At 39.2% G+C, this 72,089-nt stretch overlaps 1 long non-coding RNA gene across 1 annotated transcript; it reads left to right on the top strand.

Annotated features, from left to right (window-relative positions):
* Positions 1-32,581: 32,581 nt before the first annotated feature.
* Positions 32,582-71,253, top strand: LOC123385320. The gene is made up of 3 exons (XR_006597628.1): positions 32,582-33,474; positions 36,976-37,052; positions 70,761-71,253. It is a non-coding gene; the product is annotated as an uncharacterized LOC123385320 (long non-coding RNA).
* The last annotated feature ends 836 nt before the right edge of the window (positions 71,254-72,089 follow it).

The following is a 72,089-nucleotide window of genomic DNA, read 5'->3' as shown; positions in this document are numbered from 1 at the left end:
TTTCTTTTTTTTCCTTCCCCTCCCCCATGGGTTCCTGTTAAGTTTCTCAGGATCCACATAAGAGTGAAACCATATGGTATCTGTCTTTCTCTGTATGGCTTATTTCACTTAGCATTACACTCTCCAGTTCCATCCACGTTGCTACAAAAGGCCTTATTTCATTTTTTCTCATTGCCACGTAGTATTCCATTGTGTATATAAACCACAATTTCTTTATCCATTCATCAGTTGATGGACATTTAGGCTCTTTCCATAATTTGGCTATTGTTGAGAGTGCTGCTATGAACATTGGGGGACAAGTGGCCCTATGCATCAGTACTCCTGTATCCCTTGGATAAATTCCTAGCAGTGCTATTGCTGGGTCATAGGGTAGGTCTATTTTTAATTTTCTGAGGAACCTCCACACTGCTTTCCAGAGCGGCTGCACCAATTTGCATTCCCACCAACAGTGCAAGAGGGTTCCCATTTCTCCACATCCTCTCCAGCATCTATAGTCTCCTGATTTGTTCATTTTGGCCACTCTGACTGGCGTGAGGTGATGCCTGAGTGTGGTTTTGATTTGTATTTCCCTGATAAGGAGCGACGCTGAACATCTTTTCATGTGCCTGTTGGCCATCCGGATGTCTTCTTTAGAGAAGTGTCTATTCATGTCTTCTGCCCATTTCTTCACTGGGTTATTTGTTTTTCGGGTGTGGAGTTTGGTGAGCTCTTTATAGATTTTGGACACTAGCCCTTTGTCCGATATGTCATTTGCAAATATCTTTTCCCATTCCGTTGGTTGCCTTTTAGTTTTGTTGGTTGTTTCCTTTGCTATGCAGAAGATTTTTATCTTCATAAGGTCCCAGTAATTCACTTTTGCTTTTAATTCCCTTGCCTTTGGGGATGCGTCGAGTAAGAGATTGCTACGGCTGAGGTCAGAGAGGTCTGTTCCTGCTTTCTCCTCTAAGGTTTTGATGGTTTCCTGTCTCACATTTAGGTCCTTTATCCATTTTGAGTTTATTTTTGTGAATGGTGTGAGAAAGTGGTCTAGTTTCATCCTTCTGCATGTTGCTGTCCAGTTCTCCCAGCACCATTTGCTAAAGAGGCTGTCTTTTTTCCATTGGCTGTTCTTTCCTGCTTTGTCAAAGATGAGTTGGCCATACATTTGTGGGTCTAGTTCTGGGGTTTCTATTCTATTCCATTGGTCTATGTGTCTGTTTTTGTGCCAATACCATGCTGTCTTGATGATGACAGCTTTGTAGTAGAGGCTAACGTCTGGGATTGTGATGCCTCCTGCTTTGCTCTTCTTCAAAATTCCTTTGGCTATTCGGGGCCTTTTGTGGTTCCATATGAATTTTAGGATTGCTTGTTCTAGTTTCAAGAAGAATGTTGGTGCTATTTTGATTGGGATTGCATTGAATGTGTAGATAGCTTTGGGTAGTATTGACATTTTGACAATATTTATTTTTCCAATCCATGAGCAGAGAATGTCTTTCCATTTCTTTAAATCATCTTCAATTACCTTCATAAGCTTTCTATAGTTTTCAGCATACAGATCCTTTACATCTTTTGTTAGATTTATTCCTAGGTATTTATGCTTCTTGGTGCAATTGTGAATGGGATCAGTTTCTTTACTTGTCTTTCTGTTGCTTCATTGTTAGTGTATAAGAATGCAACTGATTTCTGTACATTGATTTTGTATCCTACAACTTTGCTGAATTCCTGTATCAGTTCTAGCAGACTTTTGGTGGAGTCTATCAGATTTTCCATGTATAATATCATGTCATCTGCAAAAAGCGAAAGCTTGACTTCATCTTTGCCAATTTTGATGCCTTCGATTTCCTTTTGTTGTCTGATTGCTGATGCTAGAACTTCCAGCACTATGTTAAACAACAGTGGTGAGAATGGGCATCCCTGTCGTGTTCCTGATCTCAGGGAAAAAGCTCTCAGTTTTTCCCCATTGAGGATGATGTTAGCTGTGGGCTTTTCATAAATGGCTTTTATGATCTTTAAGTATGTTCCTTCTATCCCCACTTTCTCAAGGGTTTTTATTAAGAAAGGGTGCTGGATTTTGTCAAAGGCCTTTTCTGCATTGATTGACAGGATCATATGGTTCTTCTCTTTTTTTTTGTTAATGTGATGTATCACGTTGATTGATTTGAGAATGTTGAACCAGCCCTGCATCCCAGGAATGAATCCCACTTGATCATGGTGAAGAATTCTTTTTATATGCCGTTGAATTCGATTTGCTAGTATCTTATTGAGAATTTTTGCATCCATATTCATCAGGGATATTGGCCTGTAGTTCTCTTTTTTTACTGGGTCTCTGTCTGGTTTAGGAATCAAAGTAATACTGGCTTCATAGAATGAGTCTGGAAGTTTTCCTTCCCTTTCTATTTCTTGGAATAGCTTGAGAAGGATAGGTATTATCTCTGCTTTAAACGTCTGGTAGAACTCCCCTGGGAAGCCATCTGGTCCTGGACTCTTATTTGGTGGGAGATTTTTGATAACCGATTCAATTTCTTCGCTGGTTATGGGTCTGTTCAAGCTTTCTATTTCCTTCTGATTGAGTTTGCAAGAGTGTGGGCGTTCAGGAATTTGTCCATTTCTTCCAGGTTGTCCAATTTGTTGGCATATAATTTTTCATAGTATTCCCTGATAATTGTTTGTATCTCTGAGGGATTGGTTGTAATAATTCCATTTTCATCCATGATTTTATCTATTTGGGTCATCTCCCTTTTCTTTTTGAGAAGCCTGGCTAGAGGTTTGTCAATTTTGTTTATTTTTTCAAAAAACCAACTCTTGGTTTCGTTGATCTGCTCTACAGTTTTTTTAGATTCTATATTGTTTATTTCTGCTCTGATCTTTATTATTTCTCTTCTTCTGCTGGGTTTAGGCTGCCTTTGCTGTTCTGCTTCTAGTTCCTTTAGGTGTGCTGCTAGATTTTGTATTTGGGATTTTTCTTGTTTCCTGAGATAGGCCTGGATTGCAATGTATTTTCCTCTCAAGACTGCCTTTGCTGCGTCCCAAAGCGTTTGGATTGTTGTATTTTCATTTTCGTTTGTTTCCATATATTTTTAAATTTCTTCTCTAATTGCCTGGTTGACCCACTCATTCGTTAGTAGGGTGTTCTTTAACCTCCATGCTTTTGGAGGTTTTCCAGACTTTTTTCTGTGGTTGATTTAAAGTTTCATAGCATTGTGGTCTGAAAGTATGCATGGTATAATTTCAATTCTTGTAAACTTATGAAGGGCTGTTTTGTGACCCAGTATATGATCTATCTTGGAGAATGTTCCATGTGCACTCGAGAAGAAAGTATATTCGGTTGCTTTGAGATGCAGAGTTCTAAATATATCTGTTAAGTCCATCTGATCCAATGTCTCATTCAGGGCCCTTGTTTCTTTATTGACCGTGTGTCTAGATGATCTATCCATTTCTGTAAGTGGGGTGCTAAAGTCCCCTGCAATTACCACATTCTTATCAATAAGGTTGCTTATGTTTATGAGTAATTGTTGTATATATTTGGGGGCTCTAGTATTCGGCGCATAGACATTTATAATTGTTAGCTCTTCCTGATGGATAGACCCTGTAACTATTATATAATGTCCTTCTTCATCTCTTGTTACAGCCTTTAATTTAAAGTCTAGTTTGTCTGATATAAGTATGGCTACTCCAGCTTTCTTTTGGCTTCCAGTCGCATGATAAATAGTTCTCCATCCCCTCACTCTCAATCTAAAGGTGTCCTCAGGTCTAAAATGAGTCTCTTGTAGACAGCAAATAGATGGGTCTTGTTTTTTTTTTATCAATTCTGATACCCTATGTCTTTTGGTTGGTGCATTTAATCCATTTACATTCAGTGTTATTATAGAAAGATACGGGTTTAGAGTCATTGTGATGTCTATGTTTTATGCTTGTAGTGATGCCTCTGGTACTTTGTCTCACAGGGTCCCCCTTAGGATCTCTTGTAGGGCTGGTTTAGTGGTGACTAATTCCTTCAGTTTTTGTTTGTTTGGGAAGACCTTTATCTCTCCTTCTATTCTAAATGACAGACTTGCTGGATAAAGGATTCTCGGCTGCATATTTTTTCTGTCTAGCACCCTGAAAATCTCGTGCCAATTCTTTCTGGCCTGCCAAGTTTCAAAAGAGAGATCAGTCACGAGCCTTATAGGTCTCCCTTTATATGTGAGGGCACGTTTACTCCTTGCTGCTTTCAGAATTTTCTCTTTATCCTTGTATTTTGCCAGTTTCACTATGATATGTCCTGCAGAAGATCGATTCAAGTTACGTCTGAAGGGAGTTCTCTGTGCCTCTTGGATTTCAATGCCTTTTTCCTTCCCCAGTTCAGGGAAGTTCTCAGCTATGATTTCTTCAAGTACCCCTTCAGCACCTTTCCCTCTCTATTCCTCCTCTGGGATACCAATTATGCGTATATTATTTCTTTTTAGTGTATCACTCAGTTCTCTAATTTTCCCCTCATACTCCTGGATTTTTTTTATCTCTCTTTTTCTCAGCTTTCTCTTTTTCCATAACTTTGTCTTCTAGTTCACCTATTCTCTCCTCTGCCTCTTGAATCCGAGCCGTGGTGGTTTCCATTTTGTTTTGCATTTTGTTTAAAGCGTTTTTCAGCTCCTCGTGACTGTTCCTTAGTCCCTTGATCTCTGTAGCAAGAGATTCTCTGCTGTCCTCTATACTGTTTTCAAGCCCAGTGATTAATTTTATGACTATTATTGTAAATTCACTTTCTGTTATATTATTTAAATCCTTTTTGATCAGCTCATTAGCTGTTGTTATTTCCTGGAGATTCTTCTGAGGGGAATTCTTCCGCTTGGTTATTTTGGATAGTCCCTGGCGTGGTGAGGACCTGCAGGGCACTTCCCCTGTGCTGTGGTGTATAACTGGAGTTGGTGGGCAGGGCCACAGTCAGACCTGATGTCTGCCCCCAGCCCACTGCTGGGGCCACAGTCAGACTAGTGTGTGCCTTCTCTTCCCCTCTCCTAGGGGTGGGATTCACTGTGGGGTGGCGTCGCCCATCTGAGCTACTTGCACACTGCCAAGCTTGTGATGCTGGGGATCTGGCTTATTGGCTGGGGTGGGTATGCAAGGTGCACAGGGGCAGGAGGGGCAGGCTTAGCTCACTTTTCCTTAGGTGATCCACTTCAGGAGGGGCCCTGTGGCAGCGGGAGGGAGTCAGATCCGCTGCCGGAGGTTTGGCTCCACAGAAGCACAGAGTTGGGTGTTTGCGCAGAGCGAGCAAGTTCCCGGGCAGGAACTGGTTCCCTTTGGGATTTTGGCTGGGGGATGGGCGGGGGAGATGGCGCTGGCGAGCGCCTTTGTTCCCCACCAAACTGAGCTCTGTCGTCCAGGGGCTCAGCAGCTCTCCCTCCCTTTGTCCTCCAGCCTTCCCGCTTTCCGAGCAGAGCTGTTAACTTATGACCTCCCAGATGCTAAGTCGTGCTTGCTGTCGGAACACAGTCCACCCGGCCCCTCCGCTTTTGCCAGCCAGACTCGGGGGCTCTGCTTGGCTGGCGAGCCACCCCTCCGCCCCGGCTCCCTCCCGCCAGTCCATGGAGCGCGCACCGCCTCGCCGTCCTTCCTACCCTCTTCCGTGGGCCTCTCGTCTGCGCTTGGCTCTGTCGACTGCGTTCTGCTAATCCTCTGGCGGTTTTCTGGGTTATTTAGGTAGGTGTAGGTGGAATCTAAGTGATCAGCAGGACACGTGGTGAGCCTAGCGTCCTCCTACGCCGCCATCTTGACTAGGAAAGCCCACACTCATAAGATTAAGGTTAACCACTTGTTGCAGTAAGTATCTTGTGCATAGTTTAGAAATATCAAATATAAGTTTGTCTATTCTTTCCATTTTTTGGCTTGAAAACTAAATTCAGATTCAGTACAAATAATCTTATATTAATGGCATTTACTAGATAATTAGGTATTTTTTTTAAATATGAAATTTATTGTCAAATTGGTTTCCATACAACACCCAGTGCTTATCCCAACAGGTGCCCTACTCAGTACCATCACCCACCCTCCCCTCCCTCCCACCCCCCATCAACCCTCAGTTTTTCTCAGTTTTTAAGAGTCTCTTATGGTTTGGCTCCCTCCCTGTCTAACCTCCTTTTTGTTTTTCTTCCTTCTCCTCCCCCATGGACTTCTGTTAAGTTTCTCAGGATCCACATAAGAGTGAAAACGTATGGTATCTGTCTTTCTTTGTATGGCTTATTTCACTTAGCATTACACTCTCCAGTTCCAACCACGTTGATACAAAAGGCCATATTTCATTCTTTCTCGTTGCCACGTAGTATTCCATTGTGTGCATAAACCAATACTTCTTTACCCATTCACCAGTTGATGGACATTTAGGTGTTTTCCATAATTTGATATTGTTGAAAGTGCTGCTATAAACATTGGGGTACAAGTGCCCCTATGCATCAGCACTCCTGTATCCCTTGGGTAAATTCCTAGCAGTGCTATTGCTGGTTCATAGGGTAGATCTATTTTTAATTTTTTGAGGAACCTCCACACTGTTTTCCAGAGTGGCTGCACCAGTTTGCATTCCCACCAACTGTGCAAGAGGGTTCCCATTTTTCCACATCCTCACTAGTATCTATAGTCTCCTGATTTGTTCATTTTGGCCACTCTGAATGGTGTGAGTTGGTGTCTGAGTGTGGTTTTGATTTGTATTTCCCTGATGAGGAGCAACGTTGAGCATCTTTTCATGTGCCTGTGGGCCATCTGGATGTCTTCTTTAGAGAAGTGTCTATTCATGTTTTCTGCCCATTTCTTCACTGGATTATTTTTTTTTCAGGTGTGGAATTTGGTGAGCTATTTATAAATTTTTCATACTAGCCCTTTGTCTGATATGTCATTTGCAAATATCTTTTCCCATTCCATTGGTTGTCTTTTAGTTTTGTTGATTTTTTCCTTTGCAGTGCAGAAGATTTTCATCTTCATGAGGTCCCAATAGTTCATTTTTGCTTTTCATTCCCTTGCTTTTGGGGATGTGTCAAGTAAGAAATTGCTGCAGCTGAGGTCAGAGAAGTTTTGTCCTGCTTTCTTCTCTAGGGTTTTGATGGTTTCCTGTCTCACACTCAGGTCCTTCATCCACTTTGAGTTTATTTTTGCGAATGGTGTAAGAAAGTGGTCTAGTTTCATTCTTCTGCATGTTGCTGTCCAGTTCTCCCAGCACCATTTGTCAAAGAGATTGTCTTTTTTCCATTGGATATTCCATTGGATCCTTCTTTGTCAAAGATTAGTTCGCCATACTTTTGTGGGTCTAGTTCTGGGGTTTCTATTCTATTCCATTGGTCTATGTGTCTGTTTTTGTGCCAAAACCATGCTGTCTTGATGATTACAGCTTTGTAGTAGAGGATAACATCTGGGATTGTTATGCCTCCCGCTTTGGTCTTCTTCAAAATTACTTCAGGTTTTGGGTTTTTTTGTGGTTCCATACAAATTTTAGGATTGCTTGCTCTAGCTTCAAGAAGAATGCTGGTGCAATTTTGATTGGGATTGCATTGGGAGTGTAGATAGCTTTGGGTAGCATTGACATTTTAACAATATTTATTCTTCCAATCCATTAGCACGGAATGTTTTTCCATTTCTTTATATCTTCTTCAATTTCCTTCATAAGCTTTCTATAGTTTTCAGCATACAGTTCTTTTACATCTTTGGTTAGGTTTATTCCTAGGTATTTTATGCTTCTTGGTGCAGTTGTGAATGGGATCAGTTTCTTTATTTGCCTTTCTGTTGCTTCATTAGTAGTGTATAAGAATGCAACTGATTTCTGTATATTGATTTTGTATCCTACAACTTTGCTGAATTCATGTATCAGTTCTAGCAGACTTTTGGTGGAGTCTTTTGGGTTTTCCATGTATAATATCATGTCATCTGCAAAAAGTGAAAGCTTAACTTCATCTTTGCCAATTTTGATGCCTTTGATTTCCTTTTGTTGTCTGATTGCTGATGCTAGCACTTCCAACTCTCTGTTAAACAACAGCAGTGAGAGTGGACATCCCTGTCATGTTCCTGATATCAGGGAGAAAGATCTGTTTTTCCCCATTGAGGATGATATTAGCTGTGGGCTTTTCATAAATGACTTTTATGATGTTTAAGTATGTTCCTTCTATCCCGACTTTGTCAAAGGTTTTTATTAAGAAACATGCTGAATTTTGTCAAATGTTTTTTCTGCATCGATTGACAGGATCATATGGTTCTTATCTTTTCTTTTATTAATGTGATGTATCACATTGATTGATTGGCAAATGTTGAACCAGTCTGGCAGCCCAGGAATGAATCCCACTTGATCATGGTGAATAATTTTTTTTATATGCTGTTGAATTCGATTTGCTAGTATCTTATTCAGAATTTTTGCATCTATCTTCATCAGGGATATTGGCCTGTAGTTTTCTTTTTTTACTGGGTCTGTGTCTGGTTTAGGAACCAAAGTAATGCTGCCTTCATAGAATGAGGCTGGAAGTTTTCCTTCCCTTTCTATTTTTTTTGGATCAGCTTGTGAAGGATAGGTATTATCTCTGCTTTAAATGTCTGGTAGAATTCCTCAGGGAAGCCATCTGGTCCTGGACTCTTATTTGTTGGGATATTTTTGATAACTGATTCAATTTCTTCGCTGGTTATGGGTCTCTTCAAATTTTCTATTTCTTCCTATGTGAGTTTTGGAAGTGTGTGGATGCTTAGGAATTTGTCCAATTATTCCAGGTTGTCCTGTTTGTTGGCATATAATTTTTCATAGTATTCCCTGATAATTGCTTGTATTTCTGAGGGATTGGTTGTAATAATTCCATTTTCATTCATGATTTTATCTGTTTGGGTCATCTCCCTTTTCTTTTTGAGAAGCCTGGCTAGAGGTTTATCTTTTTTTTTTTTTTTTTTCCAAAAAACCAACTCTTGGTTTCGTTGATCTGCTCTACATTTTTTTTTTTTTTTAGATTCTATATTGTTCATTTCTGCTCTGATCTTTATTTCTCTTCTTCTGCTGGGTTTGGAGTATCTTTGCTGTTCTTCTATTTCCTTTAGATGTCCTGTTAGATTTTGTATTTGGGAGTTTTCTTGTTTCTTGAGATAGGCCTGGATTGCAATGTATTTTCCTCTCAGGACTGCCTTCGCTGCATCCCAAAGCATTTGGATTGTTGTATTTTCATTTTCATTGTTCTCCATATATTTTTAAATTTCTTGTCTAATTGCCAGGTGACCCATTGATTCTTTAGTAGGGTGTTCTTTAACCTCCATGATTTGGAGTTTTTCCAGACTTTTTCCTGTGGTTGATTTAAAGTTTCATAGCACTGTGGTCTGAAAATGTGCATGGTATGATCTCAATTCTTGTATACTTATGAAGGGGTGTTTTGTGACCCAGTATGTGATCTATCTTGGAGAATGTTCCATGTGCACTTGAGAAGAAAGTATATTCTGTTGCTTTGAGATGCAGAGTTCTAAATATCTGTCAAGTCCATCTGATCCATTATATCATTCAGGACTCTTGTTTCTTTATTGATCCTGTGTCTAGATGATCTATCCATTGTTGTAAGTGGATATTAAAGTCCCCTGCAATTACCACATTCTTATCAATAAGGTTGCTTATGTTTGTGATTAATTGTTTTATATATTTGGGGGCTCCCATATTCAGCGCTTAGCTCTTCCTGATGTATAGACCGTGTAATTATGATATAATGCCCTTCTTCATTGCTTGTTACAGCCTTTAATTTAAAGTCTAGTTTGTCTGATATAAGTATGGCTACTGCAGTTTCCTTTTGACTTCCAGTAGCATCATAGATAGTTCTCCCTCCCCTCACTTTCGATCTGAAGGTGTCCTCAGGTCTAAAATGAGTCTCTTGTGGACAGCAAATAGATGGGTCTTGTTTTTTTGTTTGTTTGTTTGTTTTTGTTTTTGTTTTGTTTTGTTTTGTTTTGTTTTGTTTTGTTTTTACCCATGCTGATACCCAATGTCTTTTGGTTGGAGCATTTAGTCCAGTTACATTCAGTGTTATAGAAAGATATGGTTTATAGTCATTGTGATGTCTGTAGGTTTCATGCTTGTAGTGATGTCTCTGGTACTTAGTGGTCCTTGTAACATTTCACTCACAGAATCCCCCTTAGGATCTCTTGTAGGGTTGGTTTAGTGGTGATGAATTCCTTCAGTTTTTGTTTGTTTGGGAAGACTTTTATCTATCCTTCTATTCTGAATGACAGACTTGCTGGATAAAGGATTCTCGGCTGCATATTTTTTCTGTTCATCACATTGAAGATTTCCTGCCATTCCTTTCTTGGCCTGCCAAGTTTCAGTAGATAGGTCTGCCACTAGTCTTATGGGTCTCCTTTTTTAAGTTAGAGCCTGATTATCCCTAGCTGGTTTCAGAATTTTCTCTTTATCCTTGTATTTTGCCAGTTTCACTATGGTATATCATGCAGAAGATTGATTCTAATTATGTCTGATGGGAATTCTCTGTGCCTCTTGGATTTCAATGCCTTTTTTCTCCCCCAGATCAGGGAAGTTCTCAGCTATGATTTGTGCAAGCACATCTTTAGCCCCTTTCTCTCTCTTACTCTTCTGGAATCCCTATGACATGGATATTGTTCTGTTTGATTGCATCACTTAAATCTCTAATCTCCCCTCATACTCCTGGATTTTTTTTTATCTCTCTTTTTGTCAGTTTCCTCTTTTTCCATAATTTTATCTTCTAATTCACCTATTCTCTCCTCTGCCTCTTTGATCCGAGCTGTAGTCCCCTCCATTTTATTTTGCACCTCGTTTATAGCATTTTTTAGCTCCTCATGAGTATTTCCTAGTCCCTTAATCTCTGTAGCAATAGATTCTCTGCTGTCCTCTATGCTTTTTTCAAGCCCAGCGATTAATTTTTTGACCATTATTCTAAATTATTGTTCCATTATATTGCTTAAATCATTTTTAATCAATTCGTTAGCTGTCGTTACTTTTTGGAGTTTCTTTTGAGGAGAATTCTTCCGTTTTGTAATTTTGGATAGTCCCTGGGGTGGTGCCAAACTGCAGAGAACTTCCCCTGTGCTGTCTGTAGTAACTTTTGCTGGGGTGCAGGGCTGCAGTCAGACTCGATGTCTGTCCCCAGCCCACTGCTGGGGCCACAGTCAGACTGGTATGTACCTTATCTTCTCCTCTTCCAGGGACAGGACTCACTGTGGAGTGGTGTGGCCCCTGTCTGGGCTACTTGCACACTGCCAGGCTTGTGGTGCTGCTTTGATGGGATATGGCCTATTAGGTAGGGTGGATCACAAGGTGCACAGGGGAGAGAGGGACAGGCTCAGTTCACTTTGCCATGGGAGGGGCCCTGCAGCCTTGGGAAGGAGGCAGACCCATCGGAGGGATGGATCCACAGAAGCACAGTGTTGGGTGATTGCATGGTGCAAGCAAGTTCAGTGATGGGAACTTGTTCCCTTTGGGATTTCAGCTGGGGGATGGGAGAGGGAGATGGCGCTGGCCAGTGCCTTTGTTCCCTGCTGAGCTGAGCTCTGTCTTCCAGGGCTCAGCATCTCTCCCTCCCAGTGTCCTTTCACCCTCCCGCTCTCTGAGCAGCGCTTGACTTATAGCATTCCAGGTGTTAAGCCCTGCTGGCTGTCAGAAGTCATGCAATCTGGCCCCTCTGCTTTTGCAAGCCAGACTGGGGATTCTGCCTTGCCAGGAGGGCTGCCCGTCCACTGGCCCGGCTCCCTCCCACCAGTCTGTGTAGCATGCACTGCCTCTCTGCCCTTCCTACTTTCTTCCAAGGGCCTCTTGTCTATGCTTGGCTCTGGAGAGTCTGTTCTGATAGGCTTCTGGCAGTTTTCTGTGTTATTTAGGCAGATGTGGGTGGAATCTAAGTGATCAGCGGGACAAGGTGGGCCCAGTATCCTCCTAGGCCTCCATCTTCCGAAGCTCCCCCAGTGAGATCTTAATGTAAGCCCTGAATGTTTATTATAAAATTTAAGCAGATTATGATTAATTAATTTTGCATGTAATTTTTTTTTACTTTACAGATAGTATCAACATTTGATGTGGAGACACCTCCCTTCCCCCATCTATGTGCAATTACGTAGTTTGTCCCACTTCTCTGCTCCCTTTCCCTCAGTTCTGTTTTCAGATGTTGTCCCTTTTGTATGCACACCCCACCCTCTTCTTCTTGGGCTAAGTGCCCCTCTTATTCCATGAGTATGCCATCCACACATTTATTAGGATCCTTACCAGGCTGCACTGAGATAATCTGTTAAGGGATGTCTATCCCATTAGATCATGAACATCTGTGGGTCTGGATTGGCTTCAGTAATCCTTTTGAATCGTAGCACATTGCCTGGCCCCTCAGATGCTCGGTGAAGGTATGTTGAATGAAGCACTGCATGATCTTTAGTCAGGTTTCTCACTCACATGAGAAGAGTAAGGTCTCTAGCTTAGTGCTCATGATCCAAGCAGTGGTATGTGCACACCCCACAGTGGAGATCTGATAAGTTCTAAGTCACTGCCATGTTCCATGCCCTGAACCTCCTGTGCCATGGCAGCCAGTCAGGAGGCAGGGGATAATATAAATGCATTGCAGCATCTAGTGTATGAACACAAACACACCAGGGACTTTCTGTGCTCTTGTGTTGGGATATTGAATGTGGGTGAATGCCAAAGGTGGCAATTGTACAGTCAGAATGTTCTGGATAAGCTCTCTCTTTCCATCAAACTGAAAAGATCCAGAGAGATGCTTAATCTGCCCCCATCAACTGTAGGACTCCCCTATGTGAAGGTCCCTAAGAGCCCACTGGGAGTCTCTGTGATACAGACAATTCATTTCTAAGTAAATGACCTGTGATGGAAAGTCCAGTCCTGCTCAGCCTTTGTTTTTGAACCTAAGACATTTGCCTTTTCTCTGCAAGCAACTTCTTTTATTGCATGAAGTTTCATGAGCAATAGAAACTGTTTTTGTAGATAGCTGCTTTGAGGGTTACACATACTGTTTTAAGGTTGGTTGAGATTTAGACTGGCATGACTGATATTTTTACTAATGTTGGAATTTAATTGAAATACTTAGTTTATTGGCACTAGTTAATCTAAGTTATTTTTTCCTAGTTAAGAAACATGCCAAGAGCTGTAATTTGATCATTTTTATATGAACCAAAATAGATTTTGGCTTCAGGATGGGAGCAGGGACAAAGATTTTATTCCTTTTCAAAATTGGCCTGACAGTTTAACTAGCAAAGTTAACAGAAATGAGAAGAAAGAAATTTCACAGGAAAAAAAAAGTTATGAAAATTCCAAGATGTTTTCACAGAAACTTGCCTGGGGGTGCAGTTTGAAGCAATCTGCAGCTCCCTGTATGGGATGCTCCCAGGCATGTCTCTCCATGCTTGTACAACTGCCCAGCACTTGAGTTGGGTTACAGCAGAGGTAGGGAAGCCAAGTGATAACTGAGCCAACCTGAAGAGACAGTGGCAGAGTCCCTTCTCTTTGTGTCCCCACAGGGAATGTGCTGAGGCTAGTGAGACCTGGGAACATCCCTTGCCCCCACCATGTCCCAGACAGGGCAAGTGTTCCATGTTAGGTCACCAGCTTGCTAGCCCAGCCCTGTCTCCTCCCATTGTGCCCCTGGGAACTGAAGCCAGAATCTATTCTCAGTCACAGGAGTGGGCTGTGGTCCAGTAACCAATAAGCTTCCATTCAGCCAGAATTTACTGACCACATGCAAGGTCAGTTACCAACAAGGGGCAGGAAACAACTAGTGGTGAGAAAAATAAACACAATTCTTGTCCTCAAAATATTTACTGCTTAGTTAGACATATAATACATGCACATATTAAAATTTAGATTATGATAGAAGTTAAATAGTAATCCAAGACTTCCAGACAAAAGATATCACTGGCTACTGCATTATGTGCCAGATCAATATCACAGATCCACATGTTATGACTTCTAAGGAGGGAGATGCAAGGGACTGTCAGGGCTACTACAAGGATCCATCATGTGTCACTTCTTTACACAATTATTTCAAGTCCCAAAAGCCAATGAAAGTGCCTCAACATCAAACAATTCTTCAGTGATAACTTCAGATGTTTAAGGGCTAGGTGACATCAGTCCATCATCACCATTACCACAATCTCCATCAACATGAACATAATCATTGTCACCACCATCATCTCCCATATTAATCAACATTTATCCCTGGTGCCCCTCTTCAGGCCTGTACAAGGTGTGAGCAGGTTCCTTTGATGGTGGGGGCATCCAAGAATCCCAGGGGTTCCCAGCATTCTGCTCTTGCTTTCACATGCTGTCCTAAGGTTGGCTGACACTGTTTTAAGAACAGTCTTGAACATATAAAGCATTGTTACCTGGGTTCAAATCCTGGTTCATTCTCCAATTCAGCAATCTGGTTCTTGTATTTCAGCAGTGATAAAAATGTTTTCTCCTTCTCTACTTATATGGATATGGCAGATATTAATTATTAATAAAAGAAAGTTTGTGAAGGGCTTGGAAAGCACTTTATATACACAAAGCATCATTATCCTTGTGGATCCTGGGACTTTACAATTTTTTACATAAGATTCAACAAATGCTTTAATCAAAATGCCTTCTTCCTCTAATGAAAACCACTCAAAAGTGTTCCATTTACCCAGCCAAAAAAATGTTACACTTTCCAATGAACGCGCCTTCATGAGTGGCAGGGAAGTAGGGCAATCCTGAGCCAGTGGTCTGTACAGCTGGTCAAGGGACTGGAGTTGGCTCTGGCTCTCTATATGACTAGTTTTATGTGGGAAGTTTGGGAGGTACAGGTAAACTGCTATGTGAAAGTCAGAACTGTCTTCCACTTTATGAATAGTCTGTGAAGCATTAGCCTTTTGCTTGGCGTTTAGGTACTTGGCAGGTAGTTCTGTGCTCATAGGCCTGGGGCTGATGGTAGTCTCTGGAGGGCCATTAGAATCTTGATTGTTCTCATTTTACTCTTCAAATAGATGTTTAAGGGGTAAGAAAAATAACAACTGTCTCTTGAAGTCTAGATTTTAAAATTTTCTGCAAAGATGTTTAGAGGTGTTTTTACCAAATTGTCTGAAGAAAGTATTTGGAAGCTTGGCACTGCTCTAATGTAGGCCCTGGCAAAAAAATGCTGATATGATCTAGCCTCAGTCTACCTTATTTTGTTTCTAAAGTGATTTTTTTCTTTCAACTTTTTTTTTATTTGAGTATAGTTGACACACAATGTTACATTAGTTTCAGGTGTACAACTTAGTGATTTGATAAGTCCATGCCTTATGCTATTTCACAAGTGTAACTACCATCTGTCTTGTTATGCAACTCTCACAATATCATTGACTGTATTCTTTATACTCTGCCTTTTATTCTCATGATTTATTCATTCCATAACTGATGAATTTTAGCATCCACTGCATCCCCCTTTCTATATATTCTGAGTTCCAGTGGCTCTAGGGGCCTTATGGTTTAGGAATGGATGCCACTTTTCCTGTCTCTAGGTTTGCTCCAGATTCTCCCTGTCCCACTGTGTGTAGGGACATGCCTCTCCCAGGATGTCTTGTCCTCTGGCTTCTAGGGAGGAAGACACTGACTGGAGGCTGGTGGGTCTCCCACACTGGAGGAGGGGAGAAGCCACCCTCTACCTGAGGGATCTTTAACTGTTTCTTTCTCATGACTCCAGCTCCTCTCCTGTCATGGTCCATTGTCACACTGGACAGCCTTACTCTGGCTGTAGTTCTAGTTGGTTTCCATTTCTAGTTTCTGGAAATGTCACCTCCTGCCACCTCCTACAGTTGTTCCTCCAGCCCTATGGCTGTTATCAACTTCCTGTTTTTGCTAATGTTTTGATTGCTCTACCCTCTCCAGCATTTTCATTGCTTCTGTAACCAATTTTCTACTCTACTATAATGTAAGCTTCAGGCAAGCCAGGGTTTGTATTGGCTTTCTTAGCTGCAGTATCTCCTGCATTTAGCAATCTAATATACAGGAGAGCTGTAATGTCTTCCTCCTGCTTGGTGTTTAGGGAAACATACCTAAACTATTATGTAGCTCCACGCCCACATGCCTGAGGCCAGTTGCCATGTCTGGTAGAGCATGAAGGGTATTGATGTGTATACTCAGTAAGTATGTAAGTGTTGCAGGCATTTGTAGGTAAGTGGAGACTGATAGCACTTGTGCTTGCATCTGTGCCCCAGTCCTTGGACCTTCTCCCATACCATCCCCCAAGAAGTGGATAGATGTTGACCCCAGAGGGAGAAAAATGAAGAGAGGAAAATATGAAAGATTAGGCTGACCATCAAAATGTGCAGGTATGAGACTTTCAGATTTCCATTATCCACATTGCATAAGGCAGGGCCCCATTCATTAGATGCTGTTCAGAGCTGGGAACTGGGCTAGTGGGCATGAGGTGGCTAATGGGCATGTGGATAATGAGGAGAGCCCAAGGAGAACAGGTAAGGTCTTTTTTCTACTGAAGATACAGTTTCTCTTCTCACTTTATTTCTTTCTTCATTTTAATCTTTCTGTAATTGAATTAATTCTTTAGTGTACACAATGCAGGAGCATTTCTTTTCTAAAAAAACTTATTAAATACATGATGCATTTTACACTTGATGTCATTAGGATCAAGGACATCTTTTCTCTTGTCATCTTCAAAGCAGATAGTCAATACCTTAGGAAAATAGTGGTAGTCTCACCTGGCCTCCCTCTGATGTTGTTCTGTCCCATGAAGACATATGCTGGAACACATCTCATTTTGTTAGGCTATGGGACATCTGGAAAAGTAGTCTTGCTATGTTTGTGGGAAGCAAAATCACCCACCTCTAGAAGGTGCCTTAGAGACCCTAAGGTAGGATCCTTTAGGCTGCTCCAGGACAGTGTTTTTTTTTTTTTTTAATAATTTTTAAATGTTTATTTATTTATTTGGAGAGAGAGAGAGACAGAGAGAGAGAGAGAGAGAGAGAGAATCCCAAGGAGTCTTCATGCTGTCAATGCAGAGCTTGACATGGGGCTCAATCCCATGAATCATGAGATCATAACCTGAGTAGAAATCAAGAGTTGGACACTTAACCAAAGGAACAACCTAGGTGACTTTCCAGGACAGTGTTTTAGGGGTCAGTCTTAGCTGGGGAGTGTACATTTTGATCTTGAGAATCTGATCACAGCTATGCACATAAGCACATACACAGGACCTGTGTAAGTGTGATTTTATGGATGTCATCAACTTAACCTTTCTTTTTTCCTAGGGATTCTGGAAAAACAATGTTACTCACTTTAAAGATATTATAGACTACTGCCACAGAAATGGAGGAATGATTTCAAACGATGACAGGTGATTGGTCCTCCTTTCTATTTATGCAGGAAGCTTCATGGATGAATTGACTCAATATTAGGGTGGAACAGAGGGTAGAAAGTGGACCTGTCCAGGCATTTACAAAGTTGAAATAACAATTCTTTCCAGGCTCTGTCATTAAATGTTACCATGGCCTTGGTTCAACATATCTGAGTTCCAGTATCATTAATGATCCTCAAGGTCCTTTTCATAATTAAAATTCAGGAAGTATTTACTGTGTAACTTCTATCATCAGACACTGTCCCAGGTGCTGGAGTAAATTTGGAAAAAAAAAAAGCAAGACAGATGAGACCTCTGTCTTTATGGGTTTATGTTTTAGGATTGGGGAAGGAGAGGGGAGAGAGAGAGAATAAACTATACATGTAGCAAATAAGTAAATGATATATTATTGTTAGATCAGGGACCTAATATTATCTAAACTCTTCCTATAAAGGGCCAACAAGTAAATATTTAAGACTTTATGGTCCTTCAAAGTCTCTGTGCAGCTCTGTCTTATGGAAAAAGTAGCCATAGATGACACATAAATGATATGGCTGTGTTGGCCGCTGACTGTGGTTTGCCAACCTCTGCATTTGAAGAAGGAAGTGTGGTTACAGTGCTACCTATGGTGACAGACTTGTGGTTTTTTCCTCCTCAAATCTTTGCAGACCAATAATTTTGTAAAATACAGTAAAGTGAGTTACTAAAAAATATGATTAACGAAAGACATACAAAATATAAGCCCACTGTTTTGTCATTAGATTTACCAGACAGGACCTGCTATTTCCAGAGACTACACAAAAGCAGGTTCTTGCTCCCTCCTCCTGGCTCCTTGTTGTTTTCTCTCCCACCACCGTCCTTTTCTTTCTCTTTCACTCTTCCCTTTGTTCTCCCCCTTCCTTTCTCCTAATCTTTCCCTTCATTGGTTCAGAGCTTTCAGCTCTATATCTCACTAGGAAGAGGGTCTGGCTTGAAGACCTAGCTTTTAACCAGGTCTGGTTATACAGGTGATATTGCACCAATAAACAAGTCCATTGAGGATGGTGGGAGTCCACACTGTTGGAAAAGGAAGCTTCATGCGTGCTAAGAGGAACAGTTAAAAATAATGCTGTTGGATTGGAATTAGAGGTATTTTTGTGAATCCACAGTCTTTAGTATATATAGATATGTTTTAATATATATTATAGTTATTATGTATATTAATGACAACATTAATATAGATATAGATATAGATCTATATATATATCTATATATCTATATAGATATAGATTTAAAACATATGTATATATGAATAAATGTATTTCCTAACTCTATATATGCTGCAAGGGTCTTGAAACAATAATACTCTGGTAACAATAAGCATGTCTAGTCTCCAGAGCTTAAATTCTAAATGCTACACTCCACTTTTTGGAGAAATGTCTGACTCCAGGTCTGGGCAGAGAAAATAAGATAAACTTGCAGCATTTGTTTTGTGTCAGAAAGTACAGAAGCAATGACTGATGCAGACATTGTCAAACCAACATAGGAATCAGTTTGAAGGCATTCCTACTGGCCAATGGAACATTTAAGTATCAAAATAAATAATGACAGTTTGTAACCCCTTGAACAAAGTATGAATTCCTGACTTCATAGTGATATAAATAAATTGGAGAGACGGGAAAGGTGTAAACTTCTAGAAGTCTCAAAGTTTCTCCCCACAAAATATGCATTACTTATTTTTAATGAGTATAAGATACTTATTAACTAACTTCACAGTGGAAAAATCTGTCAGACACCTTCCCAACTAGTGATAAAATTACCGTCACTAGTAATAGGACAAATCAAGGTTGGGTGCCCCAGACACGGTACACGGAGAAGAACACAGCACCACTTCCATGAGATTTTGTCCCAAATGCACAAACAACAAGGAAACATCAGACAAACCTGAATCAAAGAATATTTTTTACTAAGATACGTATTTTTCAAAAAAGGCAAGAGACGAAGAAAGGCTGAGGAACTTTTTCTGATTGGAGGAGGCTAGAAGTGTGAAAGTGTGCACAAGGAATGGTCTGGGTCAGGCCCCAGCCCCATAGAGAACATTGTTGGTGCAAGTATGGAGATTTGCAAGGGATGGAGACTTTATGGTACTGTTAGATCAGTGTAAATTTCTGGATGGTTGTGCTGTGGTTATATAGAAATATGTCATTATGGCAAATACATAATGAAGGAGTAAGTAATGGAACATCATGTCTGAGTCATAGCAGGTGATTCAGGAACACATACATATACACACAGAATGTTAACACACTGTGATAAAATGTAATAATTAGGAAGTCTAGGTTAAGAGTATGTGGAAGCTCTCTGTATTCTTTTTGCAGCTTCTCTGTGAATTTGCAATTATTTCAGAATGAAAGTGTAAAATTTACTAGAAAAGTTTCTAAACGTTTACTCTGAGTTTCTGTTCTGGTTTTACTAGGGTGGGCATCTTATAGTTTGTGAAGAGGAATTTCGAACAACACTGATCCAGGAATACAATCAATGAATTGAATCTGTCACTTTCTAACACACTGGCTCATATCTAGCAAGGAGTGCCACGTGCTAAGGCTACCTATGCCTAATGTATCAATGCTTGGTATTGAAGTGAAAGTAAGAACAGCTATTCTCTATAATTTCAATACTGTAGCTGGAGAAATTCCCATTAAATCCTTTTTTCTTTTAATACAAATGGGCATTAAAGTCATCACATGAGGAGTCCTTGTATTTAGCTCTTAACTAATTCTGTATCACCTCTAAACACCAACTGGAGATGTTTTCTGAAGAGAGGAAAAGCCAGGCCTTGGGTACTCCTAGTGTAGAAATCTTACCAGCCCAGTACCCCTGGTAGTGGGACCTGCGTGAATCAGGTGCCTTCCCACCAAAGGCAAAAGGCAACTTGGCAAAGAAGTAACCGATTGTTTGAGTTGCCTGCCTCTCCTTTTGTTTCATTACCTGAAATCAATTTATTTTATAGTGGTAAATGTGTGATCCTTCTTATTACATTCTTTAGAAAGCAGCTTTGCTTTACACAGGGACACCTGTCTATATGAAAGTCCGTAAATGCTTTTTAACAGGTCTTCAAGCAACTTTGGGCACACAGCTGGCCAAAGAGCCCCCGGTGGAAAAGGACAGCTGTTTGGCTGACAGACTTGGAACCGGTGCAGGACATGTGCAGCAATTGTAAACAGGAATGAATTTTCCTTAACCTTTATGAGTCAAATATTTATTTTGGGATTATTAACAAAATCAAAAGAATTATGGTGTTCTTTTAATTTTAAGTCAAACACACTGATGTCCAGCTTTTAAGAAATTTTATTTAATAGATACTCTTAAATTGAAGCAGAAACAAATTCAGAATTACTGGAATTTCTTACCTAGTATATACAGCAACATTTAAAAAAATCTTTAATGTTCTGTAAAAGAAGGAACAAAATCCCTCTTTCCATACACTGTCCATCAGATATTGAGGATCACATTAAAAACTCCTAAGCATGCTGTGGATAGAAAGCTCTTGGTGTGTGGTATGTTTGTGTGCATGTGTGTTTGTGTGTGATGTGTGTGTGGAACTTTGTGTAAGCTCCCTAGCTCACCTGTCCTCCCTCCTTCCCCTTTCCCTTTCATAAGTACAGGCACTTGGGTAGGAGGATATAGGAGTTGCTATTTAAATTTTTTTTTTTTAGGGGCGCCTGGGTGGCGCAGTCGGTTAAGCGTCCGACTTCAGCCAGGTCATGATCTCGCAGTCCGGGAGTTCGAGCCCCGCGTCAGGCTCTGGGCTGATGGCTCAGAGCGTGGAGCCTGTTTCTGATTCTGTGTCTCCCTCTCTCTCTGCCCTTCCCCCGTTCATGCTCTGTCTCTCTCTGTCCCAAAAATAAATAAACGTTGAAAAAAAAATTTAAATTTTCTTTTACATTTTTAAATTTATTTTTGAGAGAGAGAGCGAACGAGCGAGCACAGTGGGGGAGGGGCAGAGAGAGAGAGAAAGACACAGAATCCAAAGCAGGCTCCAGGCTCTGAGCTGTCTGCACAGAGCCTGACGTGAGGCTTGAACTCATGAGCTATGAGATCATGACCTGAGCCAAAGTTGGATGCTCAACCGACTGAGCCACCCAGGCACCCCAGGAGTTGCTATTTTTAAAGTGGCTAGGAGCAGGCACATGGAAAAGGAAGTATTTCTCTGTATGGAGATGGGGAGAAAGGTAAAACATTCTTTCCCAAACTTTTCTAAGAAATATTTCTTCAAATGGATTGAAATTAAAGAAAGGGAAAGAAAGAAAGAAAGAAAGAAAGAAAGAAAGAAAGAAAGAAGAAATAATGCTCACATTGTCCTAGAAACTTTTGGTTTTCTTGTGATTGCACACTGTGGGGAATTTTGTGACTGACTCCACACACAAAATGCCCAGGACCAGCTATATAATTTTCAAGCCCAGAGTAAAATGAAAATTCAGGGTCCTTGTTTAAAAGGATTAAGAATTCCAAACAAGGATACCACCATTAACACAGCCTGGTGCATGTGCCACTGCCCAGGTCTTGTGTCCCTGAAGTTGTTCTCTAAAGACCTAATTATTCTAGCTGTAAGCCTCAAATGCAGAGTAAGTTAAAAAAGCTGAATGTTTCCAGAGTAAATAATGGTCAATGACTGAGTAACTGCTAAGAGCAAATTTTAATTTCAGCCTGTAGCCAAGTTCAATTAAAAGTTAATATTATTTTAAAACCAGTGATTGGAAGTAAGACTTCACAGTTTGGATCAAAGGATTATGTGGTAAAAAGTTATCAGAATCTTAATAAGTTTCACAGCTTGTCAAATATAAACCTCTCTTCTCCTTTACAAAATGGAATTATGGTCTTTCAAAATATCAGACTGGTAGGGGACTTAGAAGCCATCTAAGGTTTGACATCATACTGTGCAGGTTAGGATAATCCAACCCATGAAAATAAAGTGATCAGGAATTTGAATCTGATACTTGAGACTCAATACGTGTCTCTTTTTGCTATATTAAATTTGTATCCATATTTTCCTGTCCTGAGATAGGTACAAGACTTCACAGGAAAAAATAAATCTGTTGAATGGTTGACAAATTAGGTTGACAGGTGGCTTGATTATGTATATTAATCAAATTAGTCTGGAAGCATTATAAGGTTAAGTCCCTAGCTTTTCCAGGCTGTATTTACCCATGGCAGGTTGTACATGGCAAAAGGAAGTAAGTAATGGTGAGCATGTGGAACAATAGAAAGTCTTACACATTGCTGGTAGGAGCATAAATAATTTTCCAGAGTCTAGTTACAATTCTGCAACTTAGAAATTACATTTCTAAATATTTACCCAAGAAAATTTGTAGATATGTACTCCAGCAGATATTGTGAAAAATGGTCATAGTAATATTCTTTGTAAAAATCTCAAACTGGAAATAACAATGAAAATATGTATAAAGAATGGATAAATATATTTGGTATATTCAAACCCTTGAATTCCACACAGAAGTGAAAAAGAATTAATTATAACTATATGCATTGAAGTGGATGAATTTCAGAAACATGTCAAGTGAAAAATAAGTTACAAAAAATGCAAGCAGCATGATATCATCTGTATAAGTATATATAAAACTAAACAGTACTGCTATGGAAATGTGTGTATAAAGAATACTATGGAAGTAATAAACATAAAATCCATGATAGTGGTTATTTGAGGAAGAAGCAGAGCATGAGAGGTCGTAGAAGAGCACTGAAGAACATCTAGGGAAGTGGTAAGGTTCTATTTCTTAAGCTTCTGGTGCTATAATTATTAAGTTGCTAGTCAGATTATTCTTCATGCCTTGTGATTTATCTATCATATTGTTTGTATCTATCTATCTATCATCTATCTATTATCTATCTTCTATCTATCTATCTAATCTATAATCTATCTATATATCATTTACCTATCATCTATCATCCATTCATCCATCCCTCCATTATGTAGCTATCTAATCATATATATTTTTTTCTCAGTGGTATACATTTTATGAAAGTGTGAAAAAGAGTAAATGTGAAGAACATTGGCTCAAGATGGCATTTACAATTTCATTTTGAGCCACCTCTCATAAAGTTCATACATGCTCTTTTCATGAAAACTGAAAATTCCACAAGTGGCTTATACAAGATAGATGTTTATGTTGATCTCATCTAGGAAGAAGACAAGCAATTGATGTCATTGGGGAATCAAGTTCATTCTAAATTTCCATTCTGCCTCTCATAGGACATGAGCCTTTTTGTCATGCTCACAAGATGGATGGTTGCTGGCACTCAAGCCATCACATCCATATTCTGGCTCAAAGAAAGGACAGAGACAAGCTAGCCAAATCTGTTCACTTTTATTTTTTTTATTTTTATTTTTTTTAAATATGAAATTTATTGTCAAATTGGTTTCCATACAACACCCAGTGCTCATCCCAACAGGTGCCCTCCTCAATGCCCATCACCCACCCTCCCCTCCCTCCCACCCCCCAACAACCCTCAGTTTATTCTCAGTTTTTAAGAGTTTCTTAAAGAGCTTTCCCTGAAGTTTGACTCAGGGATTTTTGCTTATACCTCATTGGCCAGAACTATGCTCTATTGCCACTATGAGCTACAAAGGAGGCTGGAAAATGTAGCTTAGTAGAAAGTTGCTCTTAACAAAACTGAGGTCTTGTTAGTAAGAAAAAGAACAGTGGACAATGGGTAGGCAATTAGCAGTCCATGCCAGAGTAATTTGTTGTTTCTGAATAAGAAAGATGAAATACAGTTATAATTCTAATATTGTAAAAAATTATTTAGGCTCTTATTGATAAATACAGGACCATTATAGTAATCATTGATTCTGCTCAACAAATATGGTGGAAAAATAATTGTTTTTGTTTTAAGGCTCTGAGATTTGTTTTTAATTTCTCTGTTATCAGAGCATTAATTTGACTACATTTAATTTGACTTCTTTTTGAATATATTTGATTTATATTAATTTGAGTATATTGACATATATTACTGATACATTAAATTCCTATTAATCTAGAATTAATTTTTTATTTTTCCTGTTGGTATATTTTGCTAGACTTTGTTTTCAAAATCTCATTAATTTATATACAGTTAGCACATAGCTTTAGTAAATCTGAATAATTCTTCAACTAGAATAAATTATAGCATCATCTTTAGCACTGTGCTCACCTGTTATGTAATATTTTTGATATGACAAATACCATTTATTTCTTTCAATTGTTGAAACCACTAAAGCTCTCCATCTTTCAGATATATTTGAAAATATTTAAGAAAATATTCAGAAAGCAAATTATTTTTCTCTTCTGTGAATAAAAACCTGCCTTTTTGTATCAGGAAAAAAAAAGATTTCTTTAATCCTCTGGATTGTTTTACAAAATTTGTTGATGCAAATTCTATGAACATGGCTGAGAGTTCAGATGCAAGATAAACAAAGATCTAACACGTACCCCCCACCGTTGAAAATGAATTCCCCCAGACAGAAGCAGACCAGTGCCCGTCACAATGACATCAGCTTATTGTAACCTCTCCACAATGTAGACAAAATAACTGATCGGTCTCTCAGATCCGCCCAAGCCAAAGTCATGAGTCACCCCTCCCTGTGCCCCCGTGACTTCCTTTGAGACACCACACAAGGGGACTGCCTTTGAATAGCATCTTTCAAACAGATTGCCATCCCCCCAAATGCAGATTAATAGTGGATGCTAGCCCTGATATGCAACAAGCAGGTGGATATAAAAACACCTGCAGAGAGAGCTCCATTGTGTCTGTGCCAGACACCTCATCCTGCTTCACAATGTTACCCTGACGACCTGAGAGAGAATGCCAGGGCCCGGGGTATCGCAAAGTACTCCCAAGCAGCCCACATTAATGGTGGTGATAGTTGTGAACATGACCACGTTTATGGCATCCTATTCATTTCTCCAGGTTTGCTATTCATTATATTCTTTCAAAGAGTTCTGAAAACTGAGACTTATATTTTCTTTACATCTTAAATATCTCTTAAGGAAGCCAGAAGCAAATTTAAAGAAATACACAAAAAACAAATACACCTCCCCCTCCACACACACACCTATTGGTATTTGGGGCAGCAAAGATATTTCTCTGAGTGCTCTAATTTATTTTAAATACTTAATTAACAATAAAATCCTTTTTATTTACATAATGCTTTCTACCATAACAATCTGTTTCACACAGTTCTCACACCTCTGAGAAACACAGGGCAGTGTTTTTGACCACTTCCCTCTGTGTACTCATTACTTCCATGGACTTGGACAGATCACTCAATCTTCCCAGACTTCTGCAAGTGGGAAAATAATATCTTCCCTACTTCCTTACCTTACCATGTTGGGTGTATCAATATTAAAATAAGAAAAAAAAGAAAAGTCTCATAAACTCTTATATTAACACAATAGGTAATACCAACACTCACAGTATGTAAGCTTTCTCCCTTTTGTGGATGATTTTTTCTGGCAGATTTGGATATGATGTGACTTCCATGTCACCACTTAGCATGGGAGCCCAGACACTCTATGCAAGTGATCTGACTTCTAGTCCCCTCAGGGGCCAGTAAAAGCAGCATTCTTGATTACCTGTACTCAAGATCTTGTTGCAGCTTTATAAGTGCCTCTGCTAAGTTAAGCACAAGTTAAATCAGGGTGTGACTCCACAAGCTCAAATCTTGGGAAGGTGTTATACTTACCCAAGAGACAGAATTCCCTTTGGATCAGGGAGTGGAAAGTTGTAATGTGAGGCTTCCCTTTGGCTATTCAGTCACAGTCTGTTTAATAAAACTTAAGATTTCTTCAAGAAGAGGGCAACCTAAGTCAAGGATGATTGAAGCGCTTTTGTCTAACTATAAATAGCTTCTGGGAACCAACTGAGTTTTTGCAAACAGTAATAGTCTGCACGTCTATTTTCCATCTCTGGATCAGTGATATCACAGAGGTCAAGAGATCAGTGAAGTTGAAGAACTTCAACTTGAAGCTACAACATTTTTGTACCTTGAGAAAGTCTTCAATGGGGATATAGCCATAAATACCTGTCCTGCAAATAATCTGTGTTTTTAGCAATAAATTATGAAGAGAAAGGATAAAAGTGGGCATTTGCCAGGAGACTTTTTGTAAATGTTGATTAATGACAAGCAGTTGGACAGTCGTGATAGCTAAGTGACAGCTGGAAACAACTTTCATGTATGGATGCTCCTCCCAGGCTGAAATTCAACATGGCACCTTGATGTAATCCACCTCTCCACAAAGCCCCAGGATATGCCTGCAAAGGTGGTGGATCACACTTTCTCCATTATTCACAAATTTAGGTCTTATGAATTCTTTTTCTGCCCTTTTGCAAAGACAATTTTTGCTGTTTTTTACACATTCACTTATTTCCTTCTTTTATTCAATCTGGTACATTGAGTGTGTGGAAGAATTCGTGGCTATTGGACCTCACTGATCATTTATTGAACTTTATTGAACTCTGCTCTGCACATTTTAGTGGACGGTCTGATGATGTCCTCAGATGACACTTTTCTTTTGGAAATTATGGATGGTATTTTCCTTTACTCTCTGTTGGCCCCAAAGATCCTAAAGGCCTCCTATTTCCTGGGAAAAACAAAACAAACCAACCAAACAAACAAACAAAAAACAACCCACAACTATTGCCATTTATTGGGTAATTACTATGCCCCAGACACCGTTCTGGACACTTTATGAAAGTTAACATAAGTATCATGACCATCTTATGAAGTTTATACTATTATACTCATTTTAAGATGGGTGACATACAGGATCACACAGCTAAATGGTACAACTGAGATTTAGACCAGCTTGGCTTTTCCTTGAGGATAGATAAACCACTTCCTCTGATTGAGGACAGATGGTCATGGAAGGAGATTCATATGTTCTGTCCAACAATGTCACTGGTTATCCCCACTTGGCACACACTTATTTTCCCTGAGACCCTGGCCAAACACTTCCCTGGATCATTGTCCTCTACATTGTAAGATTATTAAATGATGCCCAAAGTATCCCTGAAGGATAAAATAAGCAATCCAACATGAAGAGCCTTGGAAAAGCCACACACTCTTTGGTCCCTACATGCTGAGCACTTCTATCAGTTCTGTCCTCATCATGTTAGCAGCCCTCTGAGAAGTCACCTTCTTCCTGGGTCTCAGGGCCACTTGTGCCATAGCCACATAGTCTCACTATAGCCACTGTGGGCAAGCTTGGGGTTAGATGTTTTAGAAAACTCACAGAACATTCTAGGTGCTCTCTATCTAGCATTTATTATTTTGCTGATCAGAAAATAAAAGCAATGAAAATATTTTGAAAGAAAGGAAAGTCACAAAGGGAGCTTCTCCTTCCTTCAGTGGGCTTGAACCACATCACACAACCAGGAGCACGGATGACTGCCCACCCCCCAGGAAGGGATGTGTCTGTGCTTATATGGCCCTTTTGCACTATAACTACTCTCCTCACCTGTAGGGAAACTGAGGCTCCTGCACAGCATCCAGCAATGCCTGAATGCTTCTTCCCTTGGCTTATGAGGACTTCCTTCTTTTGCACAAAGTGGAGAATCTTTGAGAGACTTACTTAAGAAGGCTTCCATATAAAAGCCATTTAGCCCTGGTATGTGCTAGAATTTCAGTCTGCTCCAGACAGAAAAGTGCTCTTGGCATCTCTGTGGAGAACTTCCAGCAGCAGACTCAAGTAGTAGCTAAAATGGGTTACACTGTGATTCTCACACAGGAACACTGACAGGCAAATCTTCACTGTGATGAGAGAGAGAGAGAGAGAGAGAGAGAGAGAGAGAGAGAGATCTGATACTTAAAATGTAAGCTCCAAAAAGATAGGGATGTATGTCTGTCCTGCCCTTCAGTCATTCGGAAAGTGACTGGCATGTGGCAGGTGGTATATTAATTAAAGAATAAATGGCAGAATATGTTTACTGCTCTGAATTCTGGAATTTTAGAAGAGGGAGAAATTGGGATCTAAGATGCTCAGCTCCTTGTTCTTATCCAGTGGTGCTAGGAGACAAAACACACCAGGCTAGGTCTTCACGCATGATACCAGTGCTATTTCCTCCAAGTGTCCACACTCACTCAAAGAACACTGTTTTATGGGGACCCCCAGTTTGGGTAAATTCTACTCCAAAATGCAGTTGTCTTACTTTATTGACACTGCCATTTTCTTTTCATAACCCAGTCTCAGCAGGTAACATTACCTGGGCAATGCATTAAGCAAAGATTTCCTCCTCGCTATCAGTTCCTTGGAAAAATAAGCTCAATTTCTGTTGTAGCTTTTAGAGAATTTAGCAGGGTGGAACTGGAAGCTTTCATTTCTGCCTAAGTCGATTTGAAAACCAAAAGCAGATCATCTGCCAGGCCACAAGAGGACAGCAGTGGTTTGAGATCCTGGTTGCTACTACCTACTCTGGATCAGCATTACTATGTTACCTGCATGGTTTAAAGACTTGTTTTGTCATTTTGTTCCAGGATTCTAATTTGAAAAAATGCTTATTTCTTAAAATAGGCAGGAAAAATCTCAGAATGATTTCAGTGTTGCCAACCTAGAATTTTGCTGTGTTTTTCTTTTCTTCTAGATAGTCTTTTTTTTTTAAAATGTTCATTTATTTTTGAGGGGGGGGGGGATGGAGGGCAGAGATTGAGACACAAAATCTGAAGCAGGCTCCAGGCTCTGGGCTGTCAGCACAGAACCCGATGCAGGACTCAAACTCACATACTGCAAGATCATGGCCTGAGCTGAAGTCGAACGCTTAACCGACTGAGCCACCCAGGTACCTCTGGAATATTCTGACATCACTATTATCTCTATTATGACAGAGTCTGAGAAAATATGTGAAATGATTTACTTAAAAGGCAAAACAGAAGCCATTCCTATGGTGTCTTCTGGCCTACATAATCTGAAATGGGGTAATATTTAACACCTTTAATAGAATATGCTCAATATCACAGATTATTTCCATATCTAATGTTACAATATTTTTCTTTATTCAGTAATCCAACAAAACTTTATGACTCTGACAATTTTTTTTTACTAAATAAATATTTCGCTCAAAGAGCATTTATTGGATACTTACTATGTGAATACATAATATATGCCAGGAATAGAAACACGCATAAGCCACAGCTTTGGGTTGGAGCTTTTTGCTCTTAGGGTGGTGTAGGCAAGAGATAGGCATTTAACATAAAATTAAAAGTCAACATGAAGGGTGCTAAGTGTAGATTATGTAAAAGTCTGGGGGTAGGAGAGAATTACTGTATTGTGAGGATAGGCACAGGGAGCCCCCAGCAAAGAAGACTCTGCAGGGACTAAGATAGTTAACAGATGAGTGGGTTCTTTGGGGTAAAAGTATTTAACGTCTTGTCTTTACCTCAAAACACTGATCTCCATTATTTATTTATTTATTTATTTATTTATTTATTTATTTATTTTTATCATTACTTTTTAATTAATTTATTTTTTAAAATATACATCCACGTTAGTTAACATATAGTGAAACAACGATTTCAGTAATAGATTCCTTAATGCCCCTTGCCCAGTTAGCCCAACCCCCTCCCACAACCCCTCCAGTAGCCCTCTGTTTGTTCTCCATATTTAAGAGTCTCTTATGTTTTGTCCCCCTCCCTGTTTTTATCTGATTTTTGCTTCCTTTCCCTTATATTCATCTGTTTGTATCTTAAAGTGCTATTATGAGTGAAGTCACATGATATTTGTTTTACTCACTAATTTTGCTTAGCATAATACCCTCTAGTTCCATCCATGTAGTTGTAAATGGCAAGATTTTGTTCTTTTTTGATTGCCTAGTAGTACTCCATTGTGTGTGTGTGTGTGTGTGTGTGTGTGTGTGTCTATGTGTGTATATATACACCACATCTTCTTTATCCATTCATCCATTGATGGACATTTGGGCTCTTTCCATACTTTGGCTATTGTTGATAGTGCTGCTATAAACATGGGGGTGCATGTGCCCCTTCGAAACAGCATACTTATATCTCCTGGATAAACACCTAGTAGTGCAATTGCTGGGTTGTAGGGTAGTTCTAGTTTTAACTTTTTGAGGAACCTCCATACTGTTTTCCAGAGTGGCTGCACCAGTTTGCATTCCCACCAGCAGTGCAAAAGAGATCCTCTTTCTCTGCATCCTTGGCAACATCTGTTCTTGCCTGAGTTGTTAATGTTAGCTACTCTGACAGGTGTGGGGTGATATCTCATTGTGGTTTTGATTTGTATTTCCCTGATGATGAGTGATGTTGATCATTTTTTCATGTGTCGGTTGGTGATCTGGATGTCTTCTTTGGAGAAGTGTCTAGTCATGTCTTTTGCCCATTTCTTCACTGGATTATTTGTTTTTTGGGTGTTGAGTTGGATAAGCTCTTTATAGAATTTGGATACTAACCCTTTATCTGATACGTCATTTGCAAATATCTTCTCCCATTCTGTCGGTTGCCTTTTAGTTTTGCTGATTGTTTCCTTTTCTGTGCAGAAGCTTTATATTTTGATGAGGTCCCAGTAGTTCATTTTTGCTTTTGTTTCCCTTGACTCTGGAGATGTGCTGAGTAAGAAGATGCTGTGGCCAAGGTCAAAGAGGTTTTTGCCTGATTTCTCCTCTAGGATTTTGATGGTTTCCTGTCTTACATTTAGGTTGTACAACCATTTTGAGTTTATTTTTGATATGGTGTAAGAAAGTGGTCCAGGTTCATTTTTTCCATATGTCACTGTCCAGTTTTCTCAGCACCACTTGCTGAAGAGATTGTCTTTATTCCATTGGATATTCTTTCCTGCTTTATCAAAGATCAGTTGGCCATACGTTTGTGGATCCATTTCTGGATTCTCTCTCCTGTTCCATTGATCTGAGTGTCCTCTGTTCTCCATCACTAACAACTAATACTTAGTGAAATTTTATCACAGGGCAGTCACTGTGGTAACTGCTTTCCATGTATGATTTTATTCACGTAGTAAATTTGTGAGAGAAGAATTAGGACCATACTGTTTCATAGCTGGAAAAGCAAATTAAACTGCCTGAAGTCTTACAACTAGTGATTTGGAGTACTCAGGTTTGATTCCAGATCTTGAGAGTTGAGAGCCCAGAGCTAACCATTATTCTGTGCCATCTTTCAATTCTACCTGCTGGGTTCCTGCTCAGGATTCCCTGATCCCTGTAATCACCTCTGGCCCTCTTTCAGGCCCAGAGGCCACTCCATCTGGGCTTTACCCAGGTCAAACAACAGGAGCTTCCTGTTAACTCACTGAGCTGTGCAGGCAGCCCTTTCGGCAGCGATGGATGCTGGCACCCTGGCTTTGGGGGTCGGGGGGCTCTGAACTAGGTGCCCATTCCACTGGCTTCATCCATGGCTGGTGCTCCTTCGACCTTATCCGCCAAAACAATTTTTGTCACAGTGATTCTAAGCTAAGGCAAGGGTGGTATGTTATTCATTGTAACATTTCTTGTGCCAAGCACAGGGCCTGACATGTTCACTAATCATTCATTCAAAACAAATGAGTGACTATAAGAACACAAATTCTGCTCATTTAAGAGTAAAACTTATGGCCCTACTTCTCTGACCTCATAACATCTCTCTGTAAGTGTGTATTTTTTAATGTTTATTTATTTATTTTGAGAGAGTGAGCAGGGGAGGAGCAGAGAGAGGGAGGGAGAGAGAGAGAATCCTAAGTAGGATCTGTGCTAAAAGCATGGAGCCCCATGTGGGGCTCAATATCACCAACTATGAGATCATGACCTGAGCTGAAATCAAGAGTCAGATGCTTAACTGACTGAGCCACCCAGGACCCCCATCTGTAGGTAATCCTTTGTAGGTGAGCAATCTGTAATCTCTTAATTGCTGTTCCACCAGATTGAGCATTTTGTTATTTTATTTTATTTTACTTTTTTTAGTTTATTTATTTATTTTGAGAGAGAGAGAGAGTATGCAGGGGAGGGGCAGAGAGAAAAGAGAAAGAGAATCCAAGAAGGCTCCATGTTGTATTGTCAGTGCAGAGCCCAACATGGGGCTTGATCTCAAGAAACTCGAGATCATGACCTGAGCCAAAATCAAGAGTCAGATGCTTAACCAACTGGGCCACCTAGCTGCCCTCAGATTGAGCATTTTGTTTAATTTTATTTAAAAAAATTCTAAATGTTTATTTATATTGGATAGAGAAAGAGAGAGATAGTGTGAGCAGGGGAGGAGCAGAGAGAGAGGAGACACAGTATTTGAAGCAGGTTCCAGGCTCTGATCTGTCAGCACAGAGCCAGACGTGGAGCTCGAACTCCTGAGCCATGAGATCATGACCTGAGCTGAAGTCGGATGCTTAACTGATGGAGCCACTCAGGCACCCCTCAGATTGAGTGTTTTAGATTACACATCATTTAAAGCTTCTTGGTTACCCATCTTTTATATATCCATGACAATGTTGCATATTTCTTGGGCAGCATTTATCCCTTATTCTTTATGTTCTGTTATCTCTCTGAACAATATTTTAATTATATTTTTTAAAAAACCAAATTATATGACATAGCAGCCTCTTTGAAGCCATTCTTCTTCATGTTCACTCTTGAAATGAAAAAAAAAAACAGTTCTATGTTTAATTTAAAAATATCCAGTAGTCTCTGAATACAAGTGAGTAGAAAGAGACCACATTTAGACACCTCCAGGCCAGCACCATCTCACGTTCATGCAATACACCTGAGACATCTGTGTATTTAATTTCCGTTTTTAAAATGTACTTTCTGTCCATGCAATACACTAAAATTTACTGCAGTTGTACCCATATCTCTGGCTCCAAGACATCTGAAAGAGGTTCTGATGATGCTAAAGCTTTTACTGTTGCATTACGTGAATTTACCTTGACAGAAAAGTAATTCCATGAAACAAGACAGTTGGGGAATGGCCCAAAATAGTTTGAATTCTACTGTGTCGCTAATGTTCTGGTACAACCAAATAACTTGACTTCACAAGATTTTTCTCTGTGAGCTCCCCCTCAAGGAGATAACAACACAGCCAAGTCTATGAGCGACAATTCAGTTACAGGAAACCTCTGATTTAATGTACCTTGCCCTACTCACTCCTCTATGCCCATGCCAGGCACATCTTGTTTTACCACCTGAATCCCCTGACTTTGACCAGGTCCGAGAGCCTCAGACCAAGCCACCACATTTCTAGGTAAGCTTGAGGTTGCAGTTGTGATAATATCAGAGTTTTAGAGTCATGAATAATTTGTAAAACAAAGACATTCTTAAAACCTGTAATGAAGTTTCTGTTTTACCCAGATTTTTCTGTGATGTAAACAAAGATGGACACTTCTAGTAAAAACTTATCAGGTTACTATGCATCAATGACTAAGGATTTACCACTTCTGGTATTTTTTTTCTATATTCCTTCAAATTACTCATGAAAAAAAGAGTAGCTTCTAAGGTATTACAGAAAAAGAACCAAATCACAGTTTTAAAAAACCTATGTTCTTCATCTACCTCTAAGCTGTGTAAATCTCATAACCTTCTGTCACTTAAACTGCCACAGCCGTAATGCTTCAGTCACTTAAACTGCCACCGCCATAGTGTCTGCATCTGTTTAGTGGGGATGTGTGCCCTGTCTACCTCATGAGATCCCTGTGAAGATGAGGTAGGAATAGTTGTTTTAACTACATATCCTATCAAACTGTTTTTTCTGAAGATGATGATCTGCTCTCCTTCCCAGTGCTCTTCATTCACAGGTTTTTAAGTTTTTAAGTATTTACAGAGAGGCTACAATGTGCCTGGAATTCACTCTGCCCACCATTACCAAGAATCAGCTTCTGTGTTCTGCCACCTCCAGTTCTTTTCTTCAGCAAATACTTACATGTCTACCTTGTGTCAAGAGCTCTGGCAGCCACAGAGGAGTCAAGGATGACTGCAATACAGCCCCTGTTTAGTAGGGGTGACAGATAATTCTTGACATCATGATCATTGGGACTCAGTGATAAAATGGGTCACAGGGACTGCAGGGGCACATTGGAGACACTTTACCAGACTGGTGAGACCAATGTGTGGGCTTCAGAGGCTGAGGAATGGTAATCTGTGAAGGACCTGATGCTTAAATGTATTCTAAAAGATGAGCAGAATGTCTAAGTAAAGGGGAGGAGAATGCATTCAGGTAGAAGAAAGAGCATGATTAAATATTGGCCTGGAAACTAGGGAGCCCAGTGGGAAAGTCTAAGAAGGCCCATGTATTCTAAACCTTGAGGAATACCAACATTTAATGTCCATGTGAAAGATATGAGATTTGCAAAAGAAACAGGAAAATCAGCTGCTGGCAGTGGTGAGGTGGAATGGGGTGGGGCAGAAAAAATATAAAAACAACCAGACTAATGGTGTGGCAGAAGCCAAGGAAAGAGAGAGTTTAATGAAGGAGGTTTCTAACAACGTGGAAGGCCAAGACAATGAGGACTCAGCTTAGTGGTTTTGAGTTATTCATACCTGAGTGGGCTTGTTTAATCAGAATGCTTTTTTTTTTTCAACTTTCAACAGAGATTAGAATTTAAAGGTAAGAATTTGATAAAAGATTAGGGCAAAATATTTTGGAATATGATAAATATATGTTTTTTAAGTTTCTTAGATGCGCTTGTGAGAAGGTAGGAGACAGACTCAGGAAAGTGAGGTGGTAGAAAGACACACAATCAAATTTGCCAACCTCAAAATAAGAGTGTAGGGCTGTCCCCTCCCAGGGCCTTGAAGGTCTGTGGGTATTTACAAAGATTAATCATAGGCCTGATGCTACAAGTTAAAAATAAGCAAATTATGTAGTTTAAGAGGTTTCTTAGTCATGAAATTTTACACTGTCTTTTAGACCTTAAGGCTAAACAAAATTAACTGCCTGCCCAGTTTCTAATTAAATACTTCACTTGTTATTCACTTTACTCAGGCTATATTTTACATTGTTTCTAGGCTGTGTTGCTGTGAGATTCATTATTGTGGTTAAGGCAGGCATGAGAGAAAACATCTTCTGTAGCTATATGATTACTAATTTTATTGTGTGCATATTATTTTTATTATATGGCTAAGATATTATTAAATTGTGCACCTGGAATGGGTAGAATTTGGAGCTCTCTCTCTCTGCCTTGTGTGTGTATGTGTGTGTGTGTCTCACCTTAATGAGTAATCTAAGACAGAGCTGATCACCCAAGCCAGGTGGTTATCACAAAGGGAAAATAGGCACATAGAAAGTTATTTTTTTCCCCTAGAAGAGAAATTAGAAATGAATGTGAAGTTGAGTTCCCATCTCAAACACAAGAAAAGGTTCTGTTTTGGAAAATCAGAATGTTTCCTTGAATAAAGTAAGAAATGCAGGTGAACCAGTTCCCTGTTTTCTGGGAAACAAGATAGTACTCAAAATGTTGAGAGAAAGGAAATCAGGCAAGGGGAAAGGTGGCGGGGTAGGGGACATTCAATTTGATATTTTAAGCATAACAACAATAAAAGTGGAGACCATGTGGAGTCCAATCTCTTTTCCTAAAAGGATTATTGATTTACTTAAAATTAGAAAATGTGGACAATGTTTTTTGTTTATCTTAATTTTTTATTACATTACATTTATGAAATGCCAGACTAATTCAGACTAAAGGAAAATATTTAGATCCATGAGTGGATCCGGGCCCAGGTGGAGATAGGGGCCTTGAGGTGAGCTGAAAAATCAGCAGAGAAAGTTGGTTTTGCTGATTTATCACCCCTTCTACTGGTGGATTTCTTTCAAGAGTTTTCTTTTCTCTCTGAACAGCATTTTCTAAGATGACAACACATTTTTTGCTCTATAATGAGTTTGCAAAACAAAAACTAAACACTCTCTATGTTGCAGTCCTTCTTGCAGGGCATTTGGGTGACATTTGTTATCCTGAAATGGTTCACTGACATGATGAGACATAGAAGACCAAAAACTTCTGCAGATAAACAGTTTTTTTTTTTCCTCTTGGGACCACTCCCAGGGCTCTGTAAGGAAAGCAATTCATAGGACCAGAGTGCTTTAGAGATCATAATGTGCTCTTTGGCTACTCTTTATACTTCATGAAAGAGTGGAAAACATTGACAAGATAGAAAATGGGCTTATGACCTACCAGTGCGTTTTCCAACTTGCCATATGCCTTACTACAAATCTCTTCTATTTTCAAGGGGATGATCATGCTTTTGACAGGACAAGAACAGAAATTTCATGAATAGAAATAATCTTTAGGCTGCTATTAATTGGAAGAATGCTAGAAATAGTTTGCAATGATAATAAAAGAACAAAAAAGACTAAAATATTGAACATATAAACTTATTTGTAGATAAGAATAAACATGGAGCAACTTTTCTTGAACATTTTCTGTAACACATTTTTATAACTTAATGGGCAGAGGACCATTATGGGTTATAGAATTACTTTCAGGGCCTCTGGCTGGACTTTTTAAAATGCATGATCATGAAGCAAAATTTTACTATGATGAAGCTATTTAAATGTGATCTTTTCTTTAGGGGTACTAATCCCAATGGAAAATTTCCAGGTATTTAATAGTTGTTTCTAGTTTTTAATTTCCCTCAAAGGAAGGTCAAAAAGAAGTATTTATTTTAAACTATTTATGACCCGGTACTATGTAAGAGACTAATATGAGCCCCTATTAATGTCACCTTTCCCTCTTTTTCTTATACCCAACAGCAACTTCCTGGAATTGGCATCAGGTTAGATTCAGAGCTGGAAATAGTCACTGGCAGATTTCATCTCGAACCTGGGGGGTAAGAAAGCAGTTTCATAAATTCTTACTCAGTAGCCATCAGACACCATCAGCACTCTCTTTGCCAGCAGTTCCCTATGAGACAGATGTCAATTTCAGCCTATTTCCTCCTCCTCCATAAATGGAGTTGCCCCATTGTATTTTTATTAATTAGTGTGAAAGGTTTTTACTGAATGTGCAAAGCACTTTGCTCATTGTGAGAAAGTTGTGAAGAATCAGATTTTAAGAGATTTACCCTTTTGTTGGCTGGAAAAGAGGCAAGATCCATTAAAAATTTTAAATAAATAAAAAAGGTAAATAAAACCAGAGATCAAGGTCAACATTAACAGTGTAAGTCATGTTAATAGCATGTACTTTTAAGTTTCTCAGGATCCACATAAGAGTGAAAACATATGGTATCTGTCTTAACAGAAACCCATGGGGGAGGGGAAGGAAAAAAAAAAGAGGTTAGAGTGGGAGAGAGCCAAAGCATAAGAGACTCTTAAAAACTGAGAACAAACTGAGGGCTGATGGGGGGTGGGAGGGAGGGGAGTGTGGGTGATGGGTATTGAGGAGGGCACCTTTTGGGATGATCACTGGGTGTTGTATGGAAACCAATTTGACAATAAATTTCATATATTGAAAAAAAATAGCATGTACTTTTGATATGAGAATGACACTTTACCCCCTTTACCCCTGGAGTTTCCTTCCCAAATCCCATTACCCCAGTCTGATCATGAGAGAAACATCAGACAAACCCATATGAGGGACATTCCAGAAAATACCTGACCAGTGCTCCTCAAAATTGTCAATGTCATCTAAAACAATGAAAGCCTAAGAAATAGTCATAGCCAAGAGAAGCTTAAGGAAACATGACTAAATATAATGTGACATCTTGGATAGGATTCTGGAACAGAAAAAGAACATTCAGTAAGAACAAAGGAAATCTGACTAAAGTGTGGACTTAATAATAAAATATCAATATTGGTTAATTATAACAAAAGAACTACACTATTGTAAAATCTCATACAGAATTCCCTGTACTATTTTCAGATTGTTTGATAAGTCTAAAACTGTTCTAAAATAAAAATGTTATCTTAAAAACTGAAATAAAAACAGATATTGGGACAAGAGAGTGCAAGGCGGCATAAATGGTAACAGTTAACTTTAATTAACAAGGTACTCTGTACCTGGCACTGTGCTAAGTATTTTACAAAAATTAATCTGTTTAATCCCCACAACAATCCTCTGAGGTAGATGTTATTACTATCCTCATTTCGGAGTCCAAGAAACTGAGGCACAGAACAATGCAGTGATCAACACAGACCTCAAAAACATTCTGGGTAAAGGTAGGCTTAGAACCCAGGCACATGTGCTCACTACATCTATCTGTTTCTCAGTATGTGAGGAGGTGCTAGATGAGGTACCTGGACAATAAATTGTTGGTAGTTAAAGGATGAGGCATGCCATGGCCTTGGATGAGTGAAACCCTCATGGAGAAGGAAAGACTTGATCAGAGCTTTGAAGTGTGGCTGGAGGGAAACAGAAGAGATGTTGCCAGCAGGAACAGAGAAAGTAAATTGGTCTAACTGTAAGAGACAGAAGGGAGGAAGTGTGACCTGGTAGTTTAAAACTCAGGTCTGGCACTTTCAGCCTTGACTGTAAGAAGCTATTGTAAGAAACTATAAAACTGGACAAAAAACATAAACTGCTGAACAGCAGGCAGTGCAGAACCATGACTCTTAAAAGAAAGGGAACATGCAGTGAGCACACTTATACCCTGACTGTCTGTTGGGGGGTACTTTCTGGGTTGCAGCAAAGGCAGATCAGCACAGAGAACACAGATTCTTGCTGCCCCAATGAGGTGGAAGGAGAGCTGATAAATGGCCTGGGAAACCCAGGACAGGCTGAGGAGGGGCCCAGATGTCCTGGTGGAATGCTGACTGCATCAGAGCTGAGTTGTGCTTCATACAGGATGAGAGTCCATGAGGCCACCAAGCAAGCATGAGCAGCTGCTGTGGGGCTGAGGGGTTGATGGGGTCACAAGAGCTGGGACATGTAGGAGTTGGGACCCAGCCAGAGGCCAGAGACCACATTGAGCACTCTGGGCATTCAGATGAAGCCTCTAAAGCAAGGACTATGCCACAGGCAAGATTAAGGACAAAGCTGAATCATGAAACTCTAGAAAAGAAAAAAAAAAAAACAAAGCCTGACAAAATCATGACAACCAGAAATTTAACTACCTGACAGAATAAAGTTTTAGTACCTGTTAAAGGAAACAACATAATCCAGAATTCCAGAATTTTGGCAATGTATCATCTACAACATTCAGCATGACGTAAACACACACATGCACACATACACAACTCTAGGTGAAAACTTGAAAGGGCCTACTGCAAATATGTTCAAGGACTTAAAGCAGACAAAGGGAAATTATTTTGTTAATAAAAGGAAATTCTAGAACTCAAAAGTACAAAAACTGAAATTGAAAAAGCACTGACTGTCCTAACAGCACACTGGAAAGAATAGAAGGAAAACTTAATGAACTTGAATAAAATCAATACAATGATCTCACTGAGGAAAGAAGTGAAAGTAAGATTTAAAAAATTAAGCCTTAGTGATTTTGGAGATGTACTGAGTAGTATAATGTATATGGAAGGACATGGGAGCTAAGGGAGTAAAAAAGTATTTGAAGAAATCATGACTGAAATTACCCCAAATTTATTTATCATACATCAACTTTTCTTCAAACACCAAGCAGGGTAAATATGAGAAAATCACACCTACATACAAAGTCAAATTCTGAAAATGTAATATAAAGAGAAAATATTATAAGCAGTCAGAGGAAAACACATTTCCTACAGGGGAACAGTGATCCAAATGATGAATGATTTCTCATCAGCATCAATGAAGTTCAGAAAATAGTGAAATAATATCTTTAAAATTTCAAAGGAAAAATAAAACTGTCAACTGAAAATCAAATCCAACAATATATATTTTAAAAAGATAATACAACATGATCAAGCTGAATTATTCTTTGAATATAAATCTAGTTTAATATTAAAAAATCTATTGACACAACTCAAGACATTAACAGAACAAAGGAGAAAAACATTTGATCATCTCAGTAGATGGAGAGAAAAAGAATTTCATAGAACTAAAAACTTGTTAATATTACATTCTTCCAGCAAACCTGGATGGTATTTCTGCTACCATAATTTAATGTATATATTTAATGCTTTCTCCCTGGGATTAGGAAAAGGCAAGTATGTCTACCATCATCATTTCTCAGGCAGAAGAAGGATATAAAAGCAATAAAGGTTGGAAGAACTAAAACTACCTTTTTACAGAAAAGAAAATTGTGTATATAAAACATCATAAGAATTTACAAAAAGCTTCTGGTGGAATACATTTATTTAGCAAATTCATAGGACACAAAACCAATATACAATACTCATTTGCATTTCTACATTCTAGCAATAAACAGTGGGAAAACTAATTTTAAAAATTAAGTTTTACAATAGCATCAAATATTTAGAAGTAAATCTAAGCTGTGTACAACTACTACACTGAAAAATACGAGACGTTTCTCAGAAATTAAATAAGACCCGCATAAGTGTTGCAATATACCACATTTTCTTTGAAAAAGTCATTATTGTTAAGATACCAAATCTCTGCAAATTGATCTGTACATTCAGTACAATTCCTAATCAAATGTTCAGCTGTTTTTTAGATAATGGAAGTAGATTCTCAAACTTATATGGAAATGCAAGAGAATAGACAAAACTTACTTCTTAATAGGAACTGGAACAGTAGTTTCCTCAGGGGGCAGGGACATGGGTATGGACTAGGAAGATATATGAGGAAAACTTCGGAAGCCCTGGAAATTTTGCATCTGAGCTCAGTAGTTGTTACAGGCTTACACATAAATAAAATTCATCAAGCTGTGCAATTAAAATAATGCTCCTTAAGCAATTTATATATGTAACTCAAGACAAAAAAGACAGATATATGATTTCACTCATGTTCGGAATTTGAGAAACACAACAGATGAACATAGGGGAAAGGAAGGAAACATATGATAAAAACAGAGAAGGGGGCAAACCATAAGAGACTCTTAAGTACAGAAAACAAACTCAGGTTGCTGGAGGGGAGGTTGGTGGGGTGATGGGTTAAATGGGTGATGGGCATTAAGAAGGACACTTTTTGGGATGAGCACTGGGTGTCATATGTAAGAGATGAATCACAGTTCTACTCCTGAAGCCAAGACCACACTGTATGTTTAACTAATTTGAATTAGAAAAAAAAGACAAAAATAAATAGAATAATAAACAAAAAAAATGCCATGATGAATTTTAAAGTATTTAGCATTGATACACAATAAATACACTACATAACAAACCTGGGATATAAAGCTAAAGCAATACTTAAGGGAATATATATATATATATAAATCAAATAATTTTATTTGAAAAACTAATTAATGAAATCAAGACAAGATCAACCAGAAAGCAGGACAAGAACAACTCAGCAAATACAAAAAAAATCAGAAAGAAAGGAAACATAATAATACTGGAATCATTGAAATAGAAGCAGAAAGAGTAATGTAAAGGCTAATATAAAAGGTTAACTGAAGATCTGTTGTTTTGAACAGCCTCCTGATTATAAACAAACCATTATGATCAAGATGGCATAGTAAAGGTCCATATAAAAATATTGGGACTAGATAAGAGAAAGAGAAGTGCAAACACAGTTGAAATTGAAATTGTAAGCAAATATAAATCTTATGCAAGTTATTTTGATAACAAAAAACAAATGAGAAAATTTCTACAAAAAAATAAGCAATATATGTTGTAACAGTAAACTAGAAAGTGGTCTTTATTAAAAGTGCAGCAAACACACCACTGAGTGGTGAAACTTGAGGAGCATCTCTGTTAAGGTCAAGAACGAGACAAGGCTGCCCGTGATTCCAACTTGTGTCATATTAAATTGAAGTCCTTGCCAAAATGTATAAGATAAGAAAAAGAAAAAAAATTATAAGAACAAGAAAGGAAGAAATATAACAGACATTACTTCTGAGTTGATTAAATTTTCTAAAGAACATAGAATTCAAAAAAATATATAATCCCCAAACATTACCAATTTCAATCAGAAAATTTGAAGAGGTAACAGGAGAAAAACCTCACAATCATATAAAAATTGTAATGTACTCACCTTTGTGGATGCACCTCTGGGCATATAATATACATATAATATCTCTGTGGGGGAAAATTGCAAATCATTGATTAAGCACATATAGAAAGTCCCAATATAAATGTTAATGAATGGGAAGAGTCATTATCAAAATATAAGTAATTTCTCTCAAGCCAATCAACAAATTAAATGTAGTTCCAGAAAAATAGGGATTTTTATAGAACTTAAGCTCATCCTAAAATAAGTATGGAAAAGGAATAGACCAGATAGTATAGAGAGATGATTAATTTTTTTAATCAAGTATAATTAACATACAGGTATACAATATAATGATTACATATATATGTATTTATTTATTTCACCCACCCAACCCCACTTCCACTCTGACAATGACCAGTTTGTTCTCTGTATTTAAGCGTCTTTTTTTGTGTGTGTGGATTTTCTTCGTTTGTTTTATTTCTTAAATTCCACATATGAGTGAAATCATATATTTGTCTTTCTCTGACTTATTTCACTTAGCATCACACCTTCTAGGTCCATCCATGCCATCGCAAATGGCAAGATTTCATTATTTTTTGTGACCAATATTCCATGATTGAATATTGAAATTGAATATCCATCTTCTTTATCCATCCGTCTATTGCCAGACACTTGGGCTGCTTGTGTCTTGTTAAAATGTTCATACTACCTAAGGCCATCTACAAATTTAATACAATCCCCATCAAAATATCAAGAGCATTTTTCACAGAACTAGAACAAATAATCCTAAAATTTGTACAGAATCTCAAAAGACCCCAGATAACCATAACAATCTTGAAAAAGAAGAGCAACGCTGGAGGAATCACAATCTCAGATTTCAAGATGTACTACAAAGGTGTAGTAATCAAAACAGCATGGTCCTGGCACAGAAGTAGACACACAGATCAACAGAATAGAGGAGAGACCAGGAATAAACCCACACTTCAGTGGTCAGTTAATCTATGACAAAAGAGGCAAAAATATACAATGGGGGAAAGAGTCTTTTCAACAAATAGTGTTGGCAAAAATGCACAGCCACATGCAAAAAAAAAATGAAACTGGAGAGATAATTTTGAAAAAGAAAAAATGGGGGTTGCCTTAGGAGATGTCCAGACTTAGGAGAATGCTAGACTATTTAAGACTATGTGGTATTGGCACAGATAGGCAAGAACAAATAAACAAACAAAAAACCCCAAAAAATAAAACCAGAAACAGACCTAGATACATACAAAACCTCCCTGTGATGGGAATGGAAATTTAGAGCAATACGTTAAAGAAATATATATTACTAAATCAATAGTGTTTGGGAGACTGGCTTTCCATAAATAAATAAAGTAACAAAAATCATTTTTAGCTCACATTATCCATAAAAATACATGTAATATATACTCAAAACCTAAATTTGTAGAGCAAAATGTAAAACTCTTAGAAGCTTTGAAACTTATTTGATGATATCATGTTAGGAAAAGGTTTCTCAAACAAGATGCAAATGGCACAAATCATAAAGGAAATATTGGTAAATTGATAATATTAAAAATAAAAACCTCTACATGAGAGGCTCTATAAGCCAAGTGAGAACACAAGCCTTAAGTGTTCAAGGTTACTTGTAATAAATAAAACTGACAAATACCCAGAACATAAAAAGATTTTCAACAAGATGAGGAAAAACAAAAATAGAAAAAATGAACAAAAGCTATAAAATGATAATTCAAAAAGAACAAAGTCCAAATAGCCAATGAGTGGGTGAGAAGATGTTTAAGCAAATGCAGAGTAAAATGAGGCCCCATTCCATATCCAGAAGACAATTAGTCAGTGTCTGATGGAAGGTGTACAGCAGGTGATGGCAGGGAGAGTGGGAGACAGAGGTGGGGGAACTTGTGTTCTTTGACTCTGTCAAGTCATAGCATATAGTGTACCAAATTTGAAATCACTTGGAAGCTTGAGTGTCCTATGTCATCCACAACTTGGAAATTCTACTTTCATGTATGTGCCTTGGAGAGATCCTTGTGTTCCAGAGATCAGTATAAGAATGTACATACCCTTAATGTTTAAATGGACTGGATATATAAACCGTAGTTTTGAAATAACACAGCAGTTAAAATGAATACTCTTCATCTACATATATCAGCATAGATAAATTTGAAGTGTTAAATTTTTAAAAGCAAGTTTTACAATGTTATATGCTATCTAATCCAATTTATGTGATAATTAAATATACAGAAAACAAGTACATATTGTTTTTAAACACATACATATGTAGCAAGAGTCCAAAACATATGTGGAATAATACATACCAACTTGAGAAGTTATCTCAGGAGAAGACAAGGTAGAGACATAAGGTTTGTTTGTATTTGTCTGCATTTGTAATGCTTTATTTTATTTTATTTTATTTTTAATTTTTTTTCCAACGTTTTTATTTATTTTTGGGACAGAGAGAGACAGAGCATGAACGGGGGAGGGGCAGAGAGAGAGGGAGACACAGAATCGGAAACAGGCTCCACGCTCTGAGCCATCAGCCCAGAGCCTGATGCGGGGCTCGAACTCACGGACCATGAGATCGTGACCTGGCTGAAGTCGGATGCTTAACCGACTGCGCCACCCAGGCGCCCCTGTAATGCTTTATTTTAAAACAAATAGTATACAATAATAGTAAAATGTTAGCTTCTGCTCAGCCTCAGGGTAAAGCAGTGGCTGACTATTGCATTATTCAACTTTTCTGTGTTTGAAATGTCTCACAATGCAAAATAAAGAAAAACGTAAAGCAAGTACATTTATTATTAATAATAATTAAGGAACTGAAATATCCTCACAAGCAAAAGCAAAATATCCTCAAAAGCAAAGACTGTTATTCACTGAAAACACATTTCTGTGCAGTCCAAGTGGTACTTGGGGCAAAGAGACTATAAAATCAGGATGGCTTCATCCTTATTGTTGGGGTTTGGCCAGAACACAAATGGGACCCACAGCGTGGCAGCCATCAGGGGTTGTGGGTCAGACCTCTGAGAGCTTTGTCCAGAGGGTGCAGGGAAGTTTTCACCAAGGAGGTTGGTGAAGAACCAAATCTTGCAAGATGAGTAAGTACTGGCCAAGCAGACCAGTAGGAATGTGGAAGAATGGGTTCACAGAGCCCTGTTAAGACTACTGGACATCTGGGCTATTCAATTAGCATTGATGGAGCATACCCTAGGTGTCAAGTGTTGTGCTCCATGGATGAGGAACCCTGACCTCCTAGAGCTTACTCTTCACGTTAAAAATTCAGTGTGGGCTTTGTTGTCTATGACTTGTAAGGCTGTCTAGAGAAAAAGTGTCAGAAATACAGGTCTCAGCTCTGTTCCCTGAGCTTCTCCATTAGGAGATTGGTAGTGGAAATTTTGTGACCTATCATGGGGGCCTCTAGAGAGGATGGGAAGAGAAACAGGAGAGAGGGTTGAGGTACGGAGCTAGAGAGAGCAGGCCCACTACCCTACAAGGTAGCTCTGCACAAATTGGAAAAAAATAAATTAGAAAAGTGTTTCCTTTACTATAGCACAGTTTGGCAGGCAGAGTATAGGACAGACTTCAACCTGGCACCCTTATTCAATGCACAAACTGCAACTGTACATGACAGCCCCAAGCAAAGGCTCCTTAAGCCATGCTCAGGCAAGACGTGAATGTGGCCTACTTCTTTGTTGTCTGGGTGTGTGCCTATGTCCGCCTGGGAATTGGAAGGGACTACTCATCAACTCCTGATCTGGAGATAGCCTGGATGCCCTTGAGCCTTGTTCTCATGGGGGCTGCAGCCCATTCCCTCAGGAGATCTGATAGGGGTTCTGTTCCACCCTCCTGGACTGGGTGCCTGGTTCCTTCTGTCTTAGCTCTGGCTGCTATGACAAAAATACCATAGACTGGATGACTCTAACAGCAGAAATTTATTTCTCATAGTTCTAGAGGCTGGAAGTTCAGGATCTGGGTGCTGCTTATTTGGTTCCTGGTGAGGACTTTCTTCCTGACTTGTAGACTTCCAACTTCTCACTGTGTCCTCATATGGCTGTGAGAATGAGAGCTCTGGTCTCTTCATCTTCTTTGTAAGGGTGTTAATCCCATCATGGAGACTCTACCTTCATCACCTCATCTAACTCTAATTACCCCCTCTAATACCATCACACTGGGGTTAGCATGTCCACATACAGAATTGTGGGGACACATTCAGTCCATAGCATCTTCTTTTTGCTGTCTCTGACATAGCTCCACAATATCTGACAGAGCAAAGAGGAGAGTGAGAGTTTGATGTGGTGTCACAAAAAGTTGTGCCATGAAGAGAAGAAGCATGAGGAGAAAGACTGGAGGGATGGGGCCGAGGGGTCTGAAAGGCAGTGAGCTTGGAGACAGAAATCCTTTGGAGCCAGAGACGGTCTGAGGAGAAAGGGCAAAGGATGTGAGTGTAGCCATACTTCAGGGACTCTCTGTGGTTCAGATCTCAGAGGAGCAGCATACTTGGGGAGGCCACAGTGACAGGAAGCAGTGGTGAGGCAGAGTTTTAGAGAGCATGTGAGCATAGGGATTGGAGGAGAGTGCCATGTCTAAAGATAATGGCTCATTCATTCATTCCCTTGCAGGAAATGTTTACCCATCAAACACCTGCTGGGTTTCAAACTCCACTCTCCTAAATCTTGAGATGGGTACTGCCCTGAAACACACAAGAATGTACTGAAAGCCTTCAAGCCTCTGGGAGCTCAAGGCAGCATGTCATGCCAAGGTCCCATCTGGGAGCCGGGTGGCTCCCTTTTCAGAATGTGATTCCAGTGCTGGGTCACCCTTCCCCGAGCCACATCTGTGATCTTTCACCAAATATGACCCCAGTGGCAGGGTGAACTCATTGCCCAGGTCTTTGGAGCAAGAGTGGGAGGCCTGGTCCAGTGATGTGTTCAGTCCAGACCTGACAACTCCCATAAACAGGTCTTGACTCTCCCACGTGGTGTGGCAAATTCCTGCCTACAGTTCAGCCATGTGACCTTAGAGCATAGTCTTCTATTTAACCTAAGCTAAGGTACTGATAATTTCAGTCCCAATTTTGGGTCTTGGAGGAAGGAAGAATAGGAAGAACTTTTTCTCTGTCTCTGAAGGCCAGTTCACAGCAATGTTCATCTGCTGGCACCTCTTGCTTCCTGAGTGCTCTTCTGTCCTGCTACCTTCTCTCCTGTCAGTGTCCTGATGCTACCTGGTCCCCTGAGCCATCCTTATCTCCCAAAGAGCTACATATTCTCAAGTTACTAACCATCCTCTTATCACCAAGAAAAACTTCATATTGGCTAGCCTGGGTGAATTCATATTAAGATAGGGATTACCTAGTATTAGAAGAGATCTTTATTAGGCAATTAAATTTTTAAAATATTATTTCTAGTTAAATGATTTTTAATAGACTTTTATTTTTAAAGAGCAGTTTTAGAATCACAGAAAAATTGAGGGGAAAGTACCAATTTTCCTTATAGCCACTGTCCCTACACATACATGGTCTTCACCACTATTAACATACCCTGACAGAATGGTGCATTTATTACAATTGATGAGTCCACACTGACACATCATCATCAGCCAAAGCCCATAGTTTACATTAGGGCTCACTCTTGATGTCATGCATTCTTTTTTCTAATTATTATTTATTTTTAAAATGTATTTTATTTTATTTCTTAATTTAAATCAAAGTAAGTTAGCCTACAGTGTAGTATTGGTTTCAGGAGTAGACTTTAGTAATTCATCACTTACATATAACATCCAGTGTTCATCCCAACAAGTGTCCTCCTTAATGTCCATCCCCCATTTAGCCCATCTTCCTACCCAACACTCCTCCAGTAACCCTCAGTTTATTTTCTGTATTTAAGAGACTCTTATGGTTTGCCTCGCTCTCTCTCTGTTTTTCTTATTTCTTCTTCCCTCCTCCTATGTTCATCTGTTTTGTTTCTTAAATTCCATATATGAGTAACATCATATGATATTTGTCTTTCTTTGCCTGACTTATTTTGCTTAGCATAATGCATTCTAGTTCCATCCATGTTGTTGAAAATGGCAAGATTTAATTCTTTTTCATTGCCAAGTAATATATCATTGTGTGTGTGTGTGTGTGTGTGTGTGTGTGTCCTTTCACCAGTCAATGGACATTGAGCTCTTTCCATAATTTGGCTATTGTTGATAGTGCTGCTATAAACGTTGGGGTGCATGTTCCCCTTTGAATCAGAATTTTTGTGTCCTTTGGATAAATACCTAGTAGTGCAATTGCTGGGTCATAAGGTGGTTCTATTTTTAATTTTTTGAGGAACCTCCATACTGTTCTCCAGAGTGACTACAACTAGTTTGCATTCCCACCAACAGTGTAAAAGTGTTCCCCTTTCTCTAAATTCTTTTCAACATCTGTTGTTTTCTGAGGTGTTAATTTTTATCCATTCCAACAGGTGTCAGGTGGTATCTCATTGTGGTTTTGATTTGTATTTCCCTGATGATGAGCGATGTTGATCATCATTTTATTTGTTAACAATCTGGATGTCTACTTTGGAAAAGTGTATAATCATGTATTCTGCCCATTTCTTCACTGGATTGTTTTTTTTTGGGGGGTGCTTTCTTAAGTTCTTTATAGATGTTGCATACTAACCTTTTATCCAATATGTCATTTGCAAATATCTTCACCCATCCCGTTGGTTGCCAGTACCAAACAGTCTTGGTAATTACAGCTTTGTAATACAGCCTAAAGTCTGGAACTGTGATGCTTCCAGAACCAATTTTCTTTTTCAACATTACTTTGGCTATTCAGGGTCTTTTGTGGTTCCATACAAATTTTAGAATTGTTTGTTCTAACTCCATGAAGAATACTGGTGTTATTTTGATAGGGATTGTGCTGAATATGTAGATTGATTTTGGTTGTATCGACATTTTAACAATATTTGTTCTTCCAATCCATGAACATGAATATTTTTCCATTTCTTTGTCTTCAATTTCTTTCATAAGCATTCTATAGTTTTCAGTGTATAAATTTTTACCTCTTTGGTTAGGTTTATTCCTAAGTATTTTATGGGTTTTGGTGCAATAAAAAATGGGATCAGTTCCTTGATTTCTCTTTCGGCAGCTTTATTATTGGTGTATAAAAATGCAACCTATTTTTGTATGTTGATTTTATATCCTTCGACTTTGCTGGGTTCATGTATCAGTTCTAGCAGGTTTTGGTGGAGTCTTTTCGGTTTTCCACATAGAATATCATGTCATTTGTGAAGATTGAAAGTTTGACTTCTTCCTCGATGATGTGTATGCCTTTTTGTTGTCTGATTGCTGAGGCTAGGACTTCCAGTGCTATGTTGAACAACAGTGGTAAGAGTGGACATCTCTGTCGTATTCTTGACCTTAGGGGGAAAGTTCTCAGTTTTTCCCCATTGAGGATGAAATTATCTATGGGTCTTTCATATGTGACCTTTATGATGTTGAGGTATGTTACTTCTATCCCTATTTTCTTGAAGGTTTTTACCAAGAAAGGATGCTGTATTTTGTCAAATGCTTTTTCTACATCTATTGAGAGGATCATGTGGTTCTTATCCCTTCTTTTATTAATGTGATGTATCACATTGATTGATTTGTGGATATTGAACCAGTCCTGCATCCCAGGAATAAATTCCACTTGATCATGGTGAATAATATTTTTTAATTTTTTTAACGTTTATTTTATTTATTTTTGAGACAGAGAAAGAGCATGAATGCGGGAGGGGCAGAGAGAGAGGGAGACACAGAATCGGAAGCAGGCTCCAGGCTCTGAGCCATCAGCCCAGAGCCTGATGCGGGGCTCGAACTCACGGACCATGAGATCGTGACCTGGCTGAAGTCGGACGCTTAACCGACTGAGCCACCCAGGCGCCCCAATACTTTTAATGTATTATTGGATTTGACTTGCTGTCTTGCTGAGAAATTTTGCATCCATGGTCATGAGAAAAATTGGTTTGTAATTCTTCTTTTTAGTGGGGTCTTTGTCTGGTTTTGTAATCAAGGTAATGTTGGCTTCACAGAATGAGTTTGGAAGTTTTTTCTTCCATTTCTATATTTTGGAACAGTTCAAATGTATTTGAGACATTTCTTCCTTCTTATGGAAGGCCTGGAATGCTATACATTTTCTTCTTATGACAACATTTGCTGCATCCCAGAGGTTTTGGACTGTAATGTTTTCATTTTCATTACTTCCATGTATTTTTTTTTGTTTTTTCCTTAATTTCCTGGTTAACCCATTCATTCTTTAGTAGGATGTTCTTTAATTTCCAAGTATTTGTGTTCTTTCCTAATTCTTTCTTGTGGTTTATTTCGAGTTTCACAGCATTGTGTTCTGAAAATATGCACGGTATGATCTTGATCTTTTTGTACTTGTTGAAGGCAAATTTGTGACCCAGTATGTGATCTATTCTGTAGAATTCCATGTGCACTTGAGAAGAATGTGTATTCTAGTGCTTTAGGATTAAATGTTCTGAATATATCTGTTAAGCCAATCTGGTACAGCGTGTCATTCAAAGCCATTGCTTCCTTATTGATTTTTTGCTTACATGATCTGTCCATTGTTGTAAGTGGGGTGTCAAAGTCCCCTACTATTATTGTATTATTATCAGTGAGTTTCTTTGTGTGTGTGATTAATTGATTTATATATTTAGGTTGTCCAATTTTGGGGACATAAATGTTTACAATTGTTAGATCTTCCTGGTGGATAGATTCCTTAATTATGATATAATGCCATTTTTCATCTCATGTTAGTCTTTGTTTTCAAAACTAGTTTGTCTGATATTAGTATGGCTACCTTGGCTTTCTTTTGGCGACCATTATCATGATAGATGGTTCTCCATCCCCTCATTTTTAATCTACAAGTGTCTTTAGGTCTAAATGAGTCTCTTGTAGGCAGCATATAGATGGGTCTTGTTTTGTTGTTGTTGTTGTTTTGTTTTGTTTTAAATCCATTCTGATACTCTATGCCTTTTGATTGGAGCATTTAGCATGTAGAGTGATTATTGAAAGATATAAATTTAGCGCCATTGTGTTGCCTATAGAGTTGGTGTTTCTAGTGATGTTCTCTTGTCCTTTCTCATCTTTATTGCCTTTGGTGTTTTTTGGTTTGCTTTGTTTTTTTTTTCTCCACTCAGAAAGTCCCCCTTAAAATTTCTTGCAGGGCTGGTTTAGTGGTCATGAACTTCTTTAGTTTTTGGTTTCCTGGGAAACCCCTTATCTCTTCTTTCATTATGAATGATAGACTTTCTGGATAAAGAATTCTTGGCTGCATATTTTTCTGATTCAGAAATATTGAATATATCCTGCCACTCCTTTATAATCTGCCAAATTTCTGTGGACAGATATGCTGCAAACATGATCTGTCTTCCTTAGTAGGTTAAGGACTTTTTTCCGCAAACCTTGATGCTTTCATGATTCTTTTTTTTTTCTTTGTGCATTTTGTGAATTTGACTATGATATGCATTGGTGATGGTTGGTTTTTGCTGAATCTAAGGGGAGTTCTCTGTGCCTCTTGGATTTTGATGTCTGTCTTTCCCTGGATTAGGAAAGTTTTACTGCTATAATTTGTTCACATAAAACTTCTGGTCCTTTTTTTCTTTCTTCATCTTCTGGGACTCCCATTTTATGAATGTTATTCCTCTTCAATAAGTTGCTGAGTTCTCTAAGTCTTTATATTGTGATATTTTGCCTTTATTTCTCTCTTTTTTCCTGCTTCATTATTTTTCATAATTTTATCTTCTATGTCACTGATTTGCTGCTCTGCTTCGTCCATCCTTGCTGTTAAATCATCCATTTGAGATTGCATCTTGGTTAAAGCATTTTTAATTTCAGCCTGACTATATTTTAATTCTTTTATCTCTGCAAAAAGGGATTCTCTGGTGTCCTTTGTGCTTTTTTCATCCCCAGCTACTATTCTTATAATCGTGGTTTTAAATTTTAGTTCAGACATCTTACTTATACCTGTGTTGAGTACATTCCTGGCTGTCATTTCTTCGTGTTCTTTATTTTAGGGGTGAATTCCTCTGTCTTATAATTTTGGAGGGGAAAAAAGTTAATACAATAACAAATTAAAATTAAAAAATTAAAATCAAAACAAAACAAATGAAGTAAGCTAAATCTTAAGTGTGTTTAAGTCTGCTTTTTGTGAGAAGCTTGATAGAAGGGGAAAAAAGAGAAAGGATAAAATGTTAAAAAAATAATTTAAAGATTAAAAAAATAAAGATAAAATAAAGAAAAAAACAGAATAAAACATTTAAAATTTTAAAAAGTTTGCTCTCTCTGTATCCAAGAAAGAGAAAGAAAAGAAAGAAAGCAAAAAGAAAAAAAAAACATAAGCAAAAACATAAGCAAAGAAAATGAACAAACAAATAAACAGAATGGAACCTTAATGAAGTTACATCCAGTTGCCCCTGGAACTGAAACTTTGCAGGAGGTGGAAGGGATTTGGTTTTCTGTGGGATGTGCCTGGAGGGGGCCGGTGGGTGGGGTTTGGTGTAAAGTCTCTGTTCTCCACTTGGCTTAGTTCAGTGAGGTCTATCCATGTGCATGTGCACTAGAGGTGAAAATGTCTTTTCCCAGCTTTCTATTCTCTGGCGTGGGAATTTGTGTCCCTGTAGACACATAATCAAGCACCCTTCCTATGTCTCAGGCTTCTGTCATCTCCCCACCTTTACCCTGTCTCTGTCCAAGCTGTCTGCTTGCCAAGTGGCACTTCCCTCCAGAGTTTTATCTCAGATGCAGCTTGGACCCACCCTGATTCTATGGGGGAGGGTCTGAGCAATGGCTGGTGCTGGCTAGTCCCAGAAAACATTTGCACAATCGCATAGTGGCAGAGGCTCCGAGATTATGGTAAATAACAACACACAGCTGGCACCAGGTTTCACTGCACTCTGATATCGTTGTCTCAATACCAGCAAATGTGGCTGCTCTCTGGGGTCTGCTGGGACTTTTGCCCTCCAGGAGGCTGTATTGCCTCTCCCAAATGCACTCCAATCAAGGGAACCACGTCTCCCAATGTGGCACATGGACTCCTCAAACCACACTGCCTGCTCCTGAGGATTCACCCTACTTCCTAGCTGGAGTATTGCCAGGCACTGAGCTCCAAAACTTCAAACTCTGTGCTCCACAGTTTGTAGAACTCTGGCAATTTTGAAATCCTCTCCTTTCTCCCCATCAATAGTTTTTGGGGAAAAACTTCTTGTCCAGTCCCCTGAGAGTGTTTTCACTCTTTTTCTCTCTCTTTCTCTCCAGCTACATTCAAGGGGAGTGCTTTTCTTGCATATGATTCCAATGTGCTGCACTTTCCCCCTTTCTCTTTATCTCTCTGTCTTCTCTCTGTGAAAATGGATCCCTATTTCCCATGGCTTCATGGCCTTCTTCTCCCCCACTTCACCTCTCTGCACCCCATACCTGCCAAATTCTCTGGCTAAAACTATGCAGATTGTTGCATTAATCTGCAGATCAATTTCCTAGGTGTTTAAAATGGTTTGATGGTGATCTAGCTGCATTTCACGGATGAGACAAGCTCAGGGTCCCCATACTACTGTACCATCTTAACTATCCCCAGTGTCATGCATTCTATAACAAACTTGTAACAACACATATCCACCATCAGAGTATCATACAGAGCAGTATCACTGTCCCTAAAAATCTTCCATGCTCGCCTATTCATCTTGCCCTCCCTAAACCTCTGTAGGCCTCTTATTTATTTATTTATTTATTTATTTATTTATGTCTTCATAGTTCTTCCTTTTTTGAAGGCAATAAAATTTTAATGGTAAAATAACAAAACAATTCAAGAAAGAAGATATACAATATTTCTAGATCTGAGGAAGAGAGAAAGGAACTGGCATATGCACAGGTGGGCCACCACCATTCTGTCCCACTTATTCTACTTTATTCTGCTTCTTAATTCACATGTTCTCTATAAGGCTTCAAGATGTTTTAATTCTGCTTTCAGGCACTGGAACTGCATGGAGGTTGCATGGCATTGTCTGTTTGTGGGCCAGGTGGGCATGTGATGTTTTAAATCATGTGATGTTCCTCGTACCAGAAACTCTCAGTTGAAGAGCTTTTAAAGTCCACTGAGATTCCAAAGTAGAACTTTCCAGTTCATAGTTCTTTGGTTGATACAGCCCAGCCCGCTCCCTCGTTAGCTCAAGTCTATTTAAAATTCCCTTTCCCAGTTGAAAATAAATAGTTGGCTTCTTTGGAATTATTTTAGAAAAGGTGCAAGGTGGAGACATGTGGACAATGAGTTCAAACACTTGCCTCGTCCTGAGCTTCCACAGTGCCTGTATAGGAAATGTAGATCCACTAATCAATTTCCTCACTTGTATAACAAGCTAACTTCTCTTTTTTTTTAATTAAAAATGTTTTTAAACATTTTTTATTTTTGAGAAAGCAAGAGCGGGGGAGGGGCAGAGAGAGGGAAAAACGATCTGAAGCAGGCTCCAGACTCTAAGCTGTTGAGCACAGAGCCTGGCATGGGACTCCAACTCACAAACTGTGAGATCATAACCTGAGCCAAAGACAGGCACTTAGCTGACTGAGCCACTCAGGCGACCCTCTATTTTTTTTTTTAATTTATTTTGAGAGAGAGAGAGCAAGCAGAGGAGATAGCAAACAAACATCCTGATCCTGAACCAGATTGCTGCTAACGATGGGTGGAACATTTTGGGAGGTTAGGGCCCCTTTCTGGTGAAGAAAAGGCCCCTTTAGTGCACATTGTCCTTGGATATTTTTTAAAACTTTCTTCTTAACTTGATCCTGTGCTCAGATACTATCATATTAATAAGTAACCTTGAGAATTTTGCCCATATGTATAAAGCATAATGCATTTATAGGAGGAAGGATCACATTAAAGGAATAATACTCAAACTTGGAAAACTTTGAACTCTCATTTGAAGAAACAAAAAATTTTAAATATATTATAAGATTGCTTTTATAAAGCAATTGTAACTCTAGTTACAATCAGCTCTGCAGGAATTAAATGCTGTTATATTGCAGAAAAAGGATGTTCAAAACCATTTGTTTCCCTAATAGGTGAAGGATATTTCAAACCACTTTTGTGTCTTTCTAAATATTGTTACACAAGAAATATTCCTCATTTCTACAGATAGCAGGCTTGAAAGTGTAGTGTGAGACTGTCTTGTAATATCCTCCTTTTATAGATAAGGAAACAGGTTGAGATTGAGATCTTTCCTGAGATTGTAGGCATAAACACTGCAGCCCTGAGACTGGAGTCATGTCTCCTGAGTCCCAGACTTTTTATAATATACTGTATTTCTCTATTTGGGAGGAAGAAATTGTTTTTTATTTGGTTTGTTGTTGTTGTTGTTATTTTGTTTTTTTAAAGAGTCTAATACTTATAATATCCACCTTCATGGTAAACATAGTGTAAATATGCTAAACAATTAAAAACAAATTTATTTATCTAAATCTCAGTTAGGATTTAATATTAACAAGGTGGAAAAAAAGAGTACCAAATAATGGGTTTGGGATAATGTTATAAAAATATGTCTACCCTTGAAAAATCTCCAAATTTAATTATATAACATTTTTACAGTCTCTTTTTTTTAATTTTCTTTTTTCTTTTTTAAAATTTACATCCAAATTAGTTAGCATATTGTGCAACAATGATTTCAGGAGTCCATTCCTTAATGCCCCTTACCCATTTAGCCCATTTCCCCTCCCACAACCGCTCCAGTAAACCTCAGTTTGTTCTCCGTATTTATGAGTCTCTTCTGTTTTGTTCCCCTCCCTGTTTTTCCATTATTTTTGTTTCCCTCCCCTTAGGTTCATTTGTTTTGTCTCTTAAAGTCCTCATTTGAGTGAAGTCGTATGATTTTTGTCTTTCTCTGACTGACTAATTTTACTTAACATAATACCCCCCAATTCAATCCATGTAGCTGCAAATAGCAAGATTTTGTTCTTTTTGATTGCCGAGTAATACTCCATTGTATATATATACCACATGTTCTTTTTTTATATGAAATTTATTGTCCAATTGGTTTCCATACAACACGCAGTGATCATCCCAAAAGGTGCCCTCCTCAATACCCATCACCCACCCTCCCTCCTCCCCACCCCCCATCAACCCTCAGTTTGTTCTCAGTTTTTAAGAGTCTCTTATGCTTTGGCTCTCTCCCTCTCTAACCTCTTTTTCTTCTTCCCCTCCACCATGTACTTCTGTTAAGTTTCTCAGGATCCACATAAGAGTGAAAACATATGGTATCTGTCTTTCTCTGTATGACTTATTTCACTTAGCATCACACTCTCCATTTCCATCCACGTTGCTACAAAGGCCAGATTTCATTCTTTCTCATTGCCATGTAGTATTCCATTGTGTATATAAACCACAATTTTTTTTATCCATTCGTCACTTGATAGACATTTAGGCTCTTTCCATAATTTGGCTATTGTTGAGAGTGCTGCTATAAACATTGGGGTACAAGTGCCCCTATGCATCAGCACTCCTATATCCGTTGGGTAAATTCCTAGCAGTGTTATTACTGGGTCATAGGGTATGTCCAGTTTTAATTTCCTGAGGAACCTCCACACTGCTTTCCAGAGCGGCCGCACCAATCTGCATTCCCACCAACAGTGCAAGAGGGTTCCCGTTTCTCCACATCCTCTCCAGCATCTATAGTCTCCTGATTTGTTCATTTTGGCCACTCTGACTGGTGTGAGGTGATATCCGAGTGTGGTTTTGATTTGTATTTCCCTGATGAGGAGTGACGTTGAGCATCTTTTCATATGTCTGTTCGCCATCTGGATGTCTTCTTTAGAGAAGTGTCTATTCATGTGTTCTGCCCATGTAAAGAAATTTACTGGATTATTTGTTTTTCAGGTGTGAAGTTTGGTGAGCTCTTTGTAGATTTTGGATACTAGCCCTTTGTCCGATATGTCATTTGCAAGGATCTTTTCCCATTCCGTTGGTTGCCTTTTAGTTTTGTTGGTTGTTTCTTTTGCTGTTCAGAAGCTTTTCATCTTCATGAGGTCCCAATAGTTCATATTTGCTTCTAATTCCATTGCTTTTGGGGATATGTCAAGTAAGAAATTGCTGCAGCTGAAGTCAGAGAGGTCTTTTCCTGCTTTCTCCTCTAGGGTTTTGATGGTTTCCTGTCTCACATTCAGGTCTTTATCCATTGTGAGTTTGTTTTTGCAAATGGTGTAAGAACGTGGTCTAGTTTCATCCTTCTGCATGTTGCTGTCCAGTTCTCCCAGCACCATTTGTTAAAGAGACTGTCTTTTTCCCTTTGGATATTATTTCCTGCTTTGTCAAAGATTAATTGGCCATACTTTTGTGGATCTAGTTCTGGGGTTTCTATTCTATTCCACTGGTCTATGTGTCTGTTTTTGTGCCAATACCATGCTGTCTTGATGATGACAGCTTTGTAGTAGAGGCTAATGTCTGGGATTGTGATGCCTCCTGCTTTGCTCTTCTTCAAAATTACTTTGGCTATTCGGGGCCTTTTGTGGTTCCATACAAATTTTAGGATTGCTTGCTCTAGCTTCGAGAAGAATGCTGGTGCAATTTTGATTGGGATTGCATTGACAGTGTAAATAGCTTTGGGTAGTATTGACATTTTGAAAATATTTATTCTTCCAATCCATGAGCATGTAATACTTTTCCATTTCTTTATGTCTTCTTCAATTTCCTTCATTAGCTTTCTATACTTTTCAGCATACAGTTCTTTTACATCTTTGGTTAGGTTTATTCCTGGGTATTTTATGCTTCTTGGTGCAATTGTGAATGGGATCAGTTTCTTTATCTTTCTGTTGCTTCATTAGCAGGGTATAAGAATGCAACTGATTTCTGTACATTGATTTTGTATCCTGCGACTTTGCTGAATTCATGTATCAGTTCTAGGAGAATTTTGGTGGAGTCTATCGTGTTTTTTTTTTTTTTTTTTTGATTATTATTATTGAGAGACAGATAGACACAGAGCATGAGCAGGGGAGGGACAGAGAGAGAGGGAGACACAGAATCCGAGGCAGGCTCCAGACTCTGAGCTGTCAGCACAGAGCCCGATGCGGGGCTCGAACCCACAAACTGCGAGATCATGACCTGAGCCGAAGTCGGTCGCTTAACCAACTGAGCCACTCAGGCACCCCAATCGTGTTTTCAATGTATAATATCATCTCATCTGCAAAAAGTGAAAGGTTGACTTCATCTTTGCCAATTTTGATGCCTTTGATTTCCTTTTGTTACCTGATAGCTGATGCTAGCACTTCCAACAATATGTTAAACAACAGAGGTGAGAGTGGACATCCCTGTCGTGTTCCTGATCTCAGGGGAAAGCTCTCAGTTTTTCCCCATTGAGGATGATATTAGCTGTGGGCTTTTCATAAATGGCTTTTATGATGTTTAAGTATGTTCCTTCTATCCCGAGTTTCTCGGGGTTTTTTATTAAGAAAGGATGCTGAATTTTGTCAAATGCTTTTGCTGCATCGATTGACAGGATCATATGGTTCTTATCTTTTCTTTTATTAATGTGATGTATCACACTGATTGATTGGCAAATGTTGAACCATCCCTGCAGCCAGGATGAATTCCACTTGATCATGGTGAATAATTTTTTGTATATGCTGTTGAATTTGATTTGCTAGTATCTTCTGGAGAATTTTTGCATCCATATTCATCAGGGATTTTGGCCTGTAGTTCTGTTTTTCTACTGGGTCTCTGTCTGGTTTAGGAATCAAGTTAATGCTGGCATCATAGAATGAGTCTGGAAGTTTTCCTTCCCTTTCTATTTTTTGGAATAGCTTGAGGATAGGTAATATTTCTGCTTTAAATGTCTGCTAGAATACCCCTAGGAAGCCATCTGGTCCTGGACTCTTATTTGTTGGGTGATTTTTGATAACTGATTCAATTTCTTCGCTGGTTATGGCTCTGTTCAAGCTTTCTATTTCTTCCTGTTTGAGTTTTGGAAGTGTGTGGGTGTTTAGGAATTTGTCCATTTCATCCAGGTTGTCCAGTTTGTTGGCATATAATTTTTCATAGTATTCCCTGATAATTGTTTGTATTTCTGAGGGATTGGTTGTAATAATCCATTTTCATTCATGATTTTATCTGTTTGGGTCATCTCTCTTTTCTTTTTGAGAAGCCTGGCTAGAGGTTTGTCAATTTTGTTTATTTTTTCAAAAAACCAACTCTTGGGTTCATTGATCTGCTCTACAGTTTTTCTAGATTCTGTATTGTTTATTTCTCTATGATCTTTATTATTTCTCTTCTTCTTCTGTGTTTGGGGGTGTCTTGCTGTTCTGCTTCTATTTCCTTTAGGTGTGCTGTTAGATTTTGTATTTGGGATTTTTCTTGTTTCTTGAGATAGGCCTGGATTGCAATGTATTTTCCTCTCAGGATTGTAATTGCTACATCCCAAAGCGTTTGGATTGTTGTATTTTCATTTTTATTTGTTTCCATATATTTTTAAAATTCTTCTCTAATTGCCTGGTTGAGCCATTCATTCTTTAGTAGGGTGTTCTTTAACCTCCATTTTTTGGAGGTTTTCCAGACTTTTTCCTGTGGTTGATTTCAAGCTTCATAGCATTGTGGTCTGAAAGTATGCATGGCATGATCTCAATTCTTGTATATTTATGAAGGCTGTTTTGTGACCCAGTATGTGATCTATCTTGGAGAATGTTCCATGTGCACTCTAGAAGAAAGTATATTCTGTTGCTTTGGGATGCAGAGTTCTACATATATCTGTCATGTCCATCTGATCCAATGTATCATTCAGGGCCCTTGTTTCTTTATTGATCGTGTGTCTAGATGATCTATCCATTGCTCGAAGTGGTGTAGTAAAGTCCCCTGAAATTACCACATTCTTATGAACAAGGTTGCTTATGTTTGTGATTAATTGTTTTATATATTTTGGTGCTCTGAATTTGGTGCATAGACATTTATAAATGTTAGCTTCTCTTAATGGATAGACCCTGTAATTATTATATAATGTCCTTCTTCATCGCTTGTTACAGCCTTTAATTTGAAGTCTAGTTTATCTGATATAAGTATGGCTACTCCAGCTTCTTTTGACTTCCAGTAGCATGATAGATAGTTCTCCATCCCCTCACTTTCAATCTGAAGGTGTCCTTAGGTCTAAAATGAGCCTCTTGTAGACAGCAAATAGATGGGTCTTGTTTTTTTTGTTCATTCTGATACCCTATGTCTTTTGGTTGGAGCATTTAGTCCATTTACATTCAGTGTTGTTTTAGAAAGATATGGGTTTAGAGTCATTGTGATGTCTGTAGGTTTCATGCTTGTAGTGATGTCTCTGGTACTTAGTGGTCCCTCCAACATTTCACTCACAGAATCCTCCTTAGTATCTCTCGTAAGGCTGGTTTAGTGGTGATGAATTCCTTCAGTTTTTGTTCGTTTGGGAAGACCTTTATCTCTCCTTCTATTCTTAATGACAGACTTGCTGGATAAAGGACTCTCAGCTGCATATTTTTTCTGTTCATCACATTGAAGATTTTCTGCCATTACTTTCTGGCTTGCCAAGTGTCAGTAGATAGATCCGTCACAAGTCTTATCAGTCTCCCTTTATATGTTAGAGCCTGTTTATCCCTAGCTGCTTTCAGAATTTTCTCTTTATCCTTGTATTTTGCCAGTTTTACTATGATAGATCATGCAGAAGATCTATTCAAGTTATGTCTGAAGGGTGTTCTCTGTGCCTCTTGGATTTCAATGCTGTCTTTCTTTCCCAGAAAAGCTTCCCTATCAGGAAGTTCTCAGGTATGATTTCTTCCCGTACACCTTCAGCCCCTTTCTCTCTCTTCTTCCTCTGGAATCCCAATTATGCATATATTATTATGTTTCATTGCATCACTCAGTTCTCTATTTCTCCCCTCATACTTCTGGATTTTTTTATCTCTCTTTTTCTCAGCTTCCTCTTTTTCCATAATTTTATCTTCTAATTCACCTATTCTCTCCTCTGCGTCTTCAGTCCTAGCTGTGGTCGCCTCCATTTTATTTTGCAGCTCATTTACAGCATTTTTTAGCTCCTCTGGAATGTTTCTTAGTCCCTTGATCTCTGTAGCAATAGATTATCTCCCATCTTGTATACTTTTTTCAAGCCCAGAGATTAATTTTATGACTATTATTTTAAATCATTTTCTGTTATATTGCTTAAATCATTTTTGATCAGTTCATTAGCTATCACTACTTCCTGGAGTTTCTTTTGAGGAGAATTCTTCCGTTTCATCATTTTGGATAGTCCCTGGAGTGGGGCAGAACTGCAGGGCTCTTCCTCTGTGCTGTCTGGAGTAACTTGCATTGGTGGGCAGGGCAGTCAGACCTGATGTCTGCCCCCAGCCCACCGCTGGTGCCACAGTCAGACTGGTGTGTACCTTATCTTCCCCTCTCCCAGGTGCAGGACTCACTGTGGAGTGGTGTGGCCCCTGTCTGGGCTGCTTGCACACTGCCAGGCTTGTGGTGTTGCTTCAATGGGATCTGGTTTATTAGCCAGGGTGGATCCGCAAGGTGCTCACTGGTGGGAGGGGCATACTCAGCTTGCTTTCCCTTCAGTCATCTGCTTTGGGAGGGGCCCTGTGGCACTGGGAGGGAGGCAGACCTGTTGGAGGGATGGATCCACAGAAGCACAGTGTTGGGTGTTTGCGCGGTGCAAGCAAGTTGAGTGTTGGGAACTGGTTCCCTTTGGGTTTTGGCTGGGGGATGGGCAAGGGAGATGGTACTGGCCAGTGCCTTTGTTCCCCACCGATCTGAGCCTTGTCCTCTGGGGCTCAACAACTCTCCCTCCCGTTGTCCTCTAGCCCTCCCATCTCTGAGCAGAATTGTTGACTTATAGCATTCCAGATAATAAGTCCTGTTGGCTGTCAGAACTCACACAGTCTGGCCCTCTGCTTTGCAAGCCAGACTCAGGGGTTCTGCCTTGCCAGTGGGGCTGCCCCTCCACTGCCCCAGCTCCCTCCTGCCAGTCCATATAGCGTGCACTGCCTCTCCACCCTTCCTACCCTCTTCTGTGTGCCTCTTGTCTATGCTTGGCTCCAGAGATTCCATTCTGCTAGTCTTCTGGCAGTTTTTTGGGTTATTTAGGCAGATGTGGGTGGAATCTAACTGATCAGCAGGACGTGGTGAGACCAGCATCCTCCTTTGCCGCCGTCTTCCACAGTCCTCCTGCCCACATGTTCTTTATCCATTCATCCATCAATGGACATTTGAGCTCTTTCCATACTTTGGGTATTGTAGATAATGCTGCTATAAACATGGGTGTGTGTGTGTCCCTGTGTCCCTTTGAAACAGCACACCTCTATCTCGTGGACAAATGCCTAGTAGTGCAATTGCTGGGTCATAGGGTAGTTCTATTTGTAGTTTTTTGAGGAACTTCCATACTGTTTTCCAGAGTGGCTGTACCAGCTTGCATTCCCATGTTAATTATTGTTAATTTCTGTTCTCAATGCAGCCATGACCAATGTATGTATGGTCCACAGTATAGGGACTCGTGCTTGCTGTCTTCCTTTCTCTATCTTTAGCAAAAGAAATGCTGAGTGGAATAGCAAACATTATATGAACTGCCCTTCCAGAAAAGATATCTGCAACATATTAAGCATGTTCTGGCTATTTCTATGTTCAGTGCATCCATGTCACATGGGACTTGATAAGAGGGTCCTTCCAGAGTGAATATTCTGGGATCTGTGATGCCTTCCTCCATATATAAGATGCCATGTATCCAGAGGGAATGTGCCTCATCTAGACTTTGCCTTTTCCTGAAGAGGCTGTTTACTTTCAACAGACTACAACCTCATGATTTCTGTCTAAGCAGCATTTACCTAGGAGACTCTATTTGAATGCCAGAGTTTATTAACCATGTTCTTTTATCATCTGTATTTGCTTTGCTCTCTGGAGCCTTGTTGACCCTGGAGAGACTGTCCCTTTAAGGGCTAGTCAATTCCTAAGGATAGTAACCCCAGGAGTGCACCTGGAAAGTGCAACCAATCCAGAGCCCACTCCAATTTACCTGCTTTATCAGGCTCTAGCACTCTAGGTCACTCTGTGACCAATCCAGAGCCCACTCCAATTTACCTGCTTTATCAGGCTCTAGCACTCTAGGTCACTCTGTACCTGCTCTACTAATTCCAGGACCAGGTGCCAAACAACCAGGGATGGCTCTGTGTCTCAGACCCTGTTGAAATGATTCAAGCCAGCTAATAAAAAATCTGCTTACCCTGCCTTACCTGTTCCTTCCTTCAGAAGCTACAATAACATGTTTCCCCCTGGCTTCCTGCACCTCCTGAACCACTGTGATGCTTTCCCATGTGTCCCTGCATGATGTGGCATGCCCCTCCTCTGGAGATCTGTGAAAAACAAGCTATCTTTTCAAGGGCAATCACATCCTAATCTGTTGGCCTTATTATACTCCAAATTTTCTATTAATACATTATACTTGAGAACATAAGAGATGACAACATTCAGAATGGCAAATTATTTGCCCTCACACTTGGGTAGTTTCTGTGCCAGACCAGGCTCAACCTGGGGCATTTTATACCTTTCAGGCAGGTTTTCCTCTGGCACGTTTGACTGAACCTGATCAGCCACACTTCTGATCATCCCCAAAGATGACTTTTCTGAAAGAGGGAGTTTACATATAAGCCAAGTTCTAGTACAAAGGGGAAAAAATCATTTCAAAATTTACTCTAGTCGGCTTTCTCCACTTTTAATCTCCTGGGGTGGTAATTTAAATTCTTTCTATTAATGTGCAATAATAGGGTGGGGGCTGAAATTCTAACCTGAGTCATCCTGTCTCCACCCTGGACTCAGGTGCCTGACATGAATAATATCCTCCCTTTTCATTAACTTGAAAAAGCAGCTGCCAAGCTGTGATCACAAGCAAGCTGTAGGACAGAACTGACCTGGGTTCAAATGAAGGTAAACTACTGCTTGTTCTTTCTTGCAAAGAGACAAGGAAGTGGACAAAGAACATGCATGGGTTCCATGGAGTAAGAAGATAAAAGAAAGTTAATAGTGTAAGCAATGGGACACACAAGCCTGGCTTAGAATCCTCACTCCCGCTCTGATTAGCTGTATGATCTTAGACAAATTAATTAACCTCTCTGAGCCTCAGCTTCTTTGTCAGTAAGATGACAAAATAAGAGAAAAATGAGAAGTAACATTTTCTGAGCAATTTTGATGTGCCATTGTTTTCAGTGCTTTCTATTATTAGCTAATTGAATAATAGTTAAATGTGATGTAGGTCTCATTGTATGGATGAAGAAACTAGGTGAAGAGGTTAGGATGTACATCCACGCAGCCTGCTGTGTTCAGGAGTTCAGGCCATTTCATGACCATGACAACATGTATGTAGAATAATTCCAGCCAGTGGTCAGCATCCATTGCTATCATTGACTTGTAGAGACTGAGTAGAGCTATTCTTATTCATAAGCAACAGCTGTTAATGTTTTTTGGGAACAAAGCTGCTCTCACTTGTGTGGTTATACTCAATGTGCCAATACCTCCTCCTTATGGTTTCTTTCCAGTCTTCTTCCCCAGAGCTAGAGGGGAAGGAGCCTGGTTCTGGTAACTTCTCCTACTATGAGTTCACTGAGGGAGAAGAGTTCAGACCTGGCTGGGAGTGGGGCAGGGATCCTCATATCCTGACCCCAAGATACGTCTGGAAATCCATAAGCATTATCCTCAGCCATCCCTGTCCCTAATGTGCTCCAGTGTCCTGCAGCCATGGTCTCATTGCAAAAGCTGTCTAACTGGTTCTCAAACTCTTCCTTGCCTTCATTCAACCTTAGGTTCACACTTGTCCTCTCAGTCATGTCTCATTTGAGAAGCTGTTCACATGAAGAGGTATGGGGCATGGAGAGTTGAATCTCAGAGGGAGGAAGGTTGAGGAGAGTGATGTGTGATCAGCTCCATCACCAATCCAGGGTAACCATTGTGGGTACTCAGGCTCAGTCTCATCAGGCGCTTAGCAGTATCTTCACAACAGAGGCTGGGCTGACGCTGACCAGAAAGATGGAGCTATGTGGAAGGCATGAGGATGTCATCCCACATGGGCACAGCAGAAATGGAGTGGAAAACAAAAGTCCTGTGACTTGTAACATAAGCTCATTCTTCCAAAGTTGTGGATATTGTGGGGATATGGTGACAAATACATAAAATAAAGATTCTCTACAAGCTGGATTGATGGTATCAGAGGTTCAAAGCCCAGGAGGAGGAACTTGGATTTGACCTTCAGCCCCACCACCTCATTTGCACTTGTGGCATCCATCCTAATGGTTCTGTTGGGGCTTACATCTGTGACCAGGCTAAATTCATGATAGAAGGTACAGCTGAATGCTCAAGGGCCCTGCACTTTCAGGGCATTGCTTCAGAATAAGGTGGTTAAATTGGTAGTACCTGGGCAGAAACACCAATGCCTGTAATTTTCTAGCTCCATCCTGGCCTTGAAAATTGAAAGACTCGGGGCGCCTGGGTGGCTCAGTCGGTTAAGCATCCGACTTCAGCTCAGGTCACGATCTCACGGTCTGTGAGTTCAAGCCCCGCGTCAGGCTCTGGGCTGATGGCCCAGAGCCTGGAGCCTGCTTCCGATTCTGTGTCTCCCTCTCTCTCTGCTCCTCCCCCATTCATGCTCTGTCTCTCTCTGTCTCAAAAATACATAAACGTTAAAAAAATTAAAAAAAAAAGAAAATTGAAAGACTCAATTTCTGCTAGTTAGTACAGATTGCTGATCAGATGAGTTAGGAGAATTAGGAGATACCATTGGAGAGCCATGTGAGGAAATCAGATTTTGGGAAGTTGAATCATATTTCAAATGCACTGTGTAAGCCTTCTGTTTAAAGGTTGCCTTCTAGAAAATTCTCTTATAATACTGAGGAATCATTTCACAGAATAAGTAGGAGCTCATTCCTAAACATAAAACCTACTTTCATCAGCTAGATTTTCCCAAATCTTTAAGAGTTTCCAGATGTGACAGTATATAAGCTTTTCAAAAATGACTCATGGAGTAAAAAATAATTGCAAAAATATGGAAAAATTTCTTATTGCTCCTTTTCTTATTAACAAGATAAATCATAAACTTAAATTGCTCGAATGAGTGAGAGATGGTGCCCTGATGCCTTTGAAATTGTCTTAGATGGAATGGCAGGGTGTGTTAAGGGGGAAAACACAAGCTCACTTTGTAAAGGACAAGGCTGTGGAAGATAAAATCTTTGGAGTCAGCAAAGATGACTTTGATGGGTTTGATTCCCAACTTCACCCTAAATAGCAAGCTGATATTGGGCAAGTTTTATAATCCTGTGAACCTCAGTTTCTTCATCTGTAAAATGAGACTAGTATTTCTCTTATAGGCTTACTTTGAAGATTTTGATCAATAACCAATAAGAAGTGGTCAATTAATATTAGTTTTCTCCTTCTCCCTTACAAAACATGTTTTAGATGAAACAGCAGAAAGGGGCACAGGGTCATCTAAACATACCTCAGCTTCTCTGTGATGAGGAAGGGTACACAGGCAGCCAGTACAGGGTTCTCCTTCCTGCACCTCTAGCATATTTTTATTTTCTTCTCCCTTGTCCCTTGCTGGCCAGATTAAATGAATATCCCACCTAGTAAATGCTTCCAAAGTACACAAAAGACAGTGAAGGAAAAATCACAGCTATAAAAGGATTAAACACTCCTAATGTTTCTCAGTTTTCTTTGTGAGGTGAGTTCTGGTCTTGTTTATTCCCTCCATATCCTCATATGTGAAATGGCCTCTGAGATGTTTTTAATTTTGAGCTTTCTATGATCTGTTCTCACTTGCTCTCCTGCCTAGGTGATGTTCTAAGCCCTTTAGCTCTTTAACTCACTTATCTTGATAACAACCCGTGAGGTAGTCACCATTGTTCCCCCTTTCACAGATAAGGAAACTGAGGCATAGAGGGATGAGTAATGTGCTCAACATCATAGAATGAGCAAGTGGAAGAGTGGGATCCAGGCCAAGCAATCTAGATCCAGAGTTTATGCTCATTCTGCTGTGTGCCTTTCCACCAAAGTCAAAATAAGAAAACTAAAGTCAGAGAGGCTTGGCTTCATGATATTGCCCTAAGCAGGGTATTTGAACCACAGTTTCTCTTGGAGAAAGACATGTGGCCCATGGACTCCTTTAGAAATCTCTACTTCCCTTGTTTTTCTGATGATACAGATATTTCATCACTCATCTTTTGGTCTTGGGACTGTGCATTTGGCTTGAGATCCTGAAAAACAAATTTGGTGGGAGTAGGATAACATTGGGAAGGGGCTGCATCCACACTTGGGGCTTTGTATGGGCAGAGCCCGGGGAAAGCACAGTTGGGTTTTCTGAGACAATAGTGCACAAAGGGATTAGTCAGGCAAGGCCAACACAAAGTGGTCAGATGGAGTTGAAGGTGGCTTCTCAGGATCCTAGGAAGCAGTCTACGTGGGAAGCTAGCCTGAGTGGCAGTCAGCCCCAGGAAGTCCATATTCTGACCTGTAGCTGGATACCATGAATAAAACCATTGCAAGAGGGTCTTGTTCTCCACTCCATTGGCAGTGCAGTACAATGCCTGAAACATACTGAGCATTTAGTAACATACTGAGCATTAAGTAACAGGAGGGCTGGGACCCAGGATGGATCCAAGATCTAAAGAAGAACAGAGGATCGAGGGAGGTGCTGAGACAGGACTGTATGGACATTTGCAACAAATTGCTATGTGGGAACTGAGGACATAGGAATGATGAGGCTGGGCCTTTTAATCTGGGGTCTAACTGGGTGACAGTTTCCAGATCCACTGAATGGTGAAGCCAAAGTTTTTGTTCATTTTCTTCTTTAAAATTTGCTCAAAGACTGAAAGCATAAGGGATCTGCAGCAAGCAAATACAAGGGACCAAACATAGGTAACTGTAGAGGGAAGAGTAGAAGAAACAATGCAGGGCCTGACACTGCCAAGCCTTCTTAGGTGGCTTGGCACCAATAGGTTGGTAGGAAGTTGATGGAGCATTCATGGTAAATTTTACCTACAAGCAATAAGCATAACAGATCCCAGGGAAACCTATATTTGAAAGACTATTTTTGTATTATAGAAATCCTAAAGAAGCCATTAATTGATCATTAGTGACTGGGTAACACCTATAATTAAAAACTATAGTGGGGTGCCTGGGTGGCTTAGTTGGCTAAGTGTCTGACTCTTGATTTCAGCTCAGGTCATGATTTCACAGTCATGAGATCGAGCCTTGCCTTAGGTTCTGCACTGAGCGTGAGCCTGCTTGGGATTCTCTCTCTTCCCTCTCTGTCTGCTCCTCCCTTACTCATGCACACACATGCTCTCGCTCTCTCTCTCTCTCTCAAAACAAATAAATAAATATTTAAAAAGTAAGTAAAAGTATAGTTAATAAGTTTGAAATAAATTTAATAGTCTTGGCCAATACTTATAAAAAATGAAACAATGACACTAGGAAATATCTATGCATTGTACATAGTAAGGTAGACTATTTTTTCATGAAAGTTTTGCTTCAATTTATAGAGTCATCTGTGTGTTTCTACTGAGTTGTGCTCAAAATGTATTTATGGCTGTGGATTTTAGTTAAAACAGGTTGAGAGTCATTCCTCCAAGCATTTGCTGAGAGCCTGTGATGAGTCAGATTCTATGCGAAGAGTGAGGGCTTTCAAAGCTCAGTTCTGCTCTAGGATAACCTTGGTGGACAGAAGGAACTGATACATGTTCAGTGTTCTATCAAGGGAAAGAGGAAAGCATCATAGAGACATGAGGAACAAAATGATGGGCATTTCAGGATGGATAGGAGTGCTGGGGAAGCCCTAGCGAAAGGTTGACATTGTATATTATACATATAGTTTACATGTTCACTACCTTCCAAACATTCTGATTGCATCAGATCTGATGCCATTCCCTTTGAGTTGACACCTAGTATGATCTCACCAAGACCCAAGAACTAGAACTGTCTGGGAATTAAATTGATGACTTTGGCATCACAAAGACATATTTTGGGAGCTACATTAAATTTTTCTTATAAAACATCAAATATCTGCTTGTGCTTGAAGAAATTTAAACAAATGTCTTGTACGAATGTAGTGTTCTCTTTTGTCATTTTATGTTTTGCAATGGTGTTAAGAGTCTCTGACTCAGGTAATGTGGTAATGTTATATCTTTGCTTCCAAGTAAATATGCTACCAAAAAATGACTTCTGTTTCACAACTAATGTTACTCAATCTCTGAACCTGCCAAACACAGTGTCAGTAGTCTTTCATACTGTGTAAGTTTTGCATGCCATCCTAATAACCCTCCCAAAGAAACCTTCAGGACATTTAAGACTAGCTCATCAGTTGTGTTTTCTGGAAGTACGTGTGAGTGTGAAAATTGGGGCTGTCAATAGACTAAGATTACAACAATGGAAATGCAGTCTATGGGTGTGGTTAAAAAGATGTATATGTGATACCAAACACATGGATTAAGTGTCACCATCTGCAGAACATGAAACCTCACCGATCTATTCGCCAAGGGACAGATAGCCACTTCTAACTGGTAAAATGTTGTCTTTGGTTTAGAATATTCCTTAATGGGTTGCTTCTTCAAAGCAAAGAAAGTGGCTCAAGAACTTTAAGGGCATTTTGGTATATTTAGAAATAAATTAGTTTGTAAGTTTATATAAACATATACATTATTTTGTAATAGTCATTTATAGTCCGACTTTCTGAATTGTGGCTGTTTCATACAGGCTGTCTTCCAAGTGATTGTCACTATGGTACAATTTTGTCATCTGGGTTTAATCAAAAGGTTTTTCAAGGGGGGGGTCATAAGCTTTTTACCAACTTTTTATTATAGAAAATTCTAACCTAAAAAATGGAGGTTGAAAGAATGGTACAATAAAAACACATTTAATTTCTGTCTAGGTTCAATGATTGTTACTATTTTGGATATTTATGTACACACACACACACATATATATATAATATACATATAACTACATATAAATACATATAATTAATACTTATGATTTAAATAAATATATTTTTAATATAAAATAAATAAAATTTAAATAAAATCTTCATATCATGATTATAAAGTATTAAATTATAGGCATGATGAAGACAGACAAAGGAATTAGGGTTAAGACAATGCTTTATGATTCTAATAATGCTGGAAACATGGCATTTATACTGAGTAAAAAAAAAAGAGGATGGCAGGCAGGGGTGATAAAGGGCCAGAAAAAGGAGGGAGGCTCTTTGTTCCTCTGAGGTTGAATATCACTGGGATCATAGGTTCTGGAGGGAATTAGGGTGACAGTCCAGTTTGAAGACTGGGATGCTTGAACTTGAGATTATGGATGAATAACAACTATTGATATGACAAAGTCTAGGGCATAATTAGGAGATAAAGTTGAGAACATAATCATTATATGAGAAAACCAAGAGACCAAGGTATTAGAAGGATTTATGTGGATGTAAATAAACATCACAAAGTGTAAGAACAGAACTAGTGTTGAAGAAAGTGAAGGTGACTTATTTTTTGCTTGTTGGTTTGCTTTTTTTGTTTTTAGGAAAGAGTGAGAAAAGAATAGAATGGAGTGAGAAGAAAAGAAGACACACTCTGCAGTCCCAATGGTATGAGAGGTAATGGGATAAAAAAAAAGCGCCACCTTGGAGACAGCCATGAAGGGACATTGTGGAAGGGGCAGCTTTCCATGAGAACAAGGTGAAAAGAGCGTTCAGCATAGCTTTGGAAATCACTTTTGAAAAGCAATATAGTTTTTTGTTTGCTTTCTTTTACAATTCAATGGATTTTAGTATATTCACAGAACTATGCAACCAGTTACCCAACAAGAAACCCTCTACTCATCAGTAGCCCTTTCTTCTGCCAGACCCTAGCCCCATGCAACAAGTTAATGGAAGATTATGCAGTTATTAACTTTTTTGGTGAAGAGTATAGAATTATGAGGAACTGCTTGAGAAAGCATAAAGAAAAAATCCAGAATACAAAATTCTTCACAATATTCCATGCAATAACTCCATGCAATAATTATTCCAACCATATAGCACATGAATAGATATTGTCAAAGTGAAGTGAAATATAAAAAATATATATATACTTTTTGCATGGTGGAGTTATCATCTCTGAAAATAAAATGCCTATGCTTTTTACCTTCTCAACCCTGACCTATATGTATGATATAGGACATATACCCAGAAGGATATTGTCAATGGTCTGCTGGATCTAATTGAATATCCATTTTCTCCTCCCAACTCATTATGTCTCAAACCCAGTTAACTTGTGCCATACTTGCTCCTCTTGGAGTTTATAACATCTCTTAAAACTGGAGAAGATTATGTGACCCCCTTCCTCCCCACCTACCATATGCAATTTGAAACAATTTAAAAGCTAAAGCATAAAGTAAGCATAAGAAAGTCTAAGTTTCCCAACATAGCACTTTGGATGTTTTCTTCTAAATTGCCGATTTATTTTGTAAAATATTGCTGCTTTCACTTTGCTGGTACCGCTGAACTCATGAGTAGGCTGCAATGCCCTTTATGTAACTTCTTCATTCAGTAATTATCGTTGTTCTAGGAAACCACACTTGAAAATTGGAAGTATTTTCTCTATTGTCTTTTCTTTATTCCTTATATCCAAATACATAAATGAATCAGCTGATTCTTCTTTTCAAGCATCTCATGCTTGAAAAGGTGTTTTTCCTTGTCTTTATTCACATGGACACCACCCTAGGCACACTGTCCTCATCTCAGCCCTAGGTAAGGAATCACTCTCTTCTCAATCTTCCACCTCTTTTGGATCCAATTCAATATACCTCCTCCAAATGCTGCCTTTAGCATCTTATTCCATGGCTCAAGAACTTCCAGTGACTTTCCAAAAG

This window comes from Felis catus, chromosome B2 (genome assembly GCF_018350175.1).
Source record: "Felis catus isolate Fca126 chromosome B2, F.catus_Fca126_mat1.0, whole genome shotgun sequence".
In the NCBI taxonomy this organism is placed as follows: domain Eukaryota; kingdom Metazoa; phylum Chordata; class Mammalia; order Carnivora; family Felidae; genus Felis; species Felis catus.
Note: the sequence above shows the minus strand (reverse complement) of the source record. Positions and strands in the feature narration are given on the sequence as shown.